Source organism: Cherax quadricarinatus, chromosome 90, assembly GCF_038502225.1.
Source record: "Cherax quadricarinatus isolate ZL_2023a chromosome 90, ASM3850222v1, whole genome shotgun sequence".
In the NCBI taxonomy this organism is placed as follows: Eukaryota; Metazoa; Arthropoda; class Malacostraca; order Decapoda; family Parastacidae; genus Cherax; species Cherax quadricarinatus.
In genome coordinates this window covers 5846484-5918572 of record NC_091381.1, presented here as the reverse complement: position 1 = coordinate 5918572, position 72089 = coordinate 5846484, and positions in this window count along the sequence as shown.

Sequence of the window (72089 nt, the reverse complement as noted above, 5' to 3'; positions counted from 1 at the left end):
AACAATTACACAATCCAAGGCAACATGGGTTCAGAGCAGGTCGCTCCTGCCTCTTGCAACTACTGGACCACTGTGATATGGTCTTTTATGCACTGGAAAACAAACAGAATGCAGATGTAGTATGCACAGATGTTGCAAAAGTCTTTGTCAAGTGCAATCATGGTGCAATAGCACACAAAATGCATGCTAAAGGGATAACTGACAAAGTAGGCAGATAGACCTTCAACTTTCTAACCAATCAAACAAAAAGAGAAGTGATAAACAGAGTTAAATCGGAAGCTGCCATAGTGAGGTACTCTGTTCCACAAGGCACAGTACTCGCCTCTATCCTGTTCCTCATCCTCATATCAGACATATACAGAGAAGTAAACCATAGCACCGTATCATCCTTTGCAGACGATACAAGGCTCTGTATGAGTATTATCCACTGTGGACACAGCAAATCTCCAAGAAGATATAAACCAAGTTTTCCAATGGGCAACGGAGAACAGTATGATGTTCATTGAAGACAAATTCCAACAACTCATTTATGGAAAACTGGAGGAAATAATAGCTAGAACTGAGTATACTACAAACCCTAATCACACAATAGAGTGGAAAAGTATTGTGAAGGACCTGGGAGTGGTAATGTCTGAGGATCTCACCCTCAAGGATTACAACTGTGCCACTGTCACATCTGCAAGGAAACCGACAGGATGGATAATGAGAACATTCAAGACAAGAGATGCTAAGCCAATGATGATCCTTTTTAAATAACTTGTTCTCTCTAGGCTGGAATACTGCTGTACATTAACATCTCCATTCAAGGCAGGTGGAATTGCAGATCTAGAGAATGAACAGAGAATCTTCACTGCACATATAAGTTCCATCAAACACCCTAACTACTGGGAACGCTTGGAAGCACGTGACCTGTACTTACTGAAGCGCAGGTGAGAGAGATGCATCATAATCTACACCTGAAAAATCCTAGAGGAACTGGTCCCTCATCTGCACACAGAAATCACTCCCTACGAAAGCAAGGATGTTGCAATCGATGCAAAATACTGCCACTGAAATTTAGGGACGCCAATAGTACACTAAGAGTAAACACAGGAAGTGTCCAGGGCCCAAGACTGTTCAACTGCCTCCCACCAGCCATAAGGGGAATTACCAATAGACCCCTGGCTGCCTTAAAAAGGGAACTGGAGAGATACCTAAAGTCAGTACCGGATCAGCCGGTCTGTGGTTCGTACGTTGGACTACGTGCGGCCAGCAGTAACAGCCTAGTTGATCAGGCCCTGATCCACCGGGAGGCCTGGTCATGGACCGGGCCGCGGGGGCATTGCTCTCCGGAATACCCTCCAGCTAGACTCCAGGCAGGTATGGCAGCGTAGGTGACCCCCCACCAGTAGGTTTACTTCTCTCTGAATGAGCAAGGTCCGGGTGAATGCCACCCACCTACCAGCCGCTCCACACCCCACCCCATATGGGGTCGGGTGTGCAAGGCTTTACAGATTGTATATAGCATTAAGCAGAGTAAACAGACCATACCACGGGTGGGGTTAGAACCCGTGATCAGAGAGTCACAAAACTCCAGACCGTTTGCAGTCGTGTCATTACGATTTCGAGTCATGGGGTAGAGGAACAAGGAGAGTTTTAATAGCCACCCCTAAGCTTCTAAACGCTGGGAACAGGTCATGTGACGTAAGAGTTTACGTTACTATAGTGGATATTGCACATACAAAATACAGCTATTGTGTGCCAACTTCTAATTAATAAAAGGAATAAATACCCACATTTTGTCAACTGAAAATACCCGATGTCTCGGAACCTTCTAGAATATTTAGGAAACACTGTCCCAATATATCTGTATGATTTTTACTACTCCTAATTTTCTTTCTTATAATTAGACGGTTCATGATTATATTCTTTTTAACACCATTATTATTATTATTATTATTATTATTATTATTATTATTATTATTATTATTATTATTATTATGATTATCATTAGTATCATTATTATATTACTAACAGCCTAATTCTGTAAACCGCTAAACTAGTTGCAATCACTGTTGCAATCAACTATGTGTACCTTGTACCGCTGTCCTAGACGGGTTAGGACCTGATGCTATATCACACAAGTTGCAGTTAGTGACTGCAACACACCACCCAGGAGTACCTGTAACCTTACGATACCTGTATGTAGTGGTAGCTGGGTGGGTTATACATTACGTCGACGTTCACGGGAGATCTAAGATGATGTTATATAGCAACGTTCTCGTACGTTAGATTACGTGTGTGTAGAACAATAACAGCCTAGTTGATCAGGCAGGGGGTGTTGACCCCGGAACTCCTAGTAGGTAGAGCGTATGTTTGCCTTAGCATTTCACAGCATATTTTCATAAAGTGTATTTGTGCCACAGTATACCTCAGAATTTTGTGATAACACGGAGTGTATATGCGTTTCACTATATCTCAGAATACTGTGAAACCCAGAGTATATTGATGCACCAGTATGATAAGTATGTCTCAGTATCATGTGACGTATAAAGTAAATCAATCAGTATATATTCAATGTGATGTTTAAAGGTGTATGTGTATATAAACAGAAAATACTTTAGACATTTTCTGAGGCACTACAATACTTTTCATGTTACCTTTACTACTTACAAGGAGAATATCGGTGTATAGACACCGAGGGATGTGTATCTCCACTTTATATATACCGAGAGGTATATATATATCTCCCAGTATACGTGCACAAAGAGGTGTGTACCTCTGCATATATACACACTAGTATACTTTGATGCTTAAATTTGAGAATCAAAAGTTTTAGTTGGTAATTTGCCGATAAATTACACATTTAATGAATCAGGTGAGGCCGATCGGCTTCAAACTTAACAAAATAACCATTCCCTTGAATCTCACGTCTCTGTGTTCACTTCATCAAGGTGTTAACATGTTATCGCACTTTTGTTACTGTGATTCTAAATATTAAATCAGAATCACTATTTAAGTAAAATATTGCGTCACCAAGAAACATAAAACAAAGAAAAGGGTAGGAAAAAGAAAGAAGGAATAACAGAAAGAAAAATAGAAATGAAAAAGAAAGTGAGTGTTGAATATAAGAAAAAGTAGTCGAGAAATTTAAAGATAATGAACACGTATCAAAAATAAGAGAGTACATAATAAAGTTAGGACTCGTGAAACAGAGGATAATGAATGAAGTATCCAAGAAACAGAGGATAATGAATAAAGTATCCAAGAAACAGAGGATAATGAATAAAGTATCCAAGAAACAGAGGATAATGAATAAAGTATCCAAGAAACAGAGGATAATGAATAAAGTATCCAAGAAACAGAGGATAATGAATAAAGTATCCAAGAAACAGAGGATAATGAATAAAGTATCCAAGAAACAGAGGATAATGAATAAAGTATCCAAGAAACAGAGGATAATGAATAAAGTATCCAAGAAACAGAGGATAATGAATAAAGTATCCAAGAAACAGAGGATAATGAATAAAGTATCCAAGAAACAGAGGATAATGAATAAAGTATCCAAGAAACAGAGGATAATGAATAAAGTATCCAAGAAACAGAGACAGAGGATAATGAATAAAGTATCCAAGAAACAGAGGATAATGAATAAAGTATCCAAGAAACAGAGGATAATGAATAAAGTATCCAAGAAACAGAGGATAATGAATAAAGTATCCAAGAAACAGAGGATAATGAATAAAGTATCCAAGAAACAGAGGATAATGAATAAAATACCCAAGAAACAGAATAATGAAAAAAATTCTACTGAAAAAGAGAAAACGTTGAAGAGTGAATAACGTAAAGTGTTTATGAGCAGAATATTTGCGACGGAACTTGTAAATAATGAGTTTCGAGTCCGGTGAATGGAAAGCGGATGTGTTAATACCTGCGGCCGCGTCAACTGTGAGAACCCGTATACCAAGTGTGTTAAACGACACACACTCCACTTCCGCCTAGCATGTGTGCTGCCGGAACTGATTCCGAGGTGCCAGAACTGTTGGGGCGCCAGGAACTACTGTGGCGTGCCAAGAACTGGTTGCATAATGCCAAAAGTCTCTGCCTGGTATCAATACTTGTGTCAGAAATGCCTGAAAGGTGCTAATAACTTATTCTTGCTAGTTTGTAATTGACTCGTGGTGACTGGAAATGACGCTGTGGTGACTGGAAATGACGCTGTGGTGACTGGAAATGACGCTGTGGTGCCGAAGCTAAGTGTATGGCTCCGAAATCGACTGTCATACAAGTAACTAAGTGTGGTGTTAAAACTACTGCAAGTCCTAAACTAACTATGATGCCGGAACACAGAAGTTTTCTTCATATATAAATATAAATTTGCTGAATTTCATGAATTGCGTGATATTATAAGTACTGTGTGATGCTACAAGATCAGTGTGGTATTATATGTATTGTATGGGATTGTAAATAGTGATTTGATTATACCAGTTTTTTTCCCGATACCGATACTTGTTGTGAATTTTTATTTTTCAGATCATGAAGATTATGTTAAGTATATAAGGGAATGTTTTTTAAACAATGTATATTAAATTAATTTCTCTGAGATGACAATGTCATTACACATTACTTGGTCAGTTGTGTTAATTAGTGATTGTTAAAGGCACTTGTGTAGTTATGTATACCCAGCACCTGTAAACCAGTGATCGTTTAATCAATGATGAACTGCATCTATATGCCAGCGTTTGTATACTCACTGGTACTGTGCATCAATGAGTATACATCACTGGTGCTGTGCATCAGTGAGTATACATCACTGGTGCTGTGCATCAGTGAGTATACATCACTGGTGCTGTTCATCAATGAGTATACATCACTGGTGCTGTGCATCAATGAGTATACATCACTGGTGCTGTGCATCAGTGAGTATACATCACTGGTGCTGTTCATCAATGAGTATACATCACTGGTACTGTGCATCAATGAGTATACATCACTGGTGCTGTGCATCAGTGAGTATACATCACTGGTGCTGTGCATCAGTGAGTATACATCACTGGTGCTGTGCATCAGTGAGTATACATCACTGGTGCTGTTCATCAATGAGTATACATCACTGGTACTGTGCATCAATGAGTATACATCACTGGTGCTGTGCATCAATGAGTATACATCACTGGTGCTGTGCATCAGTGAGTATACATCACTGGTGCTGTTCATCAATGAGTATACATCACTGGTACTGTGCATCAATGAGTATACATCACTGGTGCTGTTCATCAATGAGTATACATCACTGGTACTGTGCATCAATGAGTATACATCACTGGTGCTGTTCATCAATGAGTATACATCACTGGTACTGTGCATCAATGAGTATACATCACTGGTGCTGTGCATCAATGAGTATACATCACTGGTGCTGTGCATCAGTGAGTATACATCACTGGTGCTGTTCATCAATGAGTATACATCACTGGTACTGTGCATCAATGAGTATACATCACTGGTGCTGTGCATCAGTGAGTATACATCACTGGTACTGTGCATCAATGAGTATACATCACTGGTGCTGTTCATCAATGAGTATACATCACTGGTACTGTGCATCAATGAGTATACATCACTGGTGCTGTGCATCAATGAGTATACATCACTGGTGCTGTGCATCAGTGAGTATACATCACTGGTGCTGTTCATCAATGAGTATACATCACTGGTACTGTGCATCAATGAGTATACATCACTGGTGCTGTGCATCAGTGAGTATACATCACTGGTGCTGTGCATCAGTGAGTATACATCACTGGTGCTGTGCATCAGTTGCTTAATCACCAGCACTGGTACGCCATTACAATCAGACCACTGATTTCAACATCAATGTCGGCGATCACTGCAGTGTAAGTCTACCATAGGGCGAATGTCATCCACGTATTCCCATACTGCATTTTCCGACAAATAATGCTCACGACGCCGGGTCACCATCTGGAGAAGACCCGGGCCGGAAGTACCGCGAATCAACATGAATGAATGAATGCTCACGATTGTCGGTTGCTTGCTGGCACGGTGTTTCCAAGCAGTTGTAACGTAACGTTAGTAAACAACTGCTAAAGCGTAACCCAAAGCTTACCATTGACCCTCACTTATACAAGGTGCCGGGGGATTTTTAAAAGACATTATTTTGGGTAAAAGGCGCGCCTTATATGCCAGAAAATATGGTAAGTTCATAGACACCCCAGTTTTCCCACCCCGTTATAAAGTCGGCGCTCCATTGAAATGCTCATTTCAAGACAGACTAGTGTCAGGCTATTTTCTTTCTCCTTACAATAAACTAGCAACAGCAGGAGCCACCTGCTCATAATAACGTGTATGCAGCATCGGTGCGCCAGAAGTTGTTTAATTACGACAAAAACACTGTATCCGTTAGCTAACGTTTGCTTAATGATACTAAGCACCTGTAATGAAGCGGCTGCATAATCACTGATACAGTCTCACTACGATAGTGGTTGTAGTTACTTATGGAGATAAATGGTATAAAATACAGACACGATGAACAGAAAAGCAGTATAACGAGATCCTTTATTGACTTTTAAAGCCCACTGTGTGGGCTTAAAAAGTTAGACAGATCCGTTTGTGACTCGATAAACGTTGCCACTAAAGGATCACATTATACTGCATTCGTGTCTGTTTTTCCATAGTGGTTACTTCACCATTCTGCAGGTAATCACTTGTATAATACCTGCGTCAGGAGATTCATTTTGTCGGGACAAGAAGTAAGCTACCAACACATAGTTAACTTCCTTGCTCTCCTTAATGCTTTCAAATTGCATTAATACCTCATCTTGACAATTTAACATCTGTTAGCCAAATTTCTTTGCACTACTCAAATGATAATATTTTCGTAGGAATATGTGGTAATAAGTGTTAAACACTGCATACAAATAATCGAGAAAACGGACTTTGTTTGGCTTACAAACACCTAATACTGAAAAATTAATTGGGGCTTCAGCGCCGATGTTAGCAAGAGAGCGTCAACTTTGGCCAATTTGAATATATCATAAAACGGTAAGTTTTAATCAGATTCCACTCATTTTAGTTTTATTCGATTCATAATAATGTTCCCTTTCAAAGTGCAAGACTACTTTTTTTTCAAAATTTTGGTAAACACACACGGGAATTCTGTTTTAATGGTGTGCCACACGTAAGGAGGTTAACCTAACCTAGCCACACACACCTACCAACACACACACACACACGACCAGTCAAGAGGCTGGGCCAGGAGCTATGAATCGACACCTGCAAACCATAACTGGGTGAACTAGGTGAGTACACACACACACACACACACACACACACACACAGAGGCGCTATGTGTACCCCTAACAACAATATTCAATACATCTATCGAAACAGGGAGATTGCCTGAGTTATGGAAAACAGCAAATGTAGTCCCAATCTTTAAAAAAGGAGACAGACATGAAGCACTAAACTACAGACCAGTGTCACTGACATGTATAGTATGCAAAATCATGGAGAAAATTATCAGGAGAAGAGTGGTGGAACACCTAGAGAGGAATGATCTCATCAACAGCAGCCAACATGGTTTCAGGGACGGGAAATCCTGTGTCACAAACCTACTGGAGTTCTATGACATAGTGACAGCAGTAAGACAAGAGAGAGAGGGGTGGGTGGATTGCATTTTCTTGAACTGCAAGAAGGCGTTTGACAAAGTTCCACACAAGAGATTAGTGCAAGAACTGGAGGACCAAGCGGGGATAACAGGGAAGGCACTACAATGGATCAGGGAATACTTGTCAGGAAGACAGCAGCGAGTCATGGTACGTGGCGAGGTGCCAGAGTGGGCACCTGTGACCAGCGAGGTCCCACAGGGGCCAGTCCTAGGACCAGTGCTGTTTCTGGTATTTGTGAACGACATGACGGAAGGAACAGACTCCGAGGTGTCCCTGTTTGCAGATGACGTGAAGTTGATGAGAAGAATTCATTCGATCGAAGACCAGGCAGAACTACAAAGGGATCTGGACAGGCTGCAGACCTGGTCCAGCAATTGGCTCCTGGAGTTCAATCCCATCAAGTGCAAAGTCATGAAGATTGGGGAAGGGCAAAGAAGACCGCAGACGGAGTACAGTCTAGGGGGCCAGAGACTACAAACCTCACTCAAGAAAAAGATCTTGTGGTGAGTATAACACCAGGCACATCTCCTGAAGCGCCCATCAACCAAATAACGGCTGCAGCATATGGGCGCCTAGGAAATCTCAGAACAGCATTCCGACATCTTAATAAGGAATCGTTCAGGACCCTGTACACCGTGTACGTTAGGCCCATATTGGAGTATGAGGCAGCAGTTTGGAACTCTCACCTAGTCAAGCACGTAAAGAAACTAGAGAAAATGCAAAGGTTTGCAGCAAGACTAGTCCCAGAGCTAAGAGGTATGTCCTACGAGGAGAGATTAAGGAAAATCAACCTGACGACACTGGAGGACAGGAGAGATAGGGGGGACATGATAACGACATACAAAATACTGAGAGGAATTGACAAGGTGGACAAAGACAGGATGTTCCAGAGATTAGACACAGTAACAAGGGGACACAGTTGGAAGTTGAAAACACAGATGAATCACAGGGATGTTAGGAAGTATTTCTTCAGCCACAGAGTAGTCAGGAAGTAGAATAGTTTGGGAAGCGAAGTAGTGGAGGCAGGATCCATACATAGCTTTAAGCAGAGGTATGATAATGCTCACGGTACAGGGAGAGTGACCTAGTATCGACCAGTGAAGAGGCGGGGCCAGGAGCTTGGACTCAACCCCTGCAACCTCAACTAGGTGAGTACAACTAGGTGAGTACATACACACACAGTCTGTGCTTCCAACAACAATCTTCAAAGTATCTATCAAAACACGACAATTGCCAGAAGTGTGGAAGACAGCGAATGTAGTCCCAATTCTTAAGAAAGAAGACAGACAGACAGCTTTAAATTACAGAACAGTGTCACTGACATGTAGAGTATGTAATGTCATGGAGAAGATTATCAGGACAAGAGTGGTAGAGCACCTACTTAGGAACCGGCTCATACATAATCAGCACGGCTTCAGAGATGGCAAATCCTGTGTCACAAACCTGTTGGAGTCTACTACAAGGTAACAGAAGTAAGAAATGAGAGAGGGGGAGGGGTATATTGCATTTTCTAGGAATGAAAGAAGGTTGTCGACAAAGTACCTTACAAGAGAGTAGAGGAGACCGTACAAAAGCTAGAGGAGCAGGCAGGAATAGCATGAAAAGCATTGCAATGGATTTGGAAATACCTGACAGGAAGGAAACAAAAGGTGATGTACGTGACGACGTGTCGGAGTGGGCAAAGATTTCGAGTGGGGTTCCTAAAAGATCAGTCATAGCCCCGTGTTGTTTCTTGTATATGTGAATAACCTTACTAAAATGATAGACTTAGAGGTGTCCTTGTTCTCAGACGTTGTGAAACTAATGAGAAGAATGCAAGGGGACGAGGATCAGGTAAGACTCAAAGAGATCTGGACAAGCTGCATGCCTAGTCTGGCAAATGGCTCCTGGAGTTTAACACCACCAAATGCAAAGACATGAAGCTTGGGGAAGGATAAAGACTACAGACAGAGTACAGGCTCGGGGGTAAAAAGCTGTAAACCTCACTCAAGGAAAAGGATCTTGGGGTGAATATCACATCGAGCATATCGATATGATATGTAAGGAGTCATTCACAACACTATAAGTCATATACATCAGGCCCATATTGGAGTATGGAGCACCAGTGTGGAGCCCAAACTCGGTCAAGCACATCAAACAATTAGATAAAGTGCAAAAGTTTGCAACAAGATTAGACTAGGAGCTAAGGAATATGTCTTATGAGGAGAGGTTAAAGAAACTAAACCTGACGACACTGGAGGAGAGGTGGGATAGGGAGAACATTTAAGAAATGGGACACAGCAACAAGGGGACACAAAAGGAAGTTGAAAACTCACATAGACCATAGGGATGTTACGAAGTATTTCTTAAGCTTTAGAGTTTTCAGAAAGTGGAACACTCTGGAGAGTGATGTAGTTAAGGTAGGAACCATACATAACTTTAAGAAGAGGTACGAAATGGCTCTTGAAGCAGGAAGAGAGTAGATCTAGTAGAAACTACTGAAGAGGCGGAGCTGTGACCCTGAAAACATATATAGGTAACATATATAGGTGAGTATCCACTAACACACCCACCAACACACCTACCAATACACCCACTAACACACCCACCAACACACCTACCAATACACCCACCAACACACCTACCAATACACCCACCAACACACCTACCAATATACCCACCAACACACCCACCAACACACCTACCAGCACACCCGCCAACACACCCGCCAACACACCTACCAGCACACCCGCCAACACACCTACCAGCACACCCACCAACACACCTACCAGCACACCCATCAACACACCTACCAGCACACCCATCAACACACCTACCAGCACACCCATCAACACACCTACCAGCACACCCATCAACACACCTACCAGCACACCCATCAACACACCTACCAGCACTCCCACCAACACACCTACCAGCACACCCGCCAACACACCTACCAGCACACCCACCAACACACCCACCAACACACCTACCAGCACCCCCATCAACACACCTACCAGCACACCCATCAACACACCTACCAGCACACCCATCAACACACCTACCAGCACACCAATCAACACACCTACCAGCACACCCACCAACACACCTACCAGCACACCCGCCAACACACCCGCCAACACACCTACCAGCACACCCACCAACACACCTACCAGCACACCCATCAACACACCTACCAGCACACCCATCAACACACCTCCCAGCACACCTACCAGCACACCCATCAACACACCTACCAGCACACCCATCAACACACCTACCAGCACACCCACCAACACACCTACCAGCACACCCGCCAACACACCTACCAGCACACTCACCAACACACCTACCAGCACACCCATCAACACACCTACCAGCACACCCATCAACACACCTACCAGCACACCCATCAACACACCTACCAGCACACCCATCAACACACCTACCAGCACACCCACCAACACACCTACCAGCACACCCGCCAACACACCCGCCAACACACCTACCAGCACACCCGCCAACACACCTACCAGCACATCCATCAACACACCTACCAGCACACCCATCAACACACCTACCAGCACACCCATCAACACACCTACCAGCACACCCACCAACACACCTACCAGCACACCCATCAACACACCTACCAGCACACCCACCAACACACCTACCAGCACACCCATCAACACACCTACCAGCACACCCACCAACACACCTACCAGCACACCCACCTACACACCTAGCAGTAAACCCGCCAACACACCCGCCAACACACCCGCCAACACACCCGCCAACACACCTACCAGCACACCTACCAGCACACCCACCAACACACCTACCAGCACACCTACCAACACACCTACCAGCACACCCACCAACACACCCACCAGCACACCCACCAACACACCTACCAGCACACCCACCAACACACCCACCAACACACCCACCAACACACCCACCAGCACACCCATCAACACACATACCAACACACCCACCAACACACCCACCAGCACACCCATCAACACACCTACCAGCACACCCATCAACACACCTACCAGCACACCCATCAACACACCTACCAGCACACCCACCAAGTATTAGTGAATTTAGATAGTAGACTTCCGTCGCCTGTGCTAAGGAAGGGGTGGGGATGGTAATCTTTTAAGGTGTAGCGATAGATAGTGGTGTGGGGGATGCACAGTGAGTAGATGAGAGCTGGAGATGGGTTGAAGGGTAGAGCTTTGTCGAAAAAAAGAGAGGTGTATTGAAGGGATGTTAATACATGGGAAAAAATGTAAAGTTATGGTTAAGAGATAGAGGTGTGGGCGAAAAGTAGTGGTGTAGGGGGGAGATAGTGATGTGGGGGTGCGGCAGAGATACGAAGATAGTAGACGTGTGGGGATGGAACAGTAGTGGGATGGGTATTTTTATGGGTGTGGTATTCTGGTAAGGAAATTGTCGAGGTGTAGGTGAAACCTGAACTTAAGGGCCTATAAATTTGTGGTGGTGATGGTGACTGTAGTGGTGTATGGGGGAAGGGATGTTGGGATGATAGTGGTTTAGGGATGGTAGGGGTGTAGGGAGGGTAGGGATGTATGGATGGTAATGGTGTAGTTTTGGTAGGGGTGTAGGGATGGTAGGGGTGTAGGGGTGTTGGGATGGTAGGGGTGTAGGAATGGTAGGGGTGCAGGGATTTTAGGGGTGTAGGGATGGTAGGGGTGTTGGGATGGTAGGGGTGTTGGGATGGTAGTGGTGTAGGGATGGTATAGGTGTAGGGATAGCAGGGTGTTGGGATGGCTGGGGTTTCGAGATGATACAGGTGTTGGGATGGCAGGGTGTAGGGATAGTAGAGGTGTAGGGATGGCAGAGTGTAGGGATGGTAGGGGTGTAGGGATGGCAGAGTGTGAAGATGGTAGTGGTGCAAGGATGGCAGAGTGTAGGAATGGTAGTGTAGGGATGGCATAGTGTAGGGATGGTAGTGGTATAGGGATGGCATAGTGTAGGGATGGTAGTGGTGTAGGAATGGCAGAGTGTAGGGATGGTAGTGGTATAGGGATGGCAGAGTGCAGTTATGGTAGTGGTGTAGGGATAGCAGTGTAGGGATGGTAGTGGTGTAGGGATGGTAGTGGTGTAGGGATGGTAGTGGTGCAGGGATGGTAGTGGTGCAGGGATGGTAGTGGTGTAGGGATGGTAGTGGTGTAGGGATGGTAGTGGTGCAGGGATGGTAGTGGTGCAGGGATGGTAGTGGTGTAGGGATGGTAGTGGTGTAGGGATGGCAGAGTGTAGGGATGGCAGTGGTGTAGGGATGGCAGAGTGTAGGGATGGTAGTGGTGTAGGGATAGCAGTGTAGGGATGGTAGTGGTGTAGGGATGGTAGTGGTGTAGGGATGGTAGTGGTGCAGGGATGGTAGTGGTGCAGGGATGGTAGTGATGCAGGGATGGTAGTAGTGCAGGGATGGTAGTGGTGCAGGGATGGTAGTGGTGTAGGGATGGTAGTGGTGCAGGGATAGTGGTGGTGTAGGGATGGTAGTGGTGCAGGGATGGTAGTGGTGTAGGGGTGGTGGTGGTGTAGGGATGGTAGTGGTGTAGGGATGGTAGTGGTGTAGGGATGGTAGTGGTGTAGGGATGGTAGTGGTGTAGAGATGGTAGTGATGTAGTGATGTAGGGATGGTAGTGGTGTAGGCATTGTAGTGGTGTATGGATGGTAGTGGTGTAGGGATGTAGTGGTGCAGGGATGGTAGTGGTGTAGGGACGGTAGTGGTGAAGGGATAGTAGTGGTGAAGGGATGGTAGTGGTGAAGGGATGGTAGTGGTGTAGGGATGGTAGTGGTGCAGGCATTGTAGTGGTGTATGGATGGTAGTGGTGTAGGGATGTAGTGGTGCAGGGATGGTAGTGGTGTAGGGATGGTAGTGGTGTAGGGATGGTAGTGGTGTAGGGATGGTAGTGGTGTAGGGATGGTAGTGGTGCAGGGATGGTAGAGGTACAGGGATGGTAGTGGTGTAGGGATGGTAGTGGTGTAGGGATGGTAGTGGTGCAGGGATGGTAGTGGTGCAGGGATGGTAGTGGTGTAGGGATGGTAGTGGTGTAGGGATGGCAGTGGTGTAGGGATGGCAGAGTGTAGGAATGGTAGTGTTATAGGGATGGCAGAGTGCAGGGATGGTAGTGGTGTAGGGATAACAGTGTAGGGATGGAAGTGGTGTAGGGATGGTAGTGGTGTAGGGATGGTAGTGGTATAGGGATGGTAGTGGTGCAGGGATGGTAGTGGTGTAGGGATGGTAGTGATGCAGGGATGGTAGTGGCGTAGGGATGGTAGTGGTGCAGGGATAGTGGTGGTGTAGGGATGGTAGTGGTGCAGGGATGGCAGAGTGTAGGGATGGTAGTGGTATAGGGATGGCAGAGTGCATGGATGGTAGTGGTGTAGGGATAACAGTGTAGGGATGGTAGTGGTGTAGGGATGGTAGTGGTGTAGGGATGGTAGTGGTATAGGGATGGTAGTGGTGCAGGGATGGTAGTGGTGTAGGGATGGTAGTGGTGCAGGGATGGTAGTGGCGTAGGGATGGTAGTGGTGCAGGGATAGTGGTGGTGTAGGGATGGTAGTGGTGCAGGGATGGTAGTGGTGTAGGGGTGGTGGTGGTGTAGGGATGGTAGTGGTGTAGGGATGGTAGTGGTGTAGAGATGGTAGTGATGTAGGGATGGTAGTGGTGTAGGGATGGTAGTGGTGTAGGGATAGTGGTGGTGTAGGGATGGTAGTGGTGCAGGGATGGTAGTGGTGTAGGGGAGGTGGTGGTGTAGGGATGGTAGTGGTGTAGGGATGGTAGTGGTGTAGAGATGGTAGTGATGTAGGGATGGTAGTGGTGTAGGGATGGTAGTGTTGTAGGTATGGTAGTGGTGCAGGGATGGTAGTGGTGTAGGGATGGTAGTGGTATAGGGATGGTAGTGGTGCAGGGATGGTAGTGGTGTAGGGATGGTAGTGGTGCAGGGATGGTAGTGGCGTAGGGATGGTAGTGGTGCAGGGATAGTGGTGGTGTAGGGATGGTAGTGGTGCAGGGATGGTAGTGGTGTAGGGGTGGTGGTGGTGTAGGGATGGTAGTGGTGTAGGGATGGTAGTGGTGTAGAGATGGTAGTGATGTAGGGATGGTAGTGGTGTAGGGATGGTAGTGTTGTAGGTATGGTAGTGGTGCAGGGATGGTAGTGGTGTAGGGATGGTAGTGGTGCAGGGATGGTAGTGGCGTAGGGATGGTAGTGGTGCAGGGATAGTGGTAGTGTAGGGATGGTAGTGGTGCAGGGATGGTAGTGGTGTAGGAGTGGTGGTGGTGTAGGGATGGTAGTGGTGTAGGGATGGTAGTGGTGTAGAGATGGTAGTGATGTAGGGATGGTAGTGGTGTAGGGATGGTAGTGGTGTAGGGATAGTGGTGGTGTAGGGATGGTAGTGGTGCAGGGATGGTAGTGGTGTAGGGGAGGTGGTGGTGTAGGGATGGTAGTGGTGTAGGGATGGTAGTGGTGTAGAGATGGTAGTGATGTAGGGATGGTAGTGGTGTAGGGATGGTAGTGTTGTAGGTATGGTAGTGGTGCAGGGATGGTAGTGGTGTAGGGATGGTAGTGGTGCAGGGATGGTAGTGGCGTAGGGATGGTAGTGGTGCAGGGATAGTGGTGGTGTAGGGATGGTAGTGGTGCAGGGATGGTAGTGGTGTAGGAGTGGTGGTGGTGTAGGGATGGTAGTGGTGTAGGGATGGTAGTGGTGTAGAGATGGTAGTGATGTAGGGATGGTAGTGGTGTAGGGATGGTAGTGGTGTAGGGATAGGGATAGTGGTGGTGTAGGGATGGTAGTGGTGCAGGGATGGTAGTGGTGTAGGGGAGGTGGTGGTGTAGGGATGGTAGTGGTGTAGGGATGGTAGTGGTGTAGAGATGGTAGTGATGTAGGGATGGTAGTGGTGTAGGGATGGTAGTGTTGTAGGTATGGTAGTGGTGCAGGGATGGTAGTGGTGTAGGGATGGTAGTGGTATAGGGATGGTAGTGGTGCAGGGATGGTAGTGGTGTAGGGATGGTAGTGGTGCAGGGATGGTAGTGGCGTAGGGATGGTAGTGGTGCAGGGATAGTGGTGGTGTAGGGATGGTAGTGGTGCAGGGATGGTAGTGGTGTAGGGGTGGTGGTGGTGTAGGGATGGTAGTGGTGTAGGGATGGTAGTGGTGTAGAGATGGTAGTGATGTAGGGATGGTAGTGGTGTAGGGATGGTAGTGTTGTAGGTATGGTAGTGGTGCAGGGATGGTAGTGGTGTAGGGATGGTAGTGGTGAAGGGATGGTAGTGGTGTAGGGATGGTAGTGGTGCAGGCATTGTAGTGGTGTATGGATGGTAGTGGTGTACTGATGTAGTTGTGCAGGGATGGTAGTGGTGTAGGGATGGTAGTGGTGTCGGGATGGTAGTGGTGTGGGGATGGTAGTGGTGTAGTTATCTGGATACCTGGAGGTTATTCCGGGGATCAACGCCCCCGCGGCCCGGTCCATGACCAGGCCTCCCAATGGATCAGGGCCTGATCAACTAGGCTGTTACTGCTGGCCGCACGCAGTCCAACGTACGAGCCACAGCCCGGCTGATCCGGCACTGACTTTAGGTATCTGTCCAGCTCTCACTTGAAGGCAGCCAGGGGTTTATTGGCAATTCCCCTAATGCTTGATGGGAGGCTGTTGAACAGTCTTGGGCCCCGGACACTTATGGTGTTTTCCCTTAGTGTACCAATGGCGCCCCTACTTTTTATTGGGGGCAATTTGCATCGCCTGCCCAGTCTTTTACTTTCGTAGGGAGTGATTTCTGTGTGCAGATTTGGGACGGTAATGGTGTAGGGATGATAGTGGTGCAGGGATGGTAGTGGTCAAGGGATGGTAGTGGTGTAGGGATGGTACTGGTGTAGGGATGGTAGTGGTGAAGGGATGGTAGTGGTGTAGGGATGGTAGTGGTGCAGGGATGGTAGTGGTGCAGGGATGGTAGTGGTGTAGGGATGGTAGTGGTGTAAGGATGGTAGTGGTGCAGGGATGGTATTGGTGCAGGGATGGTACTGGTGTAGGGATGGTAGTTGTGTAGGGATGGTACTGGTGTAGGGATGGTAGTGGTGTAGGGATGGTAGTGGTGCAGGGATGGTACTGGTGCAGGGATGGTAGTGGTGTAGGGATGGTAGTGGTGTAGGGATGGTAGTGGTGTAGGGATGGTAGTGGTGTAGGGATGGTAGTGGTGTAGGGATGGTAGTGGTGTAGGGATGGTAGTGGTGTAGGGATGGTAGTGGTGTAGGGATGGTAGTGGTGTAGGGATGGTAGTGGTGTAGGGATGGTAGTGGTGTAGGGATGGTAGTGGTGCAGGGATAGTGGTGGTGTAGGGATGGTAGTGGCGTAGGGATGGTAGTGGCGTAGGGATGGTAGTGGTGTAGGGATGGTAGTGGTGTAGGGATGGTAGTGGTGTTGGGATGGTAGTGGTGTAGGGATGGTAGTGGTGTAGGGATGGTAGTGGTGTAGGGATGGTAGTGGTGTAGGGATGGTAGTGGTGTTGGGATGGTAGTGGTGTAGGGATGGTAGTGGTGCAGGGATGGTAGTGGTGTAGGGATGGTAGTGGTGTAGGGATGGTAGTGGTGTAGGGATGGTAGTGGTGTAGGGATGGTAGTGGTGTAGGGATGGTAGTGGTGTTGGGATGGTAGTGGTGTAGGGATGGTAGTGGTGCAGGGATGGTAGTGGTGCAGGGATGGTAGTGGTGTAGGGATGGTAGTGGTGTAGGGATGGTAGTGGTGTAGGGATGGTAGTGGTGTAGGGATGGTAGTGGTGTAGGGATGGTAGTGGTGCAGGGATGGTAGTGGTGTAGGGATGGTAGTGGTGTAGGGATGGTAGTGGTGTAGGGATGGTAGTGGTGCAGGGATGGTAGTGGTGTAGGGATGGTAGTGGTGCAGGGATGGTAGTGGTGTAGGGATGGTAGTGGTGTAGGGATGGTAGTGGTGTAGGGATGGTAGTGGTGCAGGGATGGTAGTGGTGTAGGGATGGTAGTGGTGTAGGGATGGTAGTGGTGTAGGGATGGTAGTGGTGTAGGGATGGTATGGGTGCTGATGTAATTAAAAGGTTAGAACTAAAGTAGATGAATGTGAAAAGTAGAGCCGCGTAAGTAAGTGGTGTAAAGGAGCGTAGAAGTATTTAGAAGAGAGAGAGAGAGAGAGAGAGAGAGAGAGAGAGGCGAAGGATTGAGGCGTGTGGGGAGAAAAAGGGAGAACTAGGTCCCTTCTGGGTTACCAGAAGTACATCTCAGAATATATTTAAAATTTATTCCACATCTTTTACAAGCAAATTTATGGTACTTGTTCATAGTGCCTCGTATCTTATTTTCACTAGTAAGATACCTTAACAAATATCTAAGCTTTTTATCTCTATATTTCTCAATAGCAGGATAATCGAGCATATACTTCAGTGTACAAGCAGCCATGAACTTGACCACATAATTGGCGTTTAGTATAATCATCATTTGTGTGTGTGTCAAACTGCCACTACAACACCAGTTTAGAACATACATTGTAAACTCCTCTGTACATATATTTATCTACGTTCATGTTATAATAATGAGTAAGATATATACTCAGGCTTCAGACCAAATTTATACGAGATTCAGATACACTGTTTACTTCTCTCCAAATACTATTTCTAATACTTGACAGATAATAACCAAGGTTGAATTCAACCCTTTCCCTAGAAATACTTTCTTAAGCTAATTTATCAAGGTTAACACAAGGAGCAAACAAAGCATACCACGGGCGGGGATAAAACCCGCGATCAGTGTGTGGAGTTTTATGACTCTTTGATCGCGGGTTCTATCCCCACCCGTGGTATGGTTTATTTTAATCCATGAGAATGGTACACTTATGATTTTCTCTCCGATCTTTCCATTTAGCGTGTTGTTAGGGTCATTTTGTAAGTTATGTTATAAATTTTGTGAAGTTCTCACTTTCAGTTGCAGCAACTTTCTCAACACATAATATAGGTTAGTTCAGGATAGGTTAGGTTTAGTCGGGTTAGATTGTCGTATGTCGATAAAAGTAACCAATGATAACATACCACAACCCAATGAATGAGATACAAGATAAAGGCAATAAAAAAAAAATTCTGACACCCTAGTACTCTGCTTGAGACTCGTTAAATTGTGACCCATTTGACTGTATCGAGAGAGAAAGAGAGAGAGAGAGAGAGAGAGAGAGAGAGAGAGAGAGAGAGAGAGAGAGAGAGAGAGAGAGAGAGAGAGATTCCTCCGAAAGGTAAAAGAAAATCAGAACGATTAAACCTTTCATGAATATAGTCGAAAAAGAACTTTTTCGTCTTACATGTTTTTTAAAACAAAATTCGGTTTAATATATACGTAAAAAGATACTATGTGAGTACTTATACTCCTGTAAAGCAAAAACTTATCTACATAAAATATAAATGCAATTAATCTGAAGTGTGTTAATCTCTTCACCCTTATTTGAGTAGGTCAGCAACTTGCAATCTGCTGTGCATTTGAAATTCCTGACGATGCACGTGTAGTGGGGCAGGCAAGCTGGAGCATACCTGAATGACATGTGACGGTGGACAACCTGTGGAGAAGGAAAATCTGCTGACCGAGACATAACGTCTTACGTCTTTGTTTATTAACAAGCCGTGTCCTTTAGATGAGTAAAGAATGTCGATGGAATTCTGAAGGTTTATTCCTCTAGACGCCATCTTGGTAGTTTAATGAAAATGTTTATAGTGCAGCTGTTTCTTCCCACGGTAATATCGGTCTAGATTTCTTGTCATTAATCCTACCATGGAATATATGGTACCATAGCTCATTTACTGTCCCCAAACTGGTTTACCATCATTGTTGTTACTAGAAGGTGAAAATTCTCTTTTAAACTCATACCTTCAAGGATTTTTTTGAAAGTTTTTTCTTTTCTCCTTGTAAGGCTGGAAGTGCACTTAAAGTACCATACACTGTGAAGTCCAACAACGTATCACACAACTGCTCTGTGCTGCAGCCAAAATGAAGCCAGTACCTTCTTCAGTATCCTTTTAATGTTAATGCTGAGGTCACAGTGCACTTGTATGATAAAAACATCTGTGTCAAGTGTATCACATATCAAAACAAGGAATTTAGGAGTTCTGGTTAGCAGTAATCTAAAACCAAGACAACAGTGCATTAGTGTTCGCAATAAAGCTAACAGAATTCTTGGCTTCATATCTAGAAGTATAAATAATAGAAGTCCTCAGGTTGTTCTTCAACTCTATATATCCTTGGTTAGGCCTCATTTAGACTACGCTGCTCAGTTCTGGTCACCGTATTACAGAATGGATATAAATGCTCTGGAAAACGTACAAGGGAGGATGACAAAGATGATCCCATGTATCAGAAATCTTCCCTATGAGGATAGACTGAGGGCCCTGAATCTACACTCTCTCGAAAGGCGTAGAATTAGGGGGGATATGATCGAGGTGTATAAATGGAAAACAGGAATAAATAAAGGGGATGTAAATAGTGTGCTGAAATTTTCCAGCCAAGACAGGACTCGCAGCAATGGTTTCAAGCTGGAAAAATTCAGATTCAGGAAGGATATAGGAAAGCACTGGTTTGGTAATAGAGTTGTGGATGAGTGGAACAAGCTCCCGAGCACAGTTATTGAGGCTAAAACGTTGTGCAGTTTTATAAATAGGTTAGATAAATACATGAGTGGGTGTGGGTGGGTGTGAGTTGGACCTGACTAGCTATGCTGCTGGGTCTGGTACAGTGCTCCATCCTTGAGTGGGGATGACCAGACTGGGTGGGTCATTGGGATAATCCGGGGGTTGGGTCATTGGTCTAATCCGGGGGAGGGGGGGGACATGGACCTGCTCCGCGTGGGTCAGTAGGCTTGTTGCAGTGTTCCTTCTTTCTTACGTTCTTATGTTCTTAAAAGATTTACCAGCTTCTCCTTGGTTGGATTTAAGACTTAAACGCTGTGTTGACATGATTAAGTGGTCTTCACAAATAACCAGCACATAGAGACGACGTTGCGGTCCGTCTTGGATCATTTGCAAAGTCAAACTGAAACGTCGCCGTCAGCTTCTCCTATGTGAGGGTTATTTGTGTATTGTTGAAGTCACAGTATTGTGCCTTTTCGTTCTCTGAATGCTCTTGATATACGCCGGGTACCAAAATGATATTTCAACGTTCTTGTTAGGTATGATACATCTGATATTTTTTTGTTTATTGCATTGTACAAAATTAAAAAAAAAGTATTGTTTTTGTTGCCGTCATGTTATGTAAAGAATGAGTCCGTTTAAATTACATATTTTCATAATAGGCTTAATGACAGAACTAATTATAAACATAGAAAAAACTATTGTTTCAATATAAATAATGAAGAAGGCCTGAGCTTGTCACCACCTGTAGCTCATAAGACTGCCATCCCCACGAGCCCCTCTGAGGCGGGGTAGATGGTAGACCAGAGACCTAGCTTCTCCCTACGAGCTCCGTGAGGGCGGGGAATGTGGCTAGGCCTGGGGACAATTGGTCCCAAAGATGAGGGGGTACTTGTACCTCCTCCCATGGGAGACTTACGTCTCGAGATATTCCCCAGATAGGGAGCCAAGACCCGGGCCGGGAGAATACCGGCGAATAAAAAAAATATATAAATATATGTAAATGGGGTCCACCTCCTGTGTAAATTGTGGGACCCATAGCCTCGGAGAAGTGGATAAAAAGGCTTCAAGGAAGACTATTTGGATTTCTTCCTGATGCCGTTTGAATATTCCACTTCCCGTACCACCCCATCTTTTCATTCTTTTTTACCAACATATATATATATATATATATATATATATATATATATATATATATATATATATATATATATATATATATATATATATATATATATATATATATATAATGTCGTGCCGAATAGGCAGAACTTGCGATCTTGTCTTAAATAGCAACGCTCATCTTGCCATATAGGAAAAGTGAAAATTTGTGTATGCAATAATTTCGCCAAAATCATTCTGAACCTAACGAAAAAAATATATTTGATTGTGTCTGTTTAGTATTAAATTAATGTAAACAAATCTAAAATATATTTGTTGGGTTAGGATAAAATAAATTACTCTTGTTATAATAAGGTTAGGTAAGTTTTCTAAGATTCTTTTAGTGCAAAATTAAATTTTTTTACACTAACATTAATGAAAAAAGTATGTCTTTAAACGTATAAGATAAAATTTTAAAAAGGACTTAATTTTAAATGAGTTCTTGCTAATTGACCAGTTTCACATATTCGGTACGATATATATATATATATATATATATATATATATATATATATATATATATATATATATATATATATATATATATATATATATATATATGTAGGGTGGATAGGGGGGCAATGTGGCAGATGTTGCAAGTGTATGGTGTAGGAGGTAGGTTACTGAAAGCAGTGAAGAGTTTTTACGAGGATAGTGAGGCTCAAGTTAGAGTATGTAGGAAAGAGGGAAATTTTTTCCCAGTAAAAGTAGGCCTTAGACAAGGATGTGTGATGTCACCGTGGTTGTTTAATATATTTATAGATGGGGTTGTAAGAGAAGTAAATGCGAGGGTCTTGGCAAGAGGCGTGGAGTTAAAAGATAAAGAATCACACACAAAGTGGGACTTGTCACAGCTGCTCTTTGCTGATGACACTGTGCTCTTGGGAGATTCTGAAGAGAAGTTGCAGAGATTGGTGGATGAATTTGGTAGGGTGTGCAAAAGAAGAAAATTAAAGGTGAATACAGGAAAGAGTAAGGTTATGAGGATAACAAAAAGATTAGGTGATGAAAGATTGAATATCAGATTGGAGGGAGAGAGTATGGAGGAGGTGAATGTATTCAGATATTTGGGAGTGGACGTGTCGGCGGATGGGTCTATGAAAGATGATGTGAATCATTGAATTGATGAGGGGAAAAGAGTGAGTGGTGCACTTAGGAGTCTGTGGAGACAAAGAACTTTGTCCTTGGAGGCAAAGAGGGGAATGTATGAGAGTATAGTTTTACCAACGCTCTTATATGGGTGTGAAGCATGGGTGATGAATGTTGCAGCGAGGAGAAGGCTGGAGGCAGTGGAGATGTCATGTCTGAGGGTAATGTGTGGTGTGAATATAATGCAGAGAATTCGTAGTTTGGAAGTTAGGAGGAGGTACGGGATTACCAAAACTGTTGTCCAGAGGGCTGAGGAAGGGTTGTTGAGGTGGTTCGGACATGTAGAGAGAATGGAGCGAAACAGAATGACTTCAAGAGTGTATCAGTCTGTAGTGGAAGGAAGGCGGGGTAGGGGTCGGCCTAGGAAAGGTTGGAGAGAGGGGGTAAAGGAGGTTTTGTGTGCGAGGGGCTTGGACTTCCAGCAGGCATGCGTGAGTGTGTTTGATAGGAGTGAATGGAGACAAATGGTTTTTAATACCTGACGTGCTGTTGGAGTGTGAGCAAAGTAACATTTATGAAGGGTTTCAGGGAAACCGGCAGGCCGGACTTGAGTCCTGGAGATGGGAAGTACAGTGTCTGCACTCTGAAGGAGGGGTGTTAATGTTACAGTTTAAAAACTGTAGTGTAAAGCACCCTTTCGGCAAGACAGTGATGGAGTGAATGATGGTGAAAGTTTTTCTTTTTCGGGCCATCCTGCCTTGGTGGGAATCGGCCAGTGTGATAAAATATATATATATATATATATATATATATATATATATATATATATATATATATATATATATATATATATATATATATATATGAATTGTATCTATACAATATTTATATGTATATTGTATAGATATAATATGCATATAAATAAAATAAATGTCTTTATATGTAAATGAAACACAAACTCTCTCTACAGTATGGAGAGAATCTCCAGCTCCAGAACACCTTCTGGGAGCAGACGAGGCGCTACTAAGTAGCGCTGAAGAGGATTACTCAAATATGACAGCGAAAAATTAAGATTGCTCGAGACTTGGAGGATGGAGTTGCTATAGGTGATTACTGCGTTATAATGATGTGGTTGTGTTGAGATGGTCGGGTCTTTGGTGCTCACTGGAGGTAAGCTGGTAGGATGAGTAATGGATCTACTTCAGAATCAGACTTGTGCAAAGAACCAGCGGTCGCCTTCTGGCATTCTAACACTTTTACTGTCTACACAACACCTTGTTTGCACAATTGATTACGGTCACGGATGTGCGAAATATCTGACCTGTCTCCCTAAGTCTAAGGTTGTTCTTGTGATAAGAATCTCACCATATCACGAAGATAACAGATTGTATGAGAAGCGTCAGGGATCGCAGCCGTACCCTTGCATTTACAACCTCACAACTTCGTTAGAGAGCGTGCAATAGATTTCCTTGTGGATAGTCCCTCTTGATGTTCAGCTCACTTTTATATAGAATCTTTCTATATTTTCATATATAACTTTACATTGTGACGAAGTCGGAAAAGGCGTGGACTTGCAATTGCAAGGTCTTCCACCGTCTGCAGTATGCATTGGAAAGTAACAAGGCTAAGGGAATTCATCAACTCAAACTTTTTCACGTGTTCCAGCATCCCTAGAAATCATTGTTTGCATTGGATCGATCAAGTCAGTGGTTAGTCCATCAATCTTGAAGAGATTGACGGACTGACCACATCGACTCAAGGCTGAGGGACTGATTATCTCAAACTCCTCCTGTTCTTCACCGTTCTCCTTTTGTGTGGACTAATGAAGCCACTGTGTGGCGAGACGTTTCCTCATTAAAGATACCCAAGTGTTGCACATGTCTAATTTATTATTAACATATCCTACTTGGTGGTAGCACAACATATAGGCAGAAGAGTTGAACATGCATTATGTTATAGTTGTACATACGAACATAAGCATAAAACAGGGGAGCAATGCAGCAAGCCTACTGAACTATCATAGGCAGGTTATTTATAGAAGTTATGTATTCATTTTAAAGATGTAGAGCCCTTTTCCTAGATTATGAAGATAAAATTCTAAGGCGTTCACTACCTTAGATGTGGTAATACATAAAACATTTTATTCTCGTTCAGTTCCTTAGTCTTGATCGGTTATAAAACATTTTGAAGTGTTCAGTCCCTTTAATATGATTATAAATCACACATTTTGAATGCATTCAACTTTTTGAAGGCGTTCAAACCCTTGACCTTGGTTTTATATACAACATTATGTTACAAAATACCTATTGACGTTTTTTTCTACACCTGACTGTAATTAATGCTCCTCTCTCCTGCCTTTACATTGTGATACAGAAAACAAGGATCCATTAGACTTGGAAAACTCTGCTGTGCTGGCGAAATATCTAAATAAAGTTTCCATGTCTTTATTATTTATCTTAACTTAATGTCGTTTATCCAAATTTAGCCAATAGTAACATACCGTACACAAACATATCAAATAACACATAAAAGAGTGATAATAGTGATAATATTTTGATAAACTAGGAGAAAAACGGGGAAACCACCAAGAAGACAGTCAATAAATGTACCATAAAACCATTTGTTCACATCTGAGAGTCACGATCTCTTTTACCACTGTCATTAGACACAGCAAAAAGCGACCCTGGCTTAGGAGGATGCACTGCATCAACGTGTTATGTACCATGACGGGAACAAAATGACGACTTTTATTTTAACACACACGAGAAATATGCAGTCCGATTCCATTCTAGGCAGTATATCAATATTCAAGCATTTTGGGTGTTCCGGCGTGGAGGTCCATTATGTAAATGTTCCTGGGTTGCGCTTGGGCAACTTTCTTGCCGACGTTGGTCTTCTGCTGTTATTTAGTTTCTTCCGAATGTGTTTATGTTAAAGTTAATTGCAGCGACAGGCGGAGTAACGGTAGCGCCAACAACCGGCGAACCGCCTCCATTAGTCCAGCCAGATATGCGTCATATTCTAAATGTTTGATACTTTTTACGTATACTTTATCAGTCTACAACAAAATTTACTCTAATAGTCTATAACAAAATGTAGACTCTGTCAGCCTATAACAATTATACTATATCAGTCTGTAACGAAATATAATTTATCAGTCTATAACACAATTCTTAAAAGTATCTTATCTTTTTACATAGTAACGATATGTATTTGTACTATATATATGTGCGTAGTGATGTGTATGCGTATATACAAGTGTTGTGTATTGATGCATCAAAGGCCATCGTATAATGTACACGATAGCTAGCCATTTAGCCTTTTACATGTGCGTATTTTTATAACAACACGACAATAATGCTAATTATAAGAGTACATTTCCGTAGACCAGAAAAAAAGTGATCATTGAAATAAGCCATCGTATAAGTCACATATTTTATTTCTGAATAAAGCAAAATGCTGTTGTGACTGTGATATTCGGAAGGTTCAAAATAAAGTAAATAAATTCTTCCTCATTTGAGAAAATACAATAATTGCTTTTGTCAGATTTCACTTCATAATTTTCTTTGAAGATGCAGAGACCGTGTTTCATGACCGTCGACACCAACTAGTTTATTATGCTTTTACAGTTCTGCTTGTGGTAGTTTATTGTACAACAGCAGCTGATCCCATGAGTGTTAGTGTACTGTACACCAGCAGCTCTTACTGGAACTGTCAGTGTACTGTACACCGGCAGCTCTTACTGGAACTGTCAGTGTACTGTACACCGGCAACTCTTACTGGAAGTGTCTGTGTACTGTACACCAGCAGCTCTTACTGGAAGTGTCTGTGTACTGTACACCAGCAGCTCTTACTGGAACTGTCAGTGTACTGTACACCGGCAGCTCTTACTGGAACTGTCAGTGTACTGTACACCAGCAGCTCTTACTGGAAGTGTCTGTGTACTGTACACCAGCAGCTCTTACTGGAACTGTCAGTGTACTGTACACCAGCAGCTCTTACTGGAAGTGTCTGTGTACTGTACACCAGCAGCTCTTACTGGAACTGTCAGTGTACTGTACACCAGCAGCTCTTACTGGAAGTGTCTGTGTACTGTACACCAGCAGCTCTTACTGGAACTGTCAGTGTACTGTACACCAGCAGCTCATACTGGAAGTGTCTGTGTACTGTACACCAGCAGCTCAGGCTGGACGTGTCAGTGTACTGTACACCAGCAACTCAGGCTGGAAGTGTCAGCGTACTGTACACCAGCAGCTCTTACTGGAACTGTCAGTGTACTGTACACCAGTAGCTCTTACTAGAACTGTCAGTGTACTGTACACCAGCAGCTCTTACTGGAACTGTCTGTGTACTGTACACCAGCAGCTCATACTGGAAGTGTCAGTGTACTGTACACCAGCAGCTCATACTGGAAGTGTCTGTGTACTGTACACCAGCAGCTCATACTGGAAGTGTCAGTGTACTGTACACCAGCTCTTACTGGAAGTGTCAGTGTACTGTACACCAGCAGCTCTTACTGGAAGTGTCAGTGTACTGTACACCAGCAGCTCATACTGGACGTGTCAGTGTACTGTACACCAGCAGCTCAGGCTGGAAGTGTCAGTCTACTCTACACCAGCAGCTCAGGCTGGATGTGTCAGTGTACTGTACACCAGCAGCTCAGGCTGGAAATGTCAGTGTACTGTACACCAGCAGCTCTTACTGGAAGTGTCAGTGTACTGTACACCAGCAGCTCAGGCTGGAAGTGTCAGTGTACTGTACACCAGCAGCTCAGGCTGGACGTGCCAGTGTACTGTACACCAGCAGCTCAGGCTGGACGTGCCAGTGTACTGTACACCAGCAGCTCAGGCTGGAAGTGTCAGTGTACTGTACACCAGCAGCTCAGGCTGGAAGTGTCAGTGTACTGTACACCAGCAGCTCAGGCTGGAAGTGTCAGTGTACTGTACACCAGCAGCTCAGGCTGGAAGTGTCAGTGTACTGTACACCAGCAGCTCAGGCTGGAAGTGTCAGTGTACTGTACACCAGCAGCTCAGGCTGGAAGTGTCAGTGTACTGTACACCAGCAGCTCACGCTGGACGTGCCAGTGTACTGTACACCAGCAGCTCAGGCTGGACGTGCCAGTGTACTGTACACCAGCAGCTCAGGCTGGAAGTGTCAGTGTACTGTACACCAGCAGCTCAGGCTGGAAGTGTCAGTGTACTGTACACCAGCAGCTCAGGCTGGAAGTGTCAGTGTACTGTACACCAGCAGCTCAGGCTGGAAGTGTCAGTGTACTGTACACCAGCAGCTCAGGCTGGAAGTGTCAGTGTACTGTACACCAGCAGCTCAGGCTGGAAGTGTCAGTGTACTGTACACCAGCAGCTCAGGCTGGAAGTGTCAGTGTACTGTACACCAGCAGCTCAGGCTGGACGTGCCAGTGTACTGTACACCAGCAGCTCAGGCTGGAAGTGTCAGTGTACTGTACACCAGGAGCTCAGGCTGGACGTGCCAGTGTACTGTACACCAGCAGCTCAGGCTGGAAGTGTCAGTGTACTGTACACCAGCAGCTCAGGCTGGACGTGCCAGTGTACTGTACACCAGCAGCTCAGGCTGGAAGCGTCAGTGTTCTGTACACCAGCAGCTCAGGCTGGACGTGCCAGTGTACTGTACACCAGCAGCTCAGGCTGGAAGTGTCAGTGTACTGTACACCAACAGCTCAGGCTGGAAGTGTCAGTGTACTGTACACCAGCAGCTCAGGCTGGACGTGCCAGTGTACTGTACACCAGCAGCTCAGGCTGGAAGTGTCAGTGTACTGTACACCAGCAGCTCAGGCTGGACGTATCAGTGTACTGTACACCAGCAGCTCAGGCTGGACGTGCCAGTGTACTGTACACCAGCAGCTCAGGCTGGACGTGTCAGTGTACTGTACACCAGCAGCTCAGGCTGGACGTGCCAGTGTACTGTACACCAGCAGCTCAGGCTGGACGTGCCAGTGTACTGTACACTAGGAGCTCAGGCTGGACGTGCCAGTCTACTGTACACCAGCAGCTCAGGCTGGACGTGTCAGTGTACTGTACACCAGCAGCTCAGGCTGGAAGTGTCAGTGTACTGTACACCAGCAGCTCAGGCTGGAAGTGTCAGTGTACTGTACACCAGCAGCTCTTACTGGAAGTGTCAGTGTACTGTACACCAGCAGCTCAGGCTGGACGTGCCAGTGTACTGTACACCAGCAGCTCAGGCTGGACGTGCCAGTGTACTGTACACCAGCAGCTCAGGCTGGAAGTGTCAGTGTACTGTACACCAGCAGCTCAGGCTGGAAGTGTCAGTGTACTGTACACCAGCAGCTCAGGCTGGAAGTGTCAGTGTACTGTACACCAGCAGCTCAGGCTGGAAGTGTCAGTGTACTGTACACCAGCAGCTCAGGCTGGACGTGCCAGTGTACTGTACACCAGCAGCTCAGGCTGGAAGTGTCAGTGTACTGTACACCAGCAGCTCAGGCTGGACGTGCCAGTGTACTGTACACCAGCAGCTCAGGCTGGAAGTGTCAGTGTACTGTACACCAGCAGCTCAGGCTGGACGTGCCAGTGTACTGTACACCAGCAGCTCAGGCTGGAAGTGTCAGTGTTCTGTACACCAGCAGCTCAGGCTGGACGTGCCAGTGTACTGTACACCAGCAGCTCAGGCTGGACGTGCCAGTGTACTGTACACCAGCAGCTCAGGCTGGAAGTGTCAGTGTACTGTACACCAGCTCAGGCTGGACGTGCCAGTGTACTGTACACCAGCAGCTCAGGCTGGAAGTATCAGTGTACTGTACACCAGCAGCTCAGGCTGGAAGTGTCAGTGTACTGTACACCAGCAGCTCAGGCTGGACGTATCAGTGTACTGTACACCAGCAGCTCAGGCTGGACGTGCCAGTGTACTGTACACCAGCAGCTCAGGCTGGACGTGCCAGTGTACTGTACACTAGGAGCTCAGGCTGGACGTGCCAGTCTACTGTACACCAGCAGCTCAGGCTGGAAGTGTCAGTGTACTGTACACCAGCAGCTCAGGCTGGACGTGCCAGTGTACTGTACACCAGCAGCTCAGGCTGGACGTGCCAGTGTACTGTACACCAGCAGCTCTGGCTGGACGTGCCAGTGTACTGTACACTAGGAGCTCAGGCTGGACGTGCCAGTCTACTGTACACCAGCAGCTCAGGCTGGACGTGTCAGTGTACTGTACACCAGCAGCTCAGGCTGGAAGTGTCAGTGTACTGTACACCAGCAGCTCAGGCTGGAAGTGTCAGTGTACTGTACACCAGCAGCTCTTACTGGAAGTGTCAGTGTACTGTACACCAGCAGCTCAGGCTGGAAGTGTCAGTGTACTGTACACCAGCAGCTCAGGCTGGACGTGCCAGTGTACTGTACACCAGCAGCTCAGGCTGGACGTGCCAGTGTACTGTACACCAGCAGCTCAGGCTGGAAGTGTCAGTGTACTGTACACCAGCAGCTCAGGCTGGAAGTGTCAGTGTACTGTACACCAGCAGCTCAGGCTGGAAGTGTCAGTGTACTGTACACCAGCAGCTCAGGCTGGAAGTGTCAGTGTACTGTACACCAGCAGCTCAGGCTGGACGTGCCAGTGTACTGTACACCAGCAGCTCAGGCTGGAAGTGTCAGTGTACTGTACACCAGCAGCTCAGGCTGGACGTGCCAGTGTACTGTACACCAGCAGCTCAGGCTGGAAGTGTCAGTGTACTGTACACCAGCAGCTCAGGCTGGACGTGCCAGTGTACTGTACACCAGCAGCTCAGGCTGGAAGTGTCAGTGTTCTGTACACCAGCAGCTCAGGCTGGACGTGCCAGTGTACTGTACACCAGCAGCTCAGGCTGGACGTGCCAGTGTACTGTACACCAGCAGCTCAGGCTGGAAGTGTCAGTGTTCTGTACACCAGCATCTCAGGCTGGACGTGCCAGTGTACTGTACACCAGCAGCTCAGGCTGGAAGTGTCAGTGTACTGTACACCAGCAGCTCAGGCTGGACGTGCCAGTGTACTGTACACCAGCAGCTCAGGCTGGAAGTATCAGTGTACTTTACACCAGCAGCTCAGGCTGGAAGTGTCAGTGTACTGTACACCAGCAGCTCAGGCTGGACGTATCAGTGTACTGTACACCAGCAGCTCAGGCTGGACGTGCCAGTGTACTGTACACCAGCAGCTCAGGCTGGACGTGCCAGTGTACTGTACACTAGGAGCTCAGGCTGGACGTGCCAGTCTACTGTACACCAGCAGCTCAGGCTGGAAGTGTCAGTGTACTGTACACCAGCAGCTCAGGCTGGACGTGCCAGTGTACTGTACACCAGCAGCTCAGGCTGGACGTGCCAGTGTACTGTACACCAGCAGCTCAGGCTGGAAGTGTCAGTGTACTGTACACCAGCAGCTCAGGCTGGACGTGCCAGTGTACTGTACACCAGCAGCTCAGGCTGGAAGTATCAGTGTACTGTACACCAGCAGCTCAGGCTGGAAGTATCAGTGTACTGTACACCAGCAGCTCAGGCTGGAAGTGTCAGTGTACTGTACACCAGCAGCTCAGGCTGGAAGTATCAGTGTACTGTACACCAGCAGCTCAGGCTGGAAGTATCAGTGTACTGTACACCAGCAGCTCAGGCTGGAAGTATCAGTGTACTGTACACCAGCAGCTCAGGCTGGAAGTATCAGTGTACTGTACACCAGCAGCTCAGGCTGGACGTGCCAGTGTACTGTACACCAGCAGCTCAGGCTGGAAGTATCAGTCATTGATCACTGAGAAATATTTGTTGATAAATGGTTCAGAGAACCGACAAGTTGATAAATTAGACACATGTGCAACACTTGGGTATCTTTATTGAGGAAACATTTCGCCACGCAGTGACTTCATCAGTCCTAAACAAAGAAGAATGGAGAAAATCAGAAGACATTTGAGGTAATCAGTCCCTCAGATCAGTCCATCAATCTTGAAAAGAATGTTGTATTTTTTCCATGGATTCCTGTCGGAATTTATATATTTTTTATGTAATGACGGAGAAATTCTTCCTTTTTATCCTGGACAAATAATTACTACCTTTCCCTTTATATTTCTTCACCTAAACAATACAAATTGTCTATTCGTATATTTTTAATGGATTCAAAAAACATAAAATGATAAGATAAAACATTTGAATGATAATTAACTAGCATAAAACGCTGACTTTCTGGCCTGAGAGGGTATATTTACCCCTTTCAAGAGAAGAAAAAAACTATATGCCCCTAATTAAAAGCGTTTTAAAAGAGTGACGGTGTGAAGGACTTGAGTGTGACTAAGCTGGTGGATGGCCTAACATGGGAAATGTTTTAGCCGGGCGACCCTTCCTTCTGCTGCTACTAATCCGCTCCAGACACGGAAAGGGTTTTAACGGCGGTGTCCGCAGACTTGTCGCTCCGCTCTGACAGCTTCCTTTTACTTCTCTGCGAATTTAAGATATTCTTTTCCTTCATGTGGGCAAAAGAATATCTCGAAGAGCAGCAGTCACCTCCATGTAGTGAATTCCGGGTATTATAGATGATGACTGGTAGAAAATTATGGAAAATAGCCGAGAGCCGCTCAGTGAACTTGCTATAAACATTGTCTATATCATGACAATATATTCATGACCCGAGATCAAACGTCATTGAATCGCTATTTCATAGGCACTGTATGACCCCTAAGGGTTTGAGTACGCACCAGTGAATATAATAATAAAAAAAGTGTTCGTAATAATTAGAATCTTTTTTTGGAAGACGTGTTACTTAGATGCTACTTGAAGGTCTTGTGAAACAAGGAAGTTTAGTGACTTTCCCACTCCTTAGATCAAACCTGATTACTACCTTTCAGTCACATATGCTGAATGACCTTGACGGGATTAGGGCTTTCCCAATAATAATAATAATAATAATAATTATTATTATTATTATTATTATTATTATTATTATTATTATTATTGTAAAGCAACAGCAGCAACAGCTACTTTAACAGCAGCAGGAGCAACAACAACAGCAACAAAAACAAGAGTAACGACAATAACAACAGATAACAGCCTGTAATAACACCTGTGACTAACACTAGCTTCCTTAGGGAAGTGTTCCCTAGACTATTAGGTTAGGTTAGGAAAGGTTTGTCAGGAAACAGGGTTAGTGTTTCAATACGCAGCTGGAGCTTTTGGTCATCTGACCGAGGCCTTCCGCTGGCTTACCGGCCCACCTCCATTTAAAAATTTATGGTTATGATTGTAACTGCTTTGCGTAATCCTTTGTTTCATAAGTCAGTTTGCGCTGGTGTAGAGCTCTTGGTCCAAGGAACTGGAGGCACTCTTCCCTTCCTCGCTTAGGTTAGGTTTGGGTCCGTTAAGGTAGGTTTGGTTAGAGTTGCTTAAGTTAGGGGAAGTTAGGCTAGGTTAGGGTTGTTTGTGTTAGGGCTGGTTGAGTTAGGGTTGGTCGAGTTACGGTTGGTTGAGTTAGGGTTAGGTTAGGTTAAGGTTGATTAGGTTAAGGCTGGCTAAATTAAGTTATAACCGAATAGCCTTGGTAACAGTAACTATTCTCGTTGTATTGTATAGTTGAATACTGTAGTTAGTTGTATTTAGCAGTTCTGACGGTAATTGTCTTTAGTTAACTGCAACAACTTCAATAGTTAACAGAAGAATTAACGGTCAGTCAAATCACGAGTAATATCCACAGTAATTGCTAGTATATTATCAGCATTATTAATTATTGTATTAGAAGAAACAATGACAAAAGTAACTAATATTAACAATAGAATTAATATTAAGAGTTGTATTAGCAGATGCATTGATTACAGTAGTTTAGTTATGAACAGTAGTTAGCTGTAATATTTAACAGCAGTATTAACTGTAGTAAACTCTAATAGTAAGCAATATTATAAATTTTAGGAAAATCAGAGTTGTAGTATTAAAACTAGTAGCTGTAGAATTAGCTTCAGTAGTTAGCAGTACTATTGACTGTAATAGTTAGCAGTTGTATGGGTTGTTGTAGACAGAAGTAGTACTAGATGTTATTGATAACAGTAGTTGCGTAGTGTTGGCTGTAATAGTAATTAAATTGGCTGCAATAATTATCAGTAGTTTTGGTTGTAGTAGTAGTTTGAAGTAACATTGACTGTAATAGTTATCAGTGTTGTAGTAGTAGTAGTAGTAGTAGTTAAAAGTAACATTAACTGTAATAGTTATCAGTGATACTGGCTCTAGATATGAAAAGTAATACAGGCATCAGTAGTTACTAGTACTGACTGTAATAGTTAAAAGTAATGTTGGTTGCAGTAGTTAGCAGTAGTACCGGCTGTTGTAGACATTATTATTTGTTGTAGATGTTAGCAGTAAGTAGCCTTTGCTGCAATAATTTTCTAATATAAGTAGCAATATCATTAGCTTATCTTTGAGCAGTAGTAATAGTTGCAACATTTAGCTGTGGTATTTAATAGTAGAAGTTAGCAACAGCAGTAAGTAGTAGTAGTAGTAGTAGTACTAAGTAGTAGTAGTAGATTGTAGTTTTAGCTGTAGTAGTAGCTATAGTGGAGAGCAGTAGTAAATATTGTTAGCCATTTAGTAAAAAAAGGTAATAGAAATTCTAGTGCTATTTAAAAAACTATTAGAGTAATAATAATATTTGTCATACTACCAATAGTAGTAACAGTTGTCTTCCTACTACCAATAGTAGTAACAGTTGTCTTCCTACTACCAATAGTAGTAACAGTTGTCTTCCTACTACCAATAGTAGTAACAGTTGTCTTCCTACTACCAATAGTAGTAACAGTTGTCTTCCTACTACCAATAGTAGTAACAGTTTTCTTCCTACTACCAATAGTAGTAAAAGTTGTCTTCCTACTACCAATAGTAGTAACAGTTGTCTTCCTACTACCAATAGTAGTAACAGTTGTCTTCCTACTACCAATAGTAGTAACAGTTGTCTTCCTACTACCAATAGTAGTTACAGTTGTCTTCCTACTACCAATAGTAACAGTTGTCTTCCTACTACCAATAGTAACAGTTGTCTTCCTACTACCAACAGTAACAGTTGTCTTCCTACTACCAATAGTAGTAACAGTTGTCTTCCTACTACCAATAGTAGTAACAGTTGTCTTCCTACTACCAATAGTAGTAACAGTTGTCTTCCTACTACCAATAGTAGTAACAGTTGTCTTCCTACTACCAATAGTAGTAACAGTTGTCTTCCTACTACCAATAGTAGTAACAGTTGTCTTCCTACTACCAATAGTAGTAACAGTTGTCTTCCTACTACCAATAGTAGTAACAGTTGTCTTCCTACTACCAATAGTAGTTACAGTTGTCTTCCTACTACCAATAGTAACAGTTGTCTTCCTACTACCAATAGTAACAGTTGTCTTCCTACTACCAACAGTAACAGTTGTCTTCCTACTACCAATAGTAGTATCAGTTGTCTTCCTACTACCAATAGTAGTAACAGTTGTCTTCCTACTACCAATAGTAGTAACAGTTGTCTTCCTACTACCAATAGTAGTAACAGTTGTCTTCCTACTACCAATAGTAGTAACAGTTGTCTTCCTACTACCAATAGTAGTAACAGTTGTCTTCCTACTACCAATAGTAGTAACAGTTGTCTTCCTACTACCAATAGTAGTAACAGTTGTCTTCCTACTACCAATAGTAGTAACAGTTGTCTTCCTACTACCAATAGTAGTAACAGTTGTCTTCCTACTACCAATAGTAGTAACAGTTGTCTTCCTACTACCAATAGTAGTTACAGTTGTCTTCCTACTACCAATAGTAGTAACAGTTGTCTTCCTACTACCAATAGTAGTAACAGTTGTCTTCCTACTACCAATAGTAGTAACAGTTGTCTTCCTACTACCAATAGTAGTAACAGTTGTCTTCCTACTACCAATAGTAGTAACAGTTGTCTTCCTACTACCAATAGTAGTAACAGTTGTCTTCCTACTACCAATAGTAGTAACAGTTGTCTTCCTACTACCAATAGTAGTAACAGTTGTCTTCCTACTACCAATAGTAGTAACAGTTGTCTTTCTACTACCAATAGTAGTAACAGTTGTCTTCCTACTACCAATAGTAGTAACAGTTGTCTTCCTACTACCAATAGTAGTTACAGTTGTCTTCCTACTACCAATAGTAGTAACAGTTGTCTTCCTACTACCAATAGTAGTAACAGTTGTCTTCCTACTACCAATAGTAGTTACAGTTGTCTTCCTACTACCAATAGTAGTAACAGTTGTCTTCCTACTACCAATAGTAACAGTTGTCTTCCTACTACTGATAGTAACAGTTGTCTTCCTACTACCAATAGTAGTAACAGTTGTCTTCCTACTACCAATAGTAGTAACAGTTGTCTTCCTGCTACCAATAGTAGTTACAGTTGTCTTCCTACTACCAATAGTAGTAACAGTTGTCTTCCTACTACCAATAGTAGTAACAGTTGTCTTCCTACTACCAATAGTAGTAACAGTTGTCTTCCTACTACCAATAGTAGTAACAGTTGTCTTCCTACTACCAATAGTAACAGTTGTCTTCCTACTACCAATAGTAGTAACAGTTGTCTTCCTACTACCAATAGTAGTAACAGTTGTCTTCCTACTACCAATAGTAGTAACAGTTGTCTTCCTACTACCAATAGTAGTAACAGTTGTCTTCCTACTACCAATAGTAGTAACAGTTGTCTTCCTACTACCAATAGTAGTAACAGTTGTCTTCCTACTACCAATAGTAGTAACAGTTGTCTTCCTACTACCAATAGTAGTAACAGTTGTCTTCCTACTACCAATAGTAGTAACAGTTGTCTTCCTACTACCAATAGTAGTAACAGTTGTCTTCCTACTACCAATAGTAGTAACAGTTGTCTTCCTACTACCAATAGTAGTAACAGTTGTCTTCCTACTACCAATAGTAGTAACAGTTGTCTTTCTACTACCAATAGTAGTAACAGTTGTCTTCCTACTACCAATAGTAGTAACAGTTGTCTTCCTACTACCAATAGTAGTTACAGTTGTCTTCCTACTACCAATAGTAGTAACAGTTGTCTTCCTACTACCAATAGTAGTAACAGTTGTCTTCCTACTACCAATAGTAGTTACAGTTGTCTTCCTACTACCAATAGTAGTAACAGTTGTCTTCCTACTACCAATAGTAACAGTTGTCTTCCTACTACTGATAGTAACAGTTGTCTTCCTACTACCAATAGTAGTAACAGTTGTCTTCCTACTACCAATAGTAGTAACAGTTGTCTTCCTACTACCAATAGTAGTTACAGTTGTCTTCCTACTACCAATAGTAGTAACAGTTGTCTTCCTACTACCAATAGTAGTAACAGTTGTCTTCCTACTACCAATAGTAGTTACAGTTGTCTTCCTACTACCAATAGTAGTAACAGTTGTCTTCCTACTACCAATAGTAACAGTTGTCTTCCTACTACCAATAGTAACAGTTGTCTTCCTACTACCAATAGTAGTAACAGTTGTCTTCCTACTACCAATAGTAGTAACAGTTGTCTTCCTACTACCAATAGTAGTAACAGTTGTCTTCCTACTACCAATAGTAGTAACAGTTGTCTTCCTACTACCAATAGTAGTAATAGTTGTCTTCCTACTACCAATAGTAGTAACAGTTGTCTTCCTACTACCAATAGTAGTAACAGTTGTCTTCCTACTACCAATAGTAGTAACAGTTGTCTTCCTACTACCAATAGTAGTAACAGTTGTCTTCCTACTACCAATAGTAGTAACAGTTGTCTTCCTACTACCAATAGTAGTAATATTTCTTTTCATGGTATCATTAGATGGAATATTTGAATGGCGTAATAAAACTTCTTGGATATTCTACACATTAATCTTTTTTCCTCTCCCCAAAAGGCTTTGTTTTAGCCTTTGTAATTGTATTGATTTGGAGAGAAAGATCATCAGCACAAATGGGAAATATTTCTCTGTCGTATTACTGTTTACACACACTACCTTAGTCATGCCTGAATTACCACCTTCGGTATATGAGGCCCAGGTGCTGTGGACCTCAAAAGATCCGATTGTTTTTCCTACCTGTCTCCTAATTATAAATAATTTGCAATATGATGGTGTTTCTGTGAGCATGATGATACATTTGCCCGGGATGATGAGTATGCGTGTCCGGATGGATTGATACCCGTTGATGAGCCTTTATGAAGGTTCAGGCCACCGGTAATTGGTGGTGTGGCAGAGGCTCGCCTTGTAGAACAGGGCCAATAACCAATTCTGCTTTCGGGAGGGTGCACAGCACCAGGGTTAATATCACGTTAACCGTCGATGGAAGATGCAAATTTCGACTTTCTATTAATAGGTGTACGGCTAGTGATTAATGACAGCAGCTTGAAAATACACACCTAGGATATAACTAGGAGTCTAAACATTCAGGAGAGTGCACAACGCCTGTTGGGATGACAAGACAAAAGCAGCCCACTCAACCCCTCTTTTCAAATATACTCATCGCTCACGTTGCGATTATACTAATAGCTTTCATTATTGCTTAAGCTATTATACTGGAGAATTTAAATACAAGAGGCTTCAGGACCCTTATCAGACAAGTGCTTCCGTTCACAGTGTCATTCGTTAAGCTTCACGTTATTAGCACCTGGTGAGCCCAGCCTCTTATCTCAGGGAAGAAGGCATTAGTCATATATTTTACAACGCACACACACACACACACACACACACACACACACACACACACAACTTGACTAATAAATGCACACACGCGCACACATCCACAGGGAAGCACAGCATCCCTTAATTTTAAGGACAATGAGCATATTTAAGGAAGATGAACTCGTGATGCTAGCTGAAATTCCTCAAGGAAGTTGAACACCATAAGAGAAGCTGAACATTCTAATGAACCACAGAAATCTTAAGAAAAACCTTAACGTTTTGTTAAAAAAAAATAGAACAAACGGAATATTTAATGAAAAAAAATCTCCCGATACACAAGTTCAGAAGTAAACAAAATGGAGATTTAGAAGGATAGGAATCAACTAATGTAGTCGGCTGAAGGTTGAAAAGTATTCGCAGGAGCTGAAAGTTCATTTCTACCTGAAAGAGACAAGATATTTCTTAATCGATTTTATTTCACCTTCGTATTTCATGAGTCATTTGAGAATGTGTTACCCCCCCCCCCCCACGCACTTCTGATAAGAGATCTATTGAATGAATGACGAGGAATGTGTTTTCTCTTTTGGGTGTTAAAGATGAGCGTTCTAGGTACGTAGATAAGGTACCCCGGAAGAGTTATAGATAACGTACCCCTGGAAATATTATATGTAAGCTACCCAGGAAGTGTTGTAGGTAAATTACCCAAGAAGCATTATAGGTAATGTACCCATGAAGTGTTACAGGTAAGGTACCTTGGGAGTATTATAGGTAAAGTGCCCAGGAAATGTTATAAGTTATCTCGGGACTATTATAAGGAAAGTGTCCAGGAAGAGTTATAGGTAAGATACGTTGGGAATATTATAGGTAAAGTACCCAGGAAGTGTTATAGGTAAGGTAATGGCTTTGAAAACAAAATAGTATTTGACTAAAACTTAAAAAGCAACAAAGGAAAATAAACCAGAAGAACCATAGACGACAGGGTTAAAAAAAATGAATACTACTACACATGTTTTTAAAATATTTGAAGCGTTAATTAAACATCACAAGAAAAATTGGAGGCTCGATCAGGCGTTCGCTGAGCGCGAGACACGAAGCTTTACTCTGGCAGCTAGAAACAGAGGTAGAGAGACTATGCAACAAGAGGTCATCTTTTAGGCGAAATCCCCACGTCCCTGATGATATTGGTAAGCAATAATTTCCATACGAATAATGAGGTTATTTCTATAAGAGCAGCTTACGTCTCTTGGGTCTTCAGATGCTAAACGACTCTATGCAAATATATATTATTTAATAAGCTATCATTACATCAATAAAATATGTATATTCCTCCGTCCCTGAGGCACTGTCATATAACATTATTAAAAACCTATTTAGTTTAATCTAAATTGAATCTGGAATAATCATGCAGCTTACTTTGCATCGTATATTCATGTATCTCTAAAGTGTAATCAATATTCTAGAGAAAATCAATTTTCTTATTGTTCGGAGGTATATACTCTAGCCCAATCCATGCCAATCTGAAATGAAAATACGGGTTCAAGACCAGTAACCATTCAGCCATCGGTGTCAGATTTAGCGAAGGAATGCATTCATTTTTAGCTTCGAAATGCCCACTTAGCCGCTCGTCTATTAAGCATAACTGTCAAAGACATGTCGGTAGTCTGTTGTTGACGCAGTTTTACGACACTTTTTTTTTTCTTTTAAATGCACCTCCAAACATAGTTATGCGAGACCATTAGAGCTTTATTCTTCCGACTGTCTGACGGGTCGGAGGGAAGGAGGGAGAGAGAGAGAGGGGGGGGAAGGAAGGAAGGACCTACTTCGACTAGTGGATGGTACCACTATGACCCCGCCTCCATCTGCTTCACGTCACCTCACTACAGTATATAAGCCACGTCTACGGCCCTATGCGGTACATTCTACAAGATTGATGGACTGAACACATCGACTCCAGGTTGAGGGACTGATTACCTCATTCTCCTCCTCTCCTTACACCTTCCTCTTTGTATTGGACTGATGAAGCCACTGTGTGGCGAAACGTTTCCTGAATAAAGATTCCCATATGCTGCATAAGTGTCTCAATCTTCAACTTGTCGGTTTTTCAAACCATTCATCACAACTGTCAGACACTGTAGCATCATGGGATCTTGTTACAAAGAATTCTTCAACACTTGTTCAACCTTTGGACGAAGACCTACTTCGACTAGTGGATGGTACCACTATGACCCCGCCTCCACCTGCTTCACGTCACCTCACTACAGTATATAAGCCACGTCTACGGCCCTATGCGGTACATTCTACAAGATTGATGGACTGAACACATCGACTCCAGGTTGAGGGACTGATTACCTCATTCTCCTCCTCTCCTTACGCCTTCCTCTTTGTATTGGACTGATGAAGCCACTGTGTGGCGAAACGTTTCCTGAATAAAGATTCCCATATGCTGCATAAGTGTCTCAATCTTCAACTTGTCGGTTTTTCAAACCATTCATCACAAAACAGTAGTGTGCCAATGAGAACATTGCGTAAACAGCATTGTTGGCCTAGCTGTGCCTATCACAACCTCATAGTATCATACAAATGAATATTTAATGCACTCTTTATGCCCTTTCATGATGCATTAATTTTGTAATGTGACGGATTTTCACGGTGGACTCCAGTCTGAAAAAATTAATTTTCAGTGGGATACAGAGGTTCATGATTTATCAACGCCCTCTCTTGAAGCATGAAGCAACCCCTCAAGGAAGGTTCCTTGATGTTGGTGAGGGGCTCTTGATTTAGGGAATTGGATCTGTGCTCCAGTTCCCCGAATTAAGCCTGAATGCCTTCCACATCCCCCCCCCAGGCGCTGTACAATCCTCCGGGTTTAGCGCTTCCCCCTTGATTATAATAAAAATAATAATCTTAAAGGATGATGGGAATTATCAAGCTTCTTGTCTTCATGAGGGAACATGACACGTTAATTGTATATATATATATATATATATATATATATATATATATATATATATATATATATATATATATATATATATATATATATATATATATATATATATATATATATATATATATATATATATATATATATATATATATATATATATATATATATAACTCATTGCCTTTTCTAGATGTTTTAATTATTAAGGGTACTGAATTCAAATTTAAAATTTACAGAAAACCTACTAATAACTGTTCCTATGTCCACTATTATTCCTCGCATCAAGATAGAGTCAAACTGTCTGTTTTCTCATCAATGTTTCTGAGAGCTTTACGAATTTGTAGTCCTGAGTTCATAGATGAGGAAATATCCAAAATTTATGAAATAGGTAATGATTTAAAATACCCAAGAAATGTAATTGATAAATCTTTTAAAGTTGCCAGAAATACTTTTTACAATCCAAAAAGGGACAACCAGCCTTATTCAAATAAAAATATGTTGGTTCTCCCTTACCATGAAAACTTGGTTGATATGCCTTCTCTTCTTAAGACTTTTAATATTAAAGTTGTATTCAAAAATCTCGATACAGTAAAAAAAACTTTTGATAAAGAATTCCCCCCAAAATGCTGATGGATGTGTCTATAAGATTCCTTGTAAAATTTGCGATAAAGTTTATTACGGTCAAACTGGTAAAAATCTCGAACTAAGATTAAAACAACATAAATATAGCATTAGAACTGGACAAGATTCCAATGCTCTATTTATTCATGTAAGAGAATTTAACCATTAAACTGATTTTCAAAAAGTTGAGAAAGTAGTATCAAGCAAGTCCATGATCGACAGGAATATAATTGAATCTTGTTTCATAAAAAGCAGTTTTGACAATAATATGAATACTTCCTTTGGTTTATATAAATTAGATCCATTTATAATTAATAGAATTTGGGAAGAATTTAATAATACACTGGACAAATAATCTTTAAAATTTCTTATTTCTTGGGTAGAATAGTTTGTGGGGTGAGTTGTGCCAAGGACCTTTCCAAGTTGGCTCGCCACGCGTCACGTGTTTAAACCGTTGTGGGATCTGATAGTGAGGTGCCGACCAGACCCCTTATATAGCTTCCTTGGATGCTTTACTTTCATAGTTCCTTGATAATGTGAGTAGTCACGAAAGCGCTTGGAATTTCTCTATTCTTTCAGAGTGGTTGTTTTGCATATATATATATATATATATATATATATATATATATATATATATATATATATATATATATATATATATATATATATATATATGTCGTGCCGAATAGGCAGAATTTGCCATCTTGGCTTAAATAGCACCGCTCATCTTGCCATATAGGACAAGTGAAAATTTGTGTATGCAATAATTTCGCCAAAATCATTCTGAACCTAACGAAAAAAATATATTTCACTGTGTTTGTTTAGTATTAAATTATTGTAAACAAATCTAAAATATATTTAGTTGGGTTAGGCTAAAATAAATTTTTCTTGTTATAATAAGGTTAGGCACGTTTTCTAAGTTCCTTTTGGTGCAAAATTATAAATTTTTACGTCAACATTAATGAAAAAAATATATCTTAAAACGTATAAGAGAAAATTTTAGAAAGGACTTAATTTTAAATGAGTTCTTGCTAATTGACCAGTTTTACATATTCGGCACGACATATATATATATATATATATATATATATATATATATATAATGTCGGTATATACTGAGAAAGATCAAAGTAGGATTTAATACTGCTACTGAGAGACGGGCAGCACTTGAAACAGTATCGAATCCTGCTGACTTCGATCTTTCTCTGTATATATTAGCTTGTTTCTGCGTGGTGCATTATATAAATATCGCTTGAGAGGTCAGAACATACAGGAGGAGATTGAAATAGCTTGAATCCATGCTTGAGGCTGACTGACGTGCCCGGGCTGGGAAAAAATAACATGGCTTGTGAACCAGGCTACCCAGCTTACGTGGCATTTGTAGCTGAGTGGAATCTTGTCTGTCTTTCAGTAGTAGTACTGAATCCAGTTGACTGCGATCTTTATATATGTATATATTTATACCGGATAAAGTATATGTTAGAGGTATTATGGAAACAAATGTGTAAGACAGAGAACAAGGAGGATTTAGGGAGGGTAGTGGATGTGTAGACCAAGTATTTACATTGAAGTATATAAGTGAACAGTATTTGGAGAGAGGTAAGGAAGTTTTCGTTGCATTTATGGATTTAGAAAAAGACATATGACATTGTGGATTATAGAGCAATGCGGCAGATGTTGCAAATGTATGGAAAAAAAAGCAGATTATTTAAAGGAATAAATAGCTTTTGTGGTATAGTGAAGGAATTTAAGGAAGAGCGAGATTATTTTTCATTAAAAGTGGGCCATAGGAGGGATGTGTGGCATCACCATGGTTGTTGAACATATTTTTGGATGGGATTGAAAAAGAATTGAACGCTAGGATTTTGGGGAGAGGTGTTGGACTGAAAGATTATGAATCCGATATCGGGTAGGAGATGGGACCTCTCTATTATGCCGATAATGTTGTGTGAGTGTGGGTACTCGCCTATATGTGGTTGTAGGGGCCAAGTCACAGCTCCACTGTGTGTGTGTGTGTGTGTGTGTGTGTGTGTGTGTGTGTGTGTGTGTTTCTGACTAGAATAGCAACGAGGTTCAGACTGTCTGGCTTGGTTTTTCCCAAACAAAACCAGAGCAGTGACCAGACTCCCTCAACCAGGAGCTGCTTAATGAGGACGGAAAGATGATCTCTCGTATCACGTTCTGCCTCGGAGCCACTACAACTGGGGAGCTTAGAGGAACATTTCATCAGCTCTCCAGCACATGTACACAACCACGACGGCCTTTTAGTGTGTTCCAAAACCCGAGTAAGAGAGAATTCAATTAACAATCAACCCAGTTTTGACTGAGGGTTTGATCTGATGTCATACATGCTTTTGTGTCATTGCTTTTTACTTGTCTTATAAGGCCTCAGTGTAAGCTGATTTACGGACACTGTTGTGTCCGTAAAGCAGCTCATAAGTAGATTTACGAATACAAATAACAAAAGAAGGCACAATACCGTGACTGGAACGATACACAAATAACCCGCTCCTCTATTCCATGTGCGGGTTATTTGTGTACGAATACAACAGTGTACGTTGTTTTATGAACACCATTGCGTAAGCTGTCTTACGCTTACGCAGTGATGCCGGACATGTTACGAACAGCGCTATAAGAGGTATTACAATTCTGTAAGTGGCAGCATTATGCTGTAAAAAGTGAATGAATTTACACTGTAGAAAGTGGAGGATGTGTGATTTGTTCACTGCAGCTATTGGGAGGTGATGTAGTGGGCAGTGATGCAATGCAATCAGTGGGCAGTGATGCAATGCAATCAGTGGGCAGTGATGCAATGCAATCAGTGGGCAGTGATGCAATGCAATCAGTGGGCAGTGATACAGTGCAATCAGTGGGCAGTGATACACGGAAGCCACTGGGCAGTGTTACTCTGCAATCAGTGGGCGGTGATACACTGCAGCCAGTGGGCGGGGATACACTGCAGGCAGTGGATGGTAATACACTGTAAGTAGTGGGCAGTGATACACTGCAGCCACTGAGCTGTGATACACTGCATACAGTGGGAGGTGATACACTGCAAGTAGGGGGCGGTGATACATTGCAGCTATTGGGCTCTGATACACTGCAGGCAGTGGGCGGTGATACACTGCAGGCAGTGGACGGTGATACGCTGCAAGTAGTGGGCGGTGATACACTGCAGCCAGTGGGCGGTGATACACTGCAGGCAGTGGATGGTAATACACTGTAAGTAGTGGGCAGTGATACACTGCAGCCACTGAGCTGTGATACACTGCATACAGTGGGAGGTGATACACTGCAAGTAGGGGGCGGTGATACACTGCAAGTAGTGGGCGGTGATACACTGCAAGTAGGGGGCGGTGATACATTGCAGCTATTGGGCTCTGATACACTGCAGGCAGTGGGCGGTGATTCACTGCAGGCAGTGGACGGTGATACACTGCAGGCAGTGGACGGTGATACACTGCAAGCAGTGGGCAGTGATACACTGCAAGTAGGGGGCGGTGATATATTGCAGCTATTGGGCTCTGATACACTGCAGGCAGTGGGCGGTGATACACTGCAAGTAGTGGGCGGTGATACGCTGCAGGCAGTGGGAGGTGATACACTGCAAGTAGTGGGCGGTGATACACTGCAAGTAGGGGGCGGTGATACACTGCAAGTAGTGGGCAGTGATACACTGTAGCCATTGGGCGGTGATACACTGCAGCCACTGGGCAGTAATATACTGCAATCAATGGACGGTGATGCACTGCAGCCAGTGGGCGATGATACACTGCATTCAGTTGATAGTACTACACTGCAAGTAGTGGGCAGTGATACACTGCAACCAGTGGGCGGTTATACATTGTAGGCAGTGGGCGGTGATACACTGCGGCAGTGGGTAGTATTACACTGCATGTAGTGGACGGTGATATACTGCAGCCACTGGGCTGTGATACACTGCAACCAGTGGGCGGTGATACACATCAGGCAGTGGGTGGTGCTAAACTGCAAGTAGTGAGCACTGATACACTGCAACCAGTGGGCGCTTATACACTGGAGGCAGTGGGCGGTGATACACTGCAGGCAGTGGGTAGTATAACATTGCAAGTAGTGGGCGGTGATACATTCCCGCCACTACAACCAGTTGGCGGTGATACACTGCAGGCAGTGGGTGGTACTACACTGCAAGTAGTTGGCAGTAATACGATGCAGCCAGTGGGCGGTAAAATACTGCAGTCAGTGAACAGTGATACACAGCCAGTGGACGATGATACACTGCAGCCAGTGGGCCGTGATACACTGCAGCCAGTGGACAGTGATACACTGCAGCCAGTGGACAGTGCTACACTGCAGCCAGTGGACAGTGATACGCTGCAACCAGTGGACAGTGATACACTGCAGCCAATGGGCGGTAAAACACTGCAGCCAGTGGGCGGTAAAACACTGCAGCCAGTGGGCGGTAAAATGCTGTAGCCAGGTGATACACTGCAGCCAGTTTACGGGGCTCACTTTATAACTCAGAGAATATATTGTTCCGTTGTTTACGGGTAGACAAGTTAGTACAATTTATTCTGGCAGATGTTCTTCAACTGTTTCTTACAAGACTCTTTGCTCAGCTCAGCGAATCAGAAAACAGATAGTAAGCATTTATCTAATACTTTCTGTTTATTCAGACGTTTTAAGTAATCACTGAACGGAAGTGGCATTTCCGGGATCTGCTTAACTGGTTATAATTAAGATTGAACACTTGAGCCAAATTCTACCAGCTTATTTCAGAGAACAAATGGAGGAAATATACTGTTTTTAGGTCAGAGTTTTGTGTGTATTTGTGGGGTATCGTATTCTGGTGTGTTTGGGGGAAGGGTTACACATGTGTTCTCCCTGAGAAAATAACAATGGATATTGTAAACATTTTAAAGCATCTTCATAATTATGAGACTCGGTGTGCGGTAAGTTAGGTTAGGTAAGATTCACTGGGAAACAGGACAAATGCTTCCTGACACGGGTCTCGGTCATAAGATGACTCGCTGAAAAAGAATCTTTTCATCACACAATTGATGCCCTCCGCAGGAGACCCTAATATTTTGGGTCGCTACGCGATCTGAAAGAGGTTTCCTCTTACCGCAGAGGTTCCCAAACTGGGGAAATCGTACCCTAGTGGTACGCGAAGAGATTTTCACGCGATACCCCAGTGAGTTATTATTTATTGGGTCCCGTGGCTCGGTTAGCAGAGCACTCAACTCACATAAGGAGTGTCCGTGGTTCGATCTCCAGCAAAGGTGGAAGCGTTCCTCATGTTTTCATATTCCTGCTGTCTCTGTTCACCTAGTAGTAAGTACCGTGTGCCGGTTAGGCATCAGCACTACGAAGGTGCCGCTACACATAACTAAGCGAGTGAGCTGAATTAGTTCCTCTTTAAAACTAGACACAATCTCAGATTTTCTGCAAAAATCTCTTTGACATGGATTAGCATTTTAAATTAGCGTAATTTAGTTAGAACAAATAGGTCATTAGGTAAATCCCCAGTTAGTTCCATATATCAGCGTTCCACACACCACTCAGTAAAAGTGAAATCATTGGGAGTGTTGTCTGGTATATCCAGTACCACTGAGCTGGACACAGTCGAGTCTGTACACCATTACAAAAAAACTTTCCCTGTGTAATAATGAACTGTCATTACTTTGTTTATAGTTTTTTTCTTTTCAGTTCTCCTTCATTTCTTTTCTTATTATTTATTTAATCTGACTTTTAGCATGTGTTAAGATCTGGATCGTATTATTTTCTGTAGTTATATGGAATGCACTACTTTTCTCACTAATATATAAACTTGACGTAAAGATACGTACTCAACGCTGCCTCTCTCTTTCTCGGCTCTTCTTTTCTTTCCTCTTACTTTTTGTACGGTTTTCTTATAAACTTTGGTTAATGAACTTAAATTTACCCAAAACTCAAAACATTTTTTTTTTACGTTGAATGCTTTTTACGTCTTCAGAATAGACTTGATGGTGGTTATGAATAACTCGCTGGGTTAATAAAGTTAACCGGTGTTGGGCTTGGCCAGTGACTGGACACATTTTCTGACTTGTTAAGCTGAACCTCGATAAGCAAACGACTCCTCCCTACAGTGTTAGCAGTGTATTGTGGTCTGACCATCGTACACTCCATAGTGTACTATACTATTTTGGTCTAACTAACCATCGCGCAGTACATAGTGAAGGTACATAGAGCACTTTTCTCTCCTTTCTACCATACATCTTATCCTCGACAGGAAACTTATTCTCTAGCACACTGGCTTCATTTACCCTGCACCATTTTGTTATTATGTTGATGTTTCCATCGATATCACAATGTGTTCCTGTGTCTTCCACATGATTTAGGTCATTCGTCAGTTATATTTATCAGATTATAATGATAATGAAGTGTCAGCAGAGGCCGTCTCTACCACTACTACAGTTCCACCTCACCAGGGCTCTTAACCAGCCTCCCCTACCACCACCACTGACACAGTTCCACCTCACCAGGGCTCTAACCAGCCTCCCCTACCACCACCACTGACACAGTTCCACCTCACTAGGGCTCTAACCAGCCTCCCCCACCGCCACCACTGACACAGTTCCACCTCACCAGGGCTCTAACCAGCCTCCCCTACCACCACCACTGACACAGTTCCACCTCACCAGGGCTCTAACCAGCCTCCCCCACCACCACCACTGACACAGTTCCACCTCACCAGGGCTCTAACCAGCCTCCCCTACCACCACCACTGACACAGTTCCACCTCACTAGGGCTCTAACCAGCCTTCCCCACCACCACCACTGACACAGTTCCACCTCACCAGAGCTCTAACCAGCCTCCCCCACCACCACCACTGACACAGTTCCACCTCACCAGGGCTCTAACCAGCCTCCCCCACCACCACCACTGACACAGTTCCACCTCACCAGGGCTCTAACCAGCCTCCCCCACCACCACCACTGACACAGTTCCACCTCACCAGGGCTCTAACCAGCCTCCCCCACCGCCACCACTGACACAGTTCCACCTCACCAGGGCTCTAACCAGCTTCCCCTACCACCACACTGACACAGTTCCACCTCACTAGGGCTCTAACCAGCCTTCCCCACCACCACCACTGACACAGTTCCACCTCACCAGGGCTCTAACCAGCCTCCCCCACCGCCATCACTGACACAGTTCCACCTCACCAGAGCTCTAACCAGCCTCCCCCACCACCACCACTGACACAGTTCCACCTCACCAGGGCTCTAACCAGCCTCCCCCACCACCGCCACCACCACTGATACAGTTCCACCTCACCAGGGCTCTAACCAGCCTCCCCCACCACCACCACTGACACAGTTCCACCTCACCAGGGCTCTAACCAGTCTCCCCCACCACCACCACTGACACAGTTCCACCTCACCAGGGCTCTAACCAGCCTCCCCCACCACCACCACTGACACAGTTCCACCTCACCAGGGCTCTAACCAGCCTCCCCTACCACCACCACTGACACAGTTCCACCTCACCAGGGCTCTAACCAGCCTCCCCCACCACCACCACTGACACAGTTCCACCTCACCAGGGCTCTAACCAGCCTCCCCCACCACCACCACTGACACAGTTCCACCTCACCAGGGCTCTAACCAGCCTCCCCCACCACCACCACTGACACAGTTCCACCTCACCAGGGCTCTAACCAGCCTCCCCCACCACCACCACTGACACAGTTCCACCTCACCAGGGCTCTAACCAGTCTCCCCCACCACCATTGACATGTCTACCCAAGCGAATTCCTTTCACTCATCGACACCACCTGTTTGTGTGTGGCTAGGCAGCTAGGCAGCTGGTGCCCATCACCGCCGTCTCTAGGGTCGACTTTCTCCACCTCATCAGCACCTTATCTCATCTCTTCCAAGGAAAGTCCTCAGGATCCGATGCCACGGTATATTACACCTTTACATCCATCCTTTCTTAACCCACCCGCTTCCTGTGGGCCTATCCGAGCTGCAGAGAACAGGTTGGGCCCCACCACCGTCAGCCGCACACTGACCGGCCTACCCCAAGCTGCAGGGCAGACGCTGGGCACCACCTCCCTAGGCCACGCGCCTACCCTTTCAGAACAACATGTTTATGGTTGCGTGTAAGAACTGGCCACGGAACTTTACGAGTCTGTGGTCCGTTTATTAACATTCAAAGGAGTCGATAGTTTATTTGGTGATTTCCCTGGGAAGATCATAGGCACTTTCTTCTGAAGGTTGATGGAAATTTGTGGAAAATTTGCTTAAGTGAGTCTACATGTATGCGCTCACCGAGTTGTGTTTGCCGGGGTCGAGACTCAGTCCATGTACTGACTGCGTGTGTGTGTGTGTGTGTGTGTGTGTGTGTGTGTGTGTGTGTGTGTGTGTGTGTGTGTGTTGTCTGTCTGTGCCTGTGTGTGAGTGCAGTCATTTATATGTTGCTTCTATTTATTTAAAATGAGTTAAAAGACGATCAAATTTAGGTGGCGTTTACGACTTGTTCTGGTCAGTCCTTGGAGCCAGAAGGAAGACATGCAGTTGGCACTCGTTGTAGTATATTCTTTTGAAAATCGACTTTAATATTAACCCAACCTCTGCCTTGCGTTACACTGTCACCCTCGGCAACTGTTGTTGTTCTGTTTTTTTTTTTTTAATTTGATTTTGTTGTATTTACTGGAATATATATTCAGAATACTAATAAAAACTACAACAACAGCATCAATAACAAAATAATGAAATATTATTATTATTATTTATTATTATTATTATTATTATTATTATTATTATTATTATTATTATTATTGTTGTTGTTGTTGTTGCTGCCAATGAATTATTATAACATAATGAAAACAGTGGAGTTTCAATAAACCAGCAGCAATGACACAGACAGACAGTTATTTAGCTAAAGCTGAGGTGTGGCTCCAAAACGATCCTGTCTTCCTGGGCACCACCAGCCATCTCCTGCCGGGCACCTGAGTACCAGCCCAACTCTTCTGACACTGCTGCCACCAGCACATCTCGCTCGAACACAACCTCCTGCAGTACCTCTGCACATCACGCTCCAGAGTGTACAGGCCACTCACCTCTGCAACCCCACCTCCTACTCCACCCTCCCAACCTCTTCCATTTTTCAAGCCCCCCCCCCCTCCCTCTTCCTTCCCATCCTCACCAACCCTCGGGTCAGAGAACCTCGAACCAGACAGCGGAGTTACAGTAAGCCAGCAGAACTGACGCAGACAGACAGTGGAGTTACAATAAGCCAGCAGAACTGACGCAGACAGACAGTGGAGTTACAATAAGCCAGCATCACTGACACAGACAGACAGTGGAGTTACAATAAGCCAGCAGAACTGACGCAGACAGACAGTGGAGTTACAATAAGCCAGCATCACTGACACAGACAGACAGTGGAGTTACAATAAGCCAGCAGAACTGACGCAGACAGACAGTGGAGTTACAATAAGCCAGCATCACTGACACAGACAGACAGTGGAGTTACAATAAGCCAGCAGAACTGACGCAGACAGACAGTGGAGTTACAATAAGCCAGCATCACTGACACAGACAGACAGTGGAGTTACAATAAGCCAGCAGAACTGACGCAGACAGACAGTGGAGTTACAATAAGCCAGCATCACTGACACAGACAGACAGTGGAGTTACAATAAGCCAGCAGAACTGACGCAGACAGACAGTGGAGTTACAATAAGCCAGCATCACTGACACAGACAGACAGTGGAGTTAGGGTGGATAGAGAAATGTGGCAGATGTTGAAAATGTATGGAACATAATAGGAGGTAGGTTACTGAAAGCAGTGAAGAGTTTTTATGAACATAATGAGACTCAGGTTAGAGTATGTAGGAGAGAGGGAGATTATTTCCCAGCAAAAGTAGGCCTTAAACAGGAATGTGTGATGTCACCATGGTTGTTCAGTATATTTATAGATGGGGTTGTAAGTGTAATGAATGCTCGGGTGTTGGCAAGAGGTGTGGGATTAAAAGATAAAGAATCTAGTACAAAGTGGGAGTTGTCACAGATGGCTTTTACTGATGACACTGTGCTTTTGGGAGAATCTGAAGAGAAGTTGCAGACGTTGGTGGACGAGTTTGGTAGGTAATTTAAAAAATGGATATTAAAAGAATAAGGTGATGAGGATAAAAAATTAGGTATTGGAAAATTGGATATCAGATTGAAGGGAGGGATTGTGGAGGAAGTGAATGTATTCAGATATTTGGGAGTGGACTAATCAGCAGATGGGTCTATGAAAGACGAGGTAAATCATAGAAAAAAGGTGAGTGGTGCACCGAGGAGTTTGTGGAGACAAAAAACGTTATCCATTGAAGCAAAGAGGGGAATGTATAAGAGTATAGTTATACCAATGTTCTTATATGGGTGTGCATCATGGATGGTGAATGTTGCAACAAGGAGAAGGCTGGAAGCAGTGAAGATGTCGTGTCTGAGGGCAATGTGTGGTGTGAATATAATGCAGAGTATCCACAGTGTAGAAATTAGGAGATGTAGGGTTATTAAAAGTATTATCCACCCCAGGTAGATCTGTTTGTGACTCGAAAAAGCCCACTGTGCGAGCGAAACGTTGTCAATAAAGAATCACATTATTCTGCATATGTGTTTATATTTCCATTGTGTCGGTATTTTGTACCATTTATTTCCAGCCTCTGTAACTGTTGAGTCATCAACGAACCTCCTGTGTTTCTGTCTCCATGGAGATTATTACTTAGCACTGACAAGTGTTCATTACACTTTAGTTATTGATATAATTTTCACACCCAGATGCGTGTCCATAATCCTTGAGAGCCGCGGGTATACAATACATCACGAGTCTCAGTGTTGACGCTGTATCTCAGACAACCCTTACACGAAGCCAATAAAATGCTGATACGACTGAAATGCCAATTAGGGAAATTTTACCTGTGAATATATATAATTTTAGCCCAATCCTTCTTTCAAAATTATAGTACCTAGAATATTGATATCGTGTCAGTTTGAGATATGCATTGCCATATCCAGGAAGCTCATTGATTTTTTTTACAGTCAGCCATCACTAAAAGCCTAACTAATTAGAGAACTGACTACGATTTGGGGTTGAAGGATCGAATATACACCAGTCTCTATAACAGTTTTGTAATATATAACTACAATAGCTTTATATTTGTTAATTCTTATAAACAAAAAAGAAATATAAAATATATCTGTACTAGGGATGGGACGATACCAAAATTTTTACCAATAACGATACCAATTTTCGACCGATACCAAAATTTTTCCAATAACGATACCCAATTTTCGGCCGATACCACGAGCTGGTGTCGGCCGTTTTTTCATCGATACCGATGAAGAAATCGTAAAAATGGCCGATACCCGTCGATACCGACACGTTAGCACGTCCCTAATCTATACCATTTCCACCTAATCATCGTACAGTAGTTAGTCCAGGCATAACATATAATTTTTAAATGATATTCTGAATACCTCTCGTCAAAAAAGACCTGAGTGCTTATCGATACAAGTATTGGCAGCACTATAAGCCAGTTAAGCCACGAACCATTGATGTCACAAGCCAGTGAAGCCACGAACCATTGATTTCACAAGCCAGTGAAGCCTTACGCCTGTGTACCCATAACGCCATAAGTCGGTGAAGCCACAACCCAGCAACGCCACAAGCCGGTGAAGCCACAACCCAGTAACGCCACAAGCCGGTGAATCCACAACCCAGCAACGCCACAAGCCGGTGACGCCACAACCCAGTAACGCCACAAGCCGGTGACGCCACAACCCAGTAACGGAACAAGCCTGTAAAGCCACACCCCAGTAACGGCACAAGTCAGTGAAGCCACAACCCAGTAATGCCACAAGCCGGTGAAGCCACAACCCAGTAACGCCACAAGCCGGTGAAGCCACAACCCAGTAACGCCACAAGCCGGTAAAGCCACAACCCAGTAACGCCACAAGCCGGTGAAGCCACAACCCAGTAACGCCACAAGCCGGTGAAGCCACAACCGAGTAACACCACAAGCCGGTGAAGATACAAACTCTTGAAGCGATAACCTAACGATACCTCCAGTCAGTGAAGCCACAAGTCAGTGACATCAAAACTCACTGATATCACAAGCCAGCAAAGCCGCAAGCTAGTGATACCTCAAACCAGTGAAGAAATTATAAAGTAATACTACAAACCAGTGAAGCCACTAACCAGTGATACCACAAGCCAGCGAAGCTACAAGCCACTGATATCACAAACCAGGGAAAATTACAAGCTATTGAAGCCACAAGCCAGGGCAGCAAGCCGGTAAATCTACAAGACAGCGAAATTATAAACCAGTGAGACCACGTGCTTGTGAAGCCACAGTTAAGCCACATAAGCCAGCAGAGATTCAGCGAAACAAAGCCAGTGTTGCAACAAGTGTGTTAAGAATTTAATCAAAGATGCCAACACAACTATGTGCTCCCAACATAGCTATGATATGTGGGGCAGCGGGCCACCAGCAGCAACAGCCTGGTTGACAAAGCGAGCACCAGACGAGCCTGGCCCATGGCCGGGCTCAGAGAGTAGATATACTCTCGAAATTCTTCAAAGGCATATCAAAGGTATGTGTTCCCAACATAACTGGGTACTCTCAACATAACTGCCTGTTCACAAACCAGGGAACGGGTGGGGTATGTACCCACGGCGGTGGGTTCTTAACATGCAGGGTTGGAGAGTAAGTCACTAGCACCCGACCACCAACTGAATAAATTCTGTAATAAAGTTGGTAGAATTACCGACAATATGTAAAGTATAAGGACACAAGTGCAACTAATGTGACATTTTATTGTGGCAACGTTTCGCTCTCCAGGAGCTTTATCAAGCCATTAAATTCTCCAGTTGGTTGGCTAGTTCGTTATATACAAACCTTCTCGTACACACTAGCGTCATTAACGTTGTATGACACATGTGCAGCACCTATCATTACTGTTTTAACCCCTAAACAAATAGTGAAAGTAGTCAGAATGTGTAGACAGTATATTTCGACCCCCTTCTGGGATCCTCTTCTGCTGAAGAGGATCGCAAAAGGGGATCGAAATATACAGATCAGTTATTCATCTGAATTTCTGTCTCCATGTGGGTTATTATTGAGCACTGACAAGTGTTCAATACATTTTAGTTATTCGTTTGGGTACCTTTATTCTGAAAATGTTTCACCAGTCAGTGGCTTCTAGAGTCCAGTGCAGAGAAAGGTGGAAGATGAGGAAGAGTTTGAGGTAATCAGTCCCTCAGCCTGGAGTCGATATGTTTACTCCATCAGTAAGAGTGTAGGAAAAAAAAGACAAAATGCAAACAATAGGACACTTTATTGGAGACGTTTTGCTCCTGGGATCTTCGTCAGTCCACATTTGGTTTCGGAATTTTGTCCATTTCGAGTAACCAGTCGGTCTCAGATACCATTTTTATCAGTAAAGATATCAACTTCTTTGAATAATGCAATTTATTCCAGAGATTTATGGGATTTTTTTCTGTGAGAAAATTGTAGAATACATTTTGTTGATCTGTTCTTTTGTTATATGGAAGATAAAATTCTTTCATTACTTGGAGTTCCGTCTAATATTGACAGTCACTTCTGTTTGAACTTGTAGTTCTGAACTTGTACTTCTGAACTTGTAGTTCTGAACTTGCAGTTCTGTTTGAACTTGTAGTTCTGTTTGAACTTGTAGTTCTGTTTGAACTTGTAGTTCTATTTGAACTTGTAGTTCTATTTGAACTTGTAGTTCTGTTTGAACTTGTAGTTCTGAACTTGTAGTTCTGAACTTGTAGTTCTGAACTTGTAGTTCTGTTTGAACTTGTAGTTCTGTTTGAACTTGTAGTTCTGTTTGAACTTGTAGCTCTGAACTTGTAGCTCTGAACTTGTAGTTCTGAACTTGTAGTTCTGAACTTGTAGTTCTGAACTTGTAGTTCTGAACTTGTAGTTCTGAACTTGTAGTTCTGAACTTGTAGTTCTGAACTTGTAGTTCTGTTTGAACTTGCAGCTCTGAACTTGTTCTGTTTGAACTTGTAGCTCTGAACTTGTAGTTCTGAACTTGTAGTTCTGTTTGAACTTGTAGCTCTAAACTTGTAGTTCTGTTTGAACTTGTAGCTCTGAACTTGTAGCTCTGAACTTGTAGCTCTGAACTTGTAGTTCTGAACTTGTAGTTCTGAACTTGTAGTTCTGTTTGAACTAGTAGTTATGTTTGTATTTGTAGCTGTGTTTGAACTTGTAGTTGTGTTTGTACTTGTAGTTTTGTTTGAACTTGCAGTTCTGTTTGAACCTGTGGTTGCATTTGATGTTGCAATTCTGTTTGAACTTGAAATCCTAACTCTATTTGTAGTTCCGATGGAACCTGTAGTTCTGACTGAACTTGTAGTTTTGCCTGAACTTGCAGTTCTGATTGAGCTTGTTACTTGTAGTTTTACTTGAATTTATAATGCTGTTTTAGCTTGTAGTTCAGTATGAACTTGTAGCCTTAACTACTTGTAGTTATGACGGAACCTGTAATTCTGTTGGAGCTTGTGGTTCTGTTTGAACCTATAGTTCTATATCAGCTTGTAGTTTTGACTGAGTTTACAGTTGGTTGAACTTGTGGCTGTCTTTCAGTTTGTAGCTGTCTTTAAACCTGAAGTTCTGTTTGAACCTGTGATTCTGCTTGAGCTTGTAGTTCTGTTTGAACCTATAGTTGCATGTTGTTGTTTTTTTACTTGTAAGGAAATCAACGTAAATAATATGGAAATTAAATCAGTAGTGTGGGTCACCGCCTCTCTTTCTCCCTCATTGTGTATACAACGATGGCATTAAAATGACTTTTTGGTTCTTCCTAATAGCCATAAAATACCATATGGTTTCTGACAGCACCAGAACAAACACTCGGCACTGATTCACACTTGAATTTAATGACTGCACGGCTGTAAAAAGAAAACAGGCCGCCCACTGCGAATAGAGGGACGCATCACGAACGAGTCACCCATTGTAAATAGAGGGACGCATCACGAACGAGTCACCCACTGCGAATACAGAGAAGCATCACGAACGAGTCACCCACTGCGAATGCAGAGAAGCATCACGAACGAGTCACCCACTGCGAATACAGAGAAGCGTCACGAACGAGTCACCCACTGCGAATACAGAGAAGCATACTACCTATAAAAACGACAACAACAGCAAAGCAACTATAACAATAATAATAATAATAATAATAATGTAATATAAGTATACAGTAAGTCCTCCCTTAACGTCTTCAGTAAGTTCTTGAAAACTGAGACTTTAAGCTAAACGACGTATAACGAAACCACACCTCGCTGTCCATCATCAAAACTTTAAAACTTCTAGTGATGTTTCTAATGTCACACGTCTCTGTTTTTTTCTTTTATGCCACAGACATCAGGAGTGCCCAGTAGTGCACTTTTAGCACTCATTGCATCAGGGTTAAACCAAGGAATAAATGTTTGCAAAGTGAAAATTGTAAGGAGCACCTACCACCAGGAAATTCAAAAACAATAAGAAATATGACGGCTCGCTGAGGGCTCTCGTATTGCTTCGTTTATTGTCATACATTTGTACAACTTTTCATTTGGCACTAATTTGCATTCATTGTATTCATTCGATTTCTTCTCAATAATGCTATAAAGAAACGACGTTGAAAGAAACAACGTTATTCGAGGACCTGCTGTAATAACATAACCGAAAAGTCATCCTGAAGTCTTGGCAGAGTGACGATACTCATGCCAGACAAATGATTCGGTCAACTTGAGTAACCAACTTTAAGAACCATCTGATATTGTTCACATTCCATACGTACCTTAGTGCGAAAAATTGATATTCAACACAACTGTGACGGAAAGAACTTTAAGTTATTTCTCACCAAGAGGTATTTAGTTAATATAACTCAAAATAGTTGTTGGATTACAAAATCGTCAAAAACGTTGATCTGAAAAAAAAAATAGAAAAAGGTATAAAAATCAATAGTTTATTGAGCACCCCATATCCATCCTGTGGACGGTAGCACAAGAGCATATGGATACACGAAAGGCCTAGGAACTAGGCTCCACTGTAATATTAAATTCAAGGAAAGATGTATGCATTTCAGTGTTGCTGGAAGGACACGCTGAAGTTAACGTGAGAACCAAAACAATGTCATGGAACAAGTGAATCAAAATGAAATCACTTATCAGTACACAATTACGTCGTAAACTCCTCTCTTCTATGTGTGGGTTACTTCTGTATCGTTCCAGTCACGGTATTGTGCCTTTTTTTTGTTATTAAATCACTTATCAGCCCCGGATAAAAGTATTTGGATAACTTTTTCAGCCATACTGGGAAAGATGAGCTTTAGATATATGCCACTATGAACAACTATCCTTTCAAGAATCTAATTATACGTAATAATCATCTTCGACGCTGTTCTAAATTCAGTCTTCTGAAACACACAAACAATATGTAGGCAAAAATAGTACCATGGTCCTTTAATTCTGACATTGAGAGGTCGGGAAGAATGATCATAAACCAGCCTAATACTACCGTTACACAGTAATATAGATATGTATTATAATTAATAGCTAGTTTCACTATCGTTGACTCCCTCTCATCCTTGTTCTAGATAGCCTGGTATCTTAATATTACATGACTGAGTATGAGCCCAGACCCCTAACACTGGAACAACACTGTGACAGCTCGCACTGGAGGAACACTATCAGAGCTCACACTGAGGTACCACTAACATCACACTGAAGTACCATTAACATCACACTGAGTTACCACTAACATCACACTGAAGTACCACTAACATCACACTGAAAAACCACCATCACACTGAGGTACCACTAACAACACACTAAGGTTCCACTAACACCACACTGAAGCACCACTAACACCACACTGAAGCACCACTAACATCACACTGAAACACCACTAACATCACACAAACACCACTAACATCACACTGAAACACCACTAACATCACACTGAAGCACCACTATCACACTGAAGCACCACTAACATCACACAGAAGCACCACTAACACCACACTGAAGCACCACTAACATCACACTGAAACACCACTAACATCACACTGAAGCACCACTAACACCACACTAAAGCACCACTAACATCACACTGAAACACCACTAACATCACACTGAAACACCACTAACATCACACAGAAGCACCACTAACACCACACTGAAGCACCACTAACATCACACTGAGGTACCACTAACATCACACTGAGGTACCACAAACATCACACTGAGGTGCCATTAACGCCACACTGAGGTACCACTAACACCACACTGACGCACCACTAACATCACACTGAAGCACTACTAACACCACACTGAGGTACCACTAACATCACATTGAGGTACCACTAACATCACACTGACGCACCACTAATATCACACTGAAGCACCACTAACATCACACTGAAGCACCACTAACATCACACTGAAGCACCACTAACACCACACTGAGGTACCACTAACACCACACTGAGGTACCACTAACACCACACTGAGGTACCACTAACATCACACTGAAGCACCACTAACACCACACTGAAGCACCACTAACACCACACTGAGGTACCACTAACACCACACTGAGGTACCACTAACATCACACTGAAGCAGCACCGCAAACTTCACACTGAAGCACTACTAACATCACACTGAAGCACCACTAACACCACACTGAGGTACCACTAACATCACACTGAGGTACCACTAACATCACACTGAAGCACCACTAACATCACACTGAAGCACCACTAACATCACACTGAAGCACCACTAACACCACACTGAGGTACCACTAACACCACACTGAGGTACCACTAACACCACACTGAGGTACCACTAACACCACACTGAGGTACCACTAACTTCACACTGAAGCACCACTAACATCGGGGTGACCATAACACCGAGCACATCACCGGAGGCACACATCAACCAAATAACCGCTGCAGCATACGGGCGCCTGGCAAACCTGAGAATAGCGTTCCGATACCTTAATAAGGAATCGTTCAAGACACTGTACACTGTGTATGTTAGGCCCATACTGGAGTATGCAGCACCAGTCTGGAACCCACACCTGGTCAAGCACGTCAACAAGTTAGAGAAAGTACAAAGGTTTGCAACAAGGCTAGTCCCAGAGCTCAAGGGAATGTCGTACGAGGAAAGGTTGAGGGAAATCGGACTGACTACACTGGAGGACAGAAGGGTCAGGGGAGACATGATAACGACATACAAGATACTGCGGGGAATAGACAAGGTGTGTAGAGATAGGATGTTCCAGAGAGGGGACACAGGAACAAGGGGTCACAACTGGAAGCTGAAGATTCAGACGAGTCACAGGGACGTTAAGAAGTATTTCTTCAGTCATAGAGTCGTCAGGAAGTGGAATAGCCTAGCAAATGAAGTAGTGGAGGCAGGAACCATACATAGTTTTAAGAAGAGGTATGATAAAGCTCAGGAAGCAGAGAGAGGACCTAGTAGCAATCAGTGAAGAGGCGGGGCCAGGAGCTGAGTCTCGACCCCTGCAACCACAATTAGGTGAGTACAATTAGGTGAGTACTGAGGTACCACTAACATCACACTGAAACAGCACCACAAACTTCACACTGAAGCATAACTAACATCACACTGAAGCACCACTAACATCACACTGAAACAGCACCATCACACTGAGGTAACACTAACATCACACTGAGGTACCACTAACATCACACTGAGGTACCACTAACATCACACTGAGGAACCACCAACACCACAGTGAGGTACCACTAACATCACACTGAAGCACCACTAACATCACACTGAATCACCACTAACATCACACTGAAGCACCACCATCACACTGAGGTACCACTAACATCACACTGAGGTACCACTAACATCACACTGAGGTACCACTAACACCACACTGAGGTACCACTAACATCACACTGAAGCACCACTAACATCACACTGAGGTACCACTAACATCACACTGAAGCACCACTAACATCACAATGAAGCACCACTAACATCACAATGAAGCACCACTAACATCACACTGAAGCACCACTAACATCACACTGAGGTACCACTAACATTACACTGAAGCACCACTAACATCACAATGAAGCACCACTAACATCACACTGAGGTACCACTAACATCACGCTGAAGCACCACTAACATCACAATGAAGCACCACTAACATCACACTGAAGCACCACTAACATCACACTGAGGTACCACTAACATCACACTGAAGCACCACTAACATCACAATGAAGCACCACTAACATCACACTGAGGTACCACTAACATCACACTGAAGCACCACTAACATCACAATGAATCACCACTAACATCACACTGAAGCACCACTAACATCACAATGAATCACCACTAACATCACACTGAAGCACCACTAACATCACACTGAAGCACCACTAACATCCCAGAGGTACCACTAACATCACACTGAAGCACCACTAACATCACAATGAACCACCACTAACATCACACTGAAGCACCACTAACATCACAATGAAGCACCACTAACATCACACTGAAGCACCACTAACATCACAATGAAGCACCACTAATATCACACTGAGGTACCACTAACATCACACTGAAGCACCACTAACATCACAATGAAGCACCACTAACATCACACTGAGGTACCACTAACATAACACTGAAGCACTACTAACATCACACTGAAGCACCACTAACTTCACACTGATGTACCACTAATATCACACTGAAGCACCACTAACATCACACTGAGGTACCACTAATATCACACTGAAGCACCACTAACATCACACTGAGGTACCACTAACATAACACTGAAGCACCACTAACATCACACTGAAGCACCACTAACATCACACTGAGGTACAACTAACACTACTCATCCTTCTCACACTGATGCTGCATTATCCCTAAATCCCATATTATTATAAAGAATTAGACACGTGTGCAACATCTAGGTATCTTTAATTTGTAGACGTTTCGCCAACCTAGATGTTGCACATGTCTAATTGCATTATACTGTGAGGGTGTAATGTATGTGAGGTGATATCTCAACCTCATAAGCTTTCTTCTGTTCTATCATTTTTTGCAGGACTTCCATGATGTGAGAAATCAAGATAGCGCTTGGAGTTCAATCAATTTTTTTCACGGTGGTTGTTATCTATATTGTGACATCACCTGTTTACTGTTATCTTACTGAATGTGTCTAATTCTTCATCTTATCGGTATTTTATACCATTCATATTAGTGTGCCTGGACCATCAGCAGATATGTAGACCGACAGGTGTATGTCTCTCAGCATATATAATACAGTATATACACTGAGAATTTACTTCAGCCCCCTGCTTTAAGAATTCTAGTATTGTTGACTGGTAAGCAGGTGTTAGACAACCTTAACGACCTATTCAGCAGTATGTAAACTTGAAACCCAACAAATCAACGAAGATCGGACCAGCGCCTCTACGCTATAGTTCCACTGAGCTTAATCCATTTGGAAGCTTGAGGGTTATCCAGTTCTTCTAAATAACCATTTGGCATGGAAACAGCATGGTGTTCCATTATATTGCTTCAGCACACAGATGGAATGTGGGAACAGGTCGAGAGCTTGAATAATTTATTTACTTTGGCTTGTCTCAGCTCTTCTAGGTATTCTGTAATCAACATTTTCCTGGTGTTGACTGGGAAAGTAAATTGTCATGTGGTATTTTCCTGTTAGTTTTTAATGCAGGTGAGGGTTTAGGTAACACTCAAACATAATCTTAGTAGATCACTTACGTAGGATTTTATTTGCTTAAATTAAAATTTATTTGCTCTAATAACTGCATAGTTACAATAATAGCGACTTGTCTAATTTACCGGTTGTTTAAATAAATTGTAGCAACTTGCTTATCTTAACCGCTTACTTAAATAATTATTGCTTAAGTATTGATGTTTTGATTATCTTGTATTAATCACAGTTCATTTGGCTGATTGATCAATTAATTTCTTGCATTATAATTGTATAAGTAATTTATTTTTCTTATTTAGCAATTGCTTGCTTGTAACACTAATTACTTGATAATTATATTACATGATAGCTTTGTTAATTAATATCTTGCTTATTTTATTAACCGCTCACATTTTTCATTAAGTTCGTACTTCACTAACCACCTTAAACTATTAATTTATTGATAATTGTATTAATTGCATACCTGACAATTACCCAGCACTCGTTCAATAGCTGTCTTGCCAGAAGTGTGCTGACACCACACTCCAAATGACCTGAACGTCAGCATCCCCAACCCTCTCATTTGGTGTGCAAGCACTGTACTTACCACCTCCAATCTCAAGTCCAGCTAACCAGTTTCCTGTAATGCCTTCACAAATGTTATCCTGCTCACACTGCAACATCAGTTCAAGCCATGAAAGCCACTTGCCTCCACTCCGATCTAACACGGTCAGACAAACCTCTAAGATGATGTCTCGCCTTGCACTCAAAACCTTTATCCTTTTCTTGCAACCTATCCTGAAGCGTCCCCTACCTTCTATTCTGCTCCATCTTCTCGAGATGCCCCAATAATCTCTACGACCCTTTCTCAGTCCTCTACATTATACCTTTAGTAGTTCCACTTCATTCTTTAATTTCAACGCTTCGAGTTTTATTGACATCACGTACTGCTCTCAAACAATACATCTTTGCTGCCTCCATCCTTTTGTTTCGGTAGGTAAGCCCCAAGTCGTTCACTCACACACAGATGTTGATACCACTGTTTCTTCCCTTTTTTTGCCTCCAGAGATAACTTTCCACATATGCTTCAACTCACCACATACCTTTCTCCACTTTGTGTATTCTTCTAAGGTTCACCTTGTCTTCCACAGACCTGTTTGCCGACATGCCCTCTTCCATGTGTGTGAATGCATTCACTTTCTCCAGATTCCGTCCAATCTGATATTCAGTCTTCCACTGTCTATGCTTTTCATTGCTCTCATCTCAATTTTATTTTGATGAGTAAGACGCATGTGCAAAAGATACTCAAGATACAAAACTGTGCAACATGTGTCATAATCACCAGCCTGTCGGTATTTTATACAATTTTCAACGATACTGTTTTCTATGCTCACTTTCAATATTCTTCTTTTATACCATTCCAAATTCCTCAAACTACCTTTGCATCTTCTCTTAGGAATCTCCCAAAAGATCATTTTCATTACCAAAGAGAAACTATGATTGCTCTAACTTTGTGAGTGATAACACCCAACATCAATTTATTTTACAACCCCATGCAAAAACACTGTAAACAACTCTGGTGCCATCACACATCGCTACCTAAGGCATACTGTTACTAGGAAAGAGTTACTTCTCTCCCCTACTCAGAGCCTTACTGTCTGCATAAAAACACCTCATTCTTTTTAGTAATGTACTAACTATTCCATATATTTGCTACATCTACTTCATTGCTCACTTATCCAGGCTGTTATGTGTCTCTTCTAAATTCATAAGTGTTCCTTACTTTTATCGAAATATTTCTCACCTTCTCAACACCCGGGACAAGAATGTTCAATGCTGGTGACTGGGTCATGTCCGGAAAATATACGTGCAGACTTGTGCCTCACACTGACTTTATTGGTTAGCCACACACATATTCTTGGAAAGTGGCGGCCCGCTGGAGCGTACAGACGAGCAACAAGTCATACAGGGTTCAACAGGACGTAGGTTTATGGCCTTCCTCGTTCAACGGGAATCATCACCTTAAAATGATTCTCTGTCGAGTGATGATCAGCTATTTACACATAACTCATCAGTCACCAGCTTACAGATAGATGCTCCCACTCGTCTCTGTAGTTTGTTGAATGTTGCTGACTACGAAATGCATTACTGTCTTAAGTCTTTTCGCCTAATCATCACGGTGCATTTACGGACCTTAGAGAAATTTTATAGGTGCCTTTTCTTACTGGCAATTTAATGGGACTTCAATATGTGTGTGTGTATATACGTGTGTGTGTGTGTGTTTTAACTTGGTACAGTAGTATGTATTTGCGTTGTGTTTTGTGCGTGCTAGGATGCGGCATACTTGTTATGTAATTTTTCCTTGGGTGATCTTACTAGGGTTTTGTAATTTTTAGTATTGCCAAGAGAGCTGAGTGAACCCCATGATTAAAGATGGATAAAAAATTATTATAATCATAACCATAATTTTTAAAGGGGTGGAGGGTAAGCCAGCGGAAGGCCTCGGTCAGATGACCATAAGCTCCAGCTGTGGGTCATCATATGACTGACCTACGTCAGGAAATACTTGTTCTGTTTCCTGACCAACCTTACCTAACGTAACCTTCCTCTCCTATTCACCAAGCCATAAATAGGTAACTAGTTGTTAGCCAATTGTGAGTTGCACTTGAGAGAGTTGGAGAAGCATAGACAGAGTTTGGGTTTAAAACGTAAATTCAACTGTGTAAAGATAATGCATATACAACATGCAAAATACTACGTTTGTTAGAGAAATACAGAATTTCGCGAAGGAAGCGCCACTTTAACTACCAAAGTAACACTTGAGCACGAAAAATTAGAATTAAACTGTGTAGATGAATGGTTCAGAAAACCGACAAGTTGATAAATTACAACTTTGCCTATCGAATGTTAATTTATCTAGCGAAATGCTAACTTAAGTCAGGACAACAAATCTAAGGGTAACAAAAAAAAAAGGTGTCTCTCTTGTACCTGCCGAGAGATGAAAGAGAAATTAGGATACAAATTAGTTTGCGTTACCTCAGAGAGGCTGAAGCCGACAAACACACATTTCGCTGCTAATCGCCAAGAGTCACGGTATCATTAGACGAAGACTCACCGCCGAATAATTCTCTTAAATATGCGAATTTGGTTCTTTAGTTCTTGCAGTTTCTCTACAACCGCAGAGTTATTTCCTAGACACGTCAGCTTTAACCGCTAATAAGCAGAGTGTCGAGCCTAGCCGCAAGCTTACTTCAGGGGCTGAGCTTAGCTGCAGTCTGAGCTTAACTACAAGGGGTCTAACATAGCAAGGAGGAGCTAACCTTAGCCGCAAAGCGCAAGACCTGACCACAATATGAGCCTAGCTGCAAAAACCATAGGCTAGTCACCAAGAACTGAGGCTAGCCGGATTAGCAGCAAGAAGTATTATAGCAAAGAACTTCTTTAACTGGATTGAGCTGACCTTAACCACAAGAAGCCTAGCCACAGAGCTGATCCTAGTCTGTCCCTGCATGCTGCTAAGTCATCTGAGTATTTTGTGCTTCGCTATCATGTCACCCAAACTTCTTGTTTCCTCTAAAGTCATCACATTGAGTTCTTTAAGCTATTCCTCATGTCAGCCACCTTAGTTTTGGGCTCAGTCGTGTTGTAAATCTCTGATCTTTTTCAAGCTCTATTTTTGCGTGATCAGGTGTGGCCTCCAGGTAGGTGGTGCATGCATTATTGTAAGTCTGGCATGTGTCGTGCGTGGGACCCTGAACGATTTTTTGCTAAGAGTCCTGAAAGTGGCTCTGAAGTTTACCAGACGAACCTGTGCCTCTGACATTATGTTGTTTTTATGAAACTCCTGCCTCATGACTCACGAAATCGTAATGACACGATTGCAAACAAACCGTGCCACGGATGGGGTTAGAACCAGCGATCAGAGAGTTTTAGAACTCCAGCATCCTAGGAATAATTCTATGTCTCATCCTTCTGTGTACGTTTTATTTTTTTTTATTTAGTGTTTCTATGAATCTCACCTGTCGAGATTTCTTTATCAGTAAAGTCATGAGACAAGCTCTCTTTTTTTTTAAAGGACAATGATATGTTGTCTCCAATTGTCAGAGCATCAGTTACAATAACTTAAGGATAAACAGTCATTTCAAATTGTACAAATGGTCAGCTGTATGACAGAGGGGTAGACTAGAGAAATGGCAAAGTTGCCCCTTAATTTTCTTGCAGTTTTCCGCAGCCGTTTGCTTTCTTTGACTCCTTCGTTATGGAAATCATTACCCTATTCCTATGGGGTTGGTATGTTCATACAGTGTGACAATGGCAAGGAAACCATATTAGTATAAGTGACAGAAAAAAAATCAACCAAGCGTGTGATCAGTAAAGAGGGTGATGCCCACAAGATCGTCAATTGACTTTCCATATCTTCCAGTTGAACCTGGATGGCTTGAGTCAAGATATGCCTTCCTTCACACGTGTTAAAAAGACAGTCTTGAATTGATTTCTGAGGTGGTCAGTCACCAGTGACGCACTGTTTTATTTTTTCGCTACTTCTTTGGATTCTTTTGAATATGAAGTAAACAACGTTAATTAAAAGAGTTGCAATGTTCCTTGGCATTAAATAATGTCATCCGGGGACGAGGGCATCTTTGCACTGAAGGTGCGCTACGTAAATCTGAGCGTTATCTATATTTTTCAGATAATGTTGAGCGCGTGTGTAGGTTCAGACTCATTTTTTATATAATTTCAGAGCATAAAAGAACATACATTACCTTTCTCGCAGTGGCCATGTTGAATTTCTGCTAAATCTGCAGAATGTTCAATGATGCCTAGGTGGCATTTATCGGATGCTTTGTCAGGGACTCTTTAGGATAAAAGAAAAATCTACAGTATAACATTTTACTGCCAACAACTACAGTTTTATCCCTTTGGCTGATGGACTATAACAAATCACTTTTCCAATCATCTCTTCCCTGTCCCAGTCTTCCCATCTCATCGATCGAGTGGTAACTGAAAATGCAAACTCCCTCCCACTGTGCCTCGCCGATGGAGAGATTCCTAGTCCCCCTACCTCTGGCTGGAGAGATTCCTACTCTCCCTTCCTCTCGCTGGAGAGATCAACGAGACCTGTCGCTGACTTGTGGGAGATAATAATTTGAATACATCTTGGAGGAGCCTCAATTAGCAGCGGTGGCGTGCTTAGGCGAGATCGAGGCTTCACTTTCGCCTGCGACAGGAAACAAATAACCCGCTGAGAGGACTCATGAAGGTTGAGTTATGCCTTGGTATTAGCAGCGGTAATTATACACCATGGGAAACTTTACACCGAATTCCATTTGTCCATGAAACTCTTTACTTTATTAATTGTCGGTACTAATTATTGCATATCTTGGGAAGCTTAGGTGGTATTAAGGCCCTTAAATAATCTGAGCTTGCTACTCCCAGAGGCCAGCATCAGCCAAACATTGATGAAGAGGTCAGGCAGTGAGCTCCTCCCCCGGCAGGCAGGTAACAATTACACGTAATTATTCAGTGCACAATGGTTCTTCCCGCCTCGTACTGGTTAAAGGTCACCCGCCAACCATTGTGATTTATGGATGCTAATGACTAACCAATATTCCCGAAATTTTCACTGAATGGCTTTTAAAGTATCCTTTTCTAACCCTGCTGCCAGAAATATGTTATAATAGACTCCGTGACTGGGTTTCTAAGCTGCTAGAAACATAATATTGTCAAATATGTTTCTGATAAATAAGTTTTGAATTAATATCATGTCGCATTTTTTATAGTATTAGTACAGCTGGTAATAACAGAGTTTGAATATCAATTACGATATTAAAAATGAATTGAACGGCAGGAACTTTATAATTCTAGGTAGCATCAGTAGATTATGTCATAAGCTCGGGGGAGGAAGAATTTACACATACAGTAATTTGTACACAATGTAGTTTTTACTGTGTTGATTTTCAATTTTAAATTCACAGGAGTTATAACTCATAACCGAGTCTACAACGGAGCTACAGGTCATTTGCTAGTCTGCAATAATGCTCCACGAAACACACGTGTAGGACAAGTCCGAATTTACAAATTTGTGTAGCACTAGAACGATTCACCTCAACAACGTATTGGTGGTGTCTACAGAGTAGGTTGCAACGGTTGCACTCTCTCCTATTTGGGACACATGGGAAAAACCATTAGAGATGAGAACTCCCCAGTACCGTTATTCGATACATATAGCACAGGAGTCGAACGCGATATTCAACCATATTAGAGCTTGTAATAACCTGGCAAACCTGGCGGGAAGCAAGAGTCATCTTCCCTTGTTCCTCTTGGCTTGAAAGGAATGTTGTAGAATTAACAATTATTAAGCATGATAGGCATTCATTATACAATATCAGTGACGGTTGTTCAAATTAGATGCTCTTTTAGTTGAAGCAATAGTACACAGCCTAAAATTGGGCTCTTATACGAATGCATTAGACCGTCTTAAATATAGTGCCACACCGAGGAATTAGGGCCTATTTTTTCTGCAGTTTCTGAAGGTTGAAACAGAGTTTGCCTCAGAATTATGTGGTTGAATAACTGTGGCCGTCTTCATTGTTCTTACAGATTCATCTCTCTTTAGATGAGTTTATTTGAATAAGCTCCGTTTCATTACTTAACTTTTAGAAATCTCCCCTTTAAATGTTAACATTTTCTCGCCTTCTATCCCCCCTGGGTCCCGTGGGTGGCTGCCCAATAATTATCAGTGGTTTGTATATCACTGACAATATATTCATATATGTATGGTTACTGATATCATAGCAGGGTGTAGCCAAATTTTTTATTATTGCAACGATAATTTCGTTAAGGCTGTTGCAATATCAATACTTGTGGGATTTTTCTAATGCTATAATATTCATCCTTCTGGCTGTGGGAGCTGGTGTGCATGGGCACTTCCGGTATCCTTCTCTCTCTCACTTTCTGCAATTTTGCAAGCTCTTAATGATGTGTTGATTGCAACACGAAAGGCCTAGAGCTACCATTCTACTTCCCCCGTGGTTGTTTTGCATGTATATATATATATATATATATATATATATATATATATATATATATATATATATATATATATATATATATATATATATATATATATATATATTTATTATCACACTGGCCGATTCCCACCAAGGCAGGGTGGCCCGAAAAAGAAAAACTTTCACCATCATTCACTCCATCACTGTCTTGCCAGAAGGGTGCTTTACAGTACAGTTTTTAAACTGCAACATTAACACCCCTCCTTCAGAGTGCAGGCACTGTACTTCCCATCACCAGGACTCAAGTCCGGCCTGCCGGTTTCCATGAACCCCTAAATAAATGTTACTTTGCTCACACTCCAACAGCACGTCAAGTATTAAAAACCATTTGTCTCCATTCACTCCTATCAAGCACGCTCACGCATGACTGCTGGAAGTCCAAGCCCCTCGCACACAAAACCTCCTTTACTCCCTCCCTCCAACCTTTCCTAGGCCGACCCCTACCCCTCCTTCCTTCCACTACAGACTGATACACTCTTGAAATCATTCTGTTTCGCTCCATTCTCTCTACATGTCCGAACCACCTCAACAACCCTTCCTCAGCCCTCTGGACAACAGTTTTGGTAATCCCGCACCTCCTCCTAACTTCCAAACTACGAATTCTCTGCATTATATTCACACCACACATTGCCCTTAGACATGACATCTCAACTGCCTCCAGCCTTCTCCTCGCTGCAACATTCATCACCCATGCTTCACACCCATATAAGAGCCTTGGTAAAACTATACTCTCATACATTCCCCTCTTTGCCTCCAAGGACAAAGTTCTTTGTCTCCACAGACTCCTAAGTGCACCACTCACCCTTTTCCCCTCATCAATTTTATGATTCACCTCATCTTTCATAGACCCATCCGCTGACACGTCCACTCCCAAATATCTGAATACATTCACCTCCTCCATACTCTTTCCCTCCAATCTGATATCCAATCTTTCATCACCTAATCTTTTTGTTATCCTCATAACCTTACTCTTTCCTGTATTCACTTTTAATTTCCTTCTTTTGCATACCCTACCAAATTCATCCACCAATCTCTGCAACTTCTCTTCAGAATCTCCCAAGAGCACAGTGTCATCAGCAAAGAGCAACTGTGACAACTCCCACTTTGTGATTCTTTATCTTTTAACTCCACGCCTCTTGCCAAGACCCTCGCATTTACTTCTCTTACAACCCCATCTATAAATATATTAAACAACCACGGTGACATCACACATCCTTGTCTAAGGCCTACTTTTACTGGGAAATAATTTCCCTCATATATATATATATATATATATATATATATATATATATATATATATATATATATATATATATATATATATATATATATATATATATATAATGTCGTGCCGAATATGTAAAACTGGTCAATTAGCAAGAACTCATTTAAAATTAAGTCCTTTCTGAAATTTTCTCTTATACGTTTAAAGATATATTTTTTTCATTAATGTTGATGTAAAAATTTATAATTTTGCACAAAAAGGAACTTAGAAAACTTACCTAACCTTATTATAACAAGAACAATTTATTTTAGCCTAACCCAACTAAATATATTTTAGATTTGTTTACATTAATTTAATATTAAACAAACACAGTGAAATATATTTTTTTTCGTTAGGTTCAGAATGATTATGGTGAAATTATTGCATACACAAATTTTCGCTTGTCCTATATGGCAAGATGAGCGTTGCTATTTAAGCCAAGATCGCAAGTTCTGCCTATTCGGCACAACATATATACATATATATATATATATATATATATATATATTTATATATATATATATATATATATATATATATATATATATATATATATATATATATATATATATATATATATATATATATATATATATATATATATATATATATATATATATATGTATATATATAAATGAAATTCCAAGCGCTTTCGTGATTACTCACATTATCATTGTTCCTTGATAATGTGAGTAGTCACGAAAGCCCTTGGAATTTCTCTATTCTTTCATAGTGGATGTTTTGCATATTCTGAAATCGCCTGTTTACTGTGATCTTATTGCATATATATATATATATATATATATATATATATATATATATATATATATATATATATATATCAAATCACTGTACTTCCCATTTCCAGGACTCGAGCCCCTCGCACAAAACTTTCTTTACCCCATCTCTCTAACCTTTTCGGGGATGACCCCTACCCCGCCTTCCTTCTGTAATCGATTTATACGCTCTCCAAGTCATTCTACTTTGTTACATTCTCTCTAAATGACCAAACCACCTCAACAGCCCCTCTTCAGCCCTCTGACTAATACTTTTAGTAACTCCACACCTCCTAATTTACACACTACGAATTCTCTGCATAATATTTAGACACGACATCTTCACTGCCTCCAGCCGCCTCCTCGCTGCATGATTTACAACCCAAGCTTCACACCCATATAAGAGTGTTGGTACCACTATAATCTTCTACACACCCTTCTTTTCCTCCATGGATAACGTTCTTTTTCTCCA